Source organism: Argopecten irradians, chromosome 6, assembly GCF_041381155.1.
Source record: "Argopecten irradians isolate NY chromosome 6, Ai_NY, whole genome shotgun sequence".
Taxonomy (NCBI): domain Eukaryota; kingdom Metazoa; phylum Mollusca; class Bivalvia; order Pectinida; family Pectinidae; genus Argopecten; species Argopecten irradians.
Genome location: NC_091139.1, coordinates 47,237,393 through 47,298,340, shown reverse-complemented (window position 1 = coordinate 47,298,340; position 60,948 = coordinate 47,237,393). Strand labels below are relative to the sequence as shown.

At 34.9% G+C, this 60,948-nt stretch overlaps 3 protein-coding genes across 3 annotated transcripts; 2 read left to right on the top strand and 1 right to left on the bottom strand.

Annotated features, from left to right (window-relative positions):
- Window positions 1-271: 271 nt before the first annotated feature.
- On the top strand, window positions 272-1,273 carry LOC138326569 (protein PIF-like). Its single transcript, XM_069272667.1, has one exon. The coding sequence runs from the start codon at window positions 272-274 to the stop codon at window positions 1,271-1,273; it is 1,002 nt and encodes a 333-aa protein (XP_069128768.1).
- Window positions 1,274-1,294: 21 nt separating this feature from the next.
- LOC138326568 (pre-mRNA-splicing factor CWC22 homolog) lies at window positions 1,295-1,897 on the top strand. The gene has a single exon (XM_069272666.1). The coding sequence runs from the start codon at window positions 1,295-1,297 to the stop codon at window positions 1,895-1,897; it is 603 nt and encodes a 200-aa protein (XP_069128767.1).
- Window positions 1,898-23,129: 21,232 nt separating this feature from the next.
- LOC138326567 (uncharacterized) lies at window positions 23,130-25,320 on the bottom strand. The gene is made up of 2 exons (XM_069272664.1): window positions 25,279-25,320; window positions 23,130-25,114 (listed from the first exon to the last, which is right to left on the bottom strand). Exons 1-2 carry the CDS (start codon window positions 25,318-25,320, stop codon window positions 24,248-24,250), a joined length of 909 nt encoding a protein of 302 aa, XP_069128765.1. The 3' UTR covers window positions 23,130-24,247.
- Window positions 25,321-60,948: the final 35,628 nt, after the last annotated feature.

Sequence of the window (60,948 nt, the reverse complement as noted above, 5' to 3'; positions counted from 1 at the left end):
AAAACTTATAATTCACCAATTTTTCCATTCTTTATATTTCTGTGGATATTCACTATATATGAGTTAGTCAGTATTTGTCCAATGAGCCTTTCATGGTTACTCTATATCAACTAAAGTACGTCAATACATACATGTCTACGCAAGAGCCAAGCATCTTCATCATAAAAACGCAATTTAAACTCAAGGCTGAAGGTGAGGACCCGAGGCCAAAATTAATATCAAGGGCGACGATAGGAGGGATTATAGAAAGGATGAGGATCCGAGGCCAAAAATGTATATCAAGGGCGACGATAGGAGGGAGAGTAGTAGAAAAGATGAGGATCCGAAGCCAAAAATGAATATCGGGGACGACGATAGGAGAGATAATAGAAAAGATGAGGACCTTAGGCCAAAAATGTACATCAATGGCGACGATAGGATGGAAAGTAGAAAAGATGAGGACCCGAGGCCAAAAATGTATATCAACGGCGACGATAAAAGGGATAATAGAAAAGATGAGGATTCGAGGCCAATAATGAATATCAGGGACGACGATAGGAGGGGTAATAGAAAAGATGAGGACCCGAGACCAAAAATGTATATCAAGGGCGACGATAGGAGGGATAATAGAAAAGATGAGGACCCGAGGCCAAAAATGAATATCAAGGGCGACGATAAAAGGGATAATAGAAAAGATGAGGACCCGAGGCCAAAAATGAATATCAAGGGCGACGGTAGGAGGGATAATAGAAAAGATGAGGATCCGAGGCCAAAAATGAATATCAAGGGCGACGATAGGAGGGATAATAGAAAAGATGAGGACCCGAGGCCAATAATGTATATCAAGGGCGACGATAGGAGAGATAATAGAAAAGATGAGGATCCGAGGCCAAAAATGTATATCAATGGCGACGATAGGAGGGATAATAGAAAAGACGAGGATCCGAGGCCAAAAATGTATATCAAGTGCGACGATAGGAGGGAGAGTAGAAAAGATGAGGATCCGAGGCCAAAAATGTATATCAAGGGCGACGGTAGGAGGGATGATAGAAAAGAAGAGGATCCGAGGCCAAAAATGTATATCAAGGGCGACGATGGGAGGGATAATAGAAAAGATGAGGACCCGAGGCCAAAAATGTATATCAAGGGCGACGATAAGAGGGATAATAGAAAAGATGAGGATCCGAGGCCATTAAAGAATATCAAGGGCGACGATGGGATGGATAATAGAAAAGATGAGGATCCGAGGCCAAAAATGTATATCAAGGGCGACGATAGGAGGGATAATAGATAAGATGAGGATCCGTGGCCAAAAATGTATATCAACTGCGACGATAGGAGGGAAAGTATAAAAGACGAGGATCCGAGGCCAAAAATGCATATCAAGGGCGACGATAGGAGGGATAATAAAAAAGATGAGGATCCGTGGCCAAAAACGAATATCAAGGGCGACGATAGGAGGGAAAATAGAAAAGATGAGGATCCGAGGCCAAAAACGAATATCAAGGGCGACGATGGAAGGGAAAATAGAAAAGATGAGGATCCGAGGCCAAAAATGTATATCAAGGGCGACGATAGGAGAGATAATAGAAAAGATGAGGATCCGAGGCCAAAAATGTATATCAAGGGCGACGATAGGAGGGAGAGTAGAAAAGATGAGGATCCGAGGCCAAAAATGAATATCAAGGGCGACGATAGGAGGGATAATAGAAAAGATGAGGATCCGAGGCCAAAAACGAATATCAAGGGCGACGATGGAAGGGAAAATAGAAAAGATGAGGATCCGAGGCCAAAAATGAATATCAAGGGCGACGATAGGAGGGATAATAGAAAAGATGAGGACCCGGGGCCAAAAATGAATATCAAGGGCGACGATAGGAGGGATTATACAAAAGATGGACCCGAGGCCAAAAAATGATGAAATCCAAAATGTTTAGTTGCATTTCATGATAATACAATCAAAACAGTTGTTGTAGTTCTATCGATTAGAACAAAAGATACATTTTATCTCCAAAGATATTTACGTGAATTTCCAAAGAATATTTCTGTATTTTTCCCTAACATTATCTGTGATATCACATTAGAACATTTAGGATTTCCTTTTTGGCTATATTGGTTTTGAATTGATAATACATAACTGTAAAGATTCTAAAGACTCTAAACACATCAACTAATATACAAAGATAAGTATTTTAGTAATGAAATCCAAAGATGAGTTAGTACGAAACTTCTCAAAGTGATGAACCTAGTTGTATTGACTTGTTTTACACCGTCCACTGGTCCGTCTAGACGTAAGTATATCTATTTGCCTACATCACTTCCTGTCATGTGCGTGTGTAACATCCGTTGGGACAGGACGCGGGTGAAGTAACATTTCTCTGCATTTACATTCTTACACATGTCTGATTTCGGGAAATGGTTTTTGGTTATAAAACAGTCATGAAAAAGGTACGGAAAGTTCACGTAGAGAGCAAGTCTGGTAGGATGTTATCATCGTATGGTGAGCCACAATATGAAATATATGTGTTTGTATTCTCAAAGTACATGTATAACCAACTGAAATTCATCATATAAAAAATCTGTTTCATTATAACCTAAAATGACACAACTGCATTATTATGTAATATACATCTTAGTGTACCGAGACAACTAATATTGATAATATGATATTGTAATAGTTTTCATCAAGCTACATGTAAATACAACCTTGTAGAACGACCTTTTTAATCAATAGCAGGAGACAAACCAGGTCAAATATCATAACACAAGACAGAACCATGGGCTTAAAAGTTCTCTAGGGGTTGTATTCCCGCCGTGAAAATTGACAAGAGTATGTCCATCTCCATCTCTAATGCAGAATGAACTGATCAAGCATGTAATGCCACATTTGTGTTGCCATCTTTTATTGTAAACGTAGCCTTTTTATTGTTTTTTTTTTATTTCGAGGGATTAATATACGTATGACCCAAATATCTGACCGACAAGGTAGTTCATGTTTGTTGTAGTACCATAACATGATCTTTTATCGCCTTTACCGCCTGATATATCCAGTGATTTCACCCGTGTAATATTTTTTCATTTGTCACTAGTGTAATATGACCTGGAGAGATAGTCATCGGCGAGAACTTCATTGTGACGACAGACAGAAACAATAAAATGACGTCAGGAAAAATGACGTGACTTCAGATTTACGATGGCGGCGGAAGAAATTGGCGGCCGTTGCTGGATATTCGGAATACATTTTGACGTATATTGCTTTGTTATTTAGGTATTTAGAGTTATGTGATAAAGAGTATCTTAAATTTGTGTTTATTTCATATGAGATTTTATGAAACGAGTCTAAGAAGTATTTATTTTTGCGAGCCTTTCGCAAAAATAAATACTTCTTAGACTCGTTTCATAAAATCCCATATGAAATGAACACTCATGCAAGATTTTATATGTGCAGTCTGAACATGAAATTATTAAATGTGTTCTAAACAAACGTGTTTTTCTATCTAGAGATATCTAGTAAATGCTATATTTCATATTTATGTTGAATGCATTAATTTGTTATCCATTCCGTAGGCGGACTTTCTGGTCCGTTGAATTGGAAATAAATAGAGACATATGTGGTTTCGTTGATATAATTATACTATTTTTACCATTAAATTTCACATTTCTAAATACTTATAGAAAATACAATATGCATGGGGAATGATCTACAGAACCTTGTTTAGAGGACGAAAACTCAAATCAGTGCTTCAATGAGACTGTATCAAGGGCGATGTAAGGTCTAGAGAGACTGAAGGTATTTAGGGAGATTGGAAACGACAAAATTTAGTGGCATGTTACTGTTATTTTATTACCATTCCAACATTTGTCTGAATGGGGAACTCAAGCCAATAGGCATACCAGTTAGACTTTATTTCCATTGACAGCGATAAAGAACATATTCGGGTTAAGAGTTAAATTGATTCCCATTTTAAATGCCTGCCGTCGAAGTTAGCGTACTTTTCCTAGTAAATACTACCAGATTCGCAGCTTTTATATGTTGTTGTCATTTGTTATAAAGTGGTCTCTGGGGGCGTAAGATAAGCGCAGTGGACATTTTGTGTTATTGGTTATGACCCATGACTATATTGACAATCTTTTGATGGGGACATGTCAAATTCCACTCTATTGATTTAAAGTGATGCGGGTCCAGCGTTGGCAGTAGTATCAGTGTAGACGCCGCGCCATACGAATGCGCCTTTTCCCGATTCAATTTAGGCTCGTATAAGCTTGATTAATTCTTATATGTGTTCATATATTGACGGCAGAAATAAAACTGGTATGTATTCTTCGAGACCTGTTCAATATATTTAGTACAACATTGAGGAAAAATGGTATAATATATTCAGTTTCATTTTCGAAGTCATGCGAAGTTTTGACAGCTACAAGATGAGTCGCGTCCATACGTCTGAGAAATGACGATCAATTTGCGGCCTTGCATCACATGATAAAAGCTACTGTGGTATTCCTAAGGTTTTAACTATTAAGGACACAATGTGTCTGTGAATACATTTTATCAAATATAAGGATGTTATCAATGCACGTGATTTTTGTTATCTTTTACGTCCGTCTGTAGATGTTACGGAAACATATTAACGTCTATGTTGATTACAAGTTTGGTTTGGGTTATATCATATTTGTATGAGAAAATCAAATCCGCCAACTTTTTTCATAACCTACTCGATAAAAATATGGTTTTCATATTCTCCTATCACTTATTTTACATACGTTCAGCAAAGATTTAAGTGAAACCCAAACATTAACATTGATAAGCTATGCATTGTTTCGGGGTCAATGTATCTGTTATTAACAATATTTAAGATACTATATACAGGTATTTATACATTTCTCGATACATCAGTGATGATGAAATGATTATGTTATTTGGATAAGACAGATGGAACGCACGCAGATGACATTTTGGCTGTAAAAATAGCGTTATAGACAGTGTACCCTGGTTGCCTGGTTTTGACGATCCTATCCATTGTAGTGCGGCCATGTGAAAATGAAACTTGACATAAACTCGTCATATAAGATAAAAACTATTGTGTATTTATCTGGGATTTCCTGTCGTACATTTTTAAGATGTTTCGCCAATAATGGTATAAATCATATTATAATACATTTAAAATAATTACAAGATAAAACTGTACTAAATAGCCCTTAATTGCGAATTAAGGTATTTCCGAATATATTGAAGCACACGATAAAGTAGTTTATTATTTATCACTTATATTAATTGTGCTGAGTTCAATATTTTATCACTTATTTTGATGTTGTTGAGCTCACCATTTATCACTTATTTTGATGGTGTTGATCTCACAGCTCTGTTAAACTATGTAAGTGTGTTAGAGTTACCTCCCAATTTACCACACTAACACTGGTAAATATACGAGTTGTCTATCCTCTAACGTCTGCGGTCGAACGAACAATGACAAAAGAGACTTTTAGCCACTGTTAGTGTATACTACGTAAATCATTGCTCACGAAATCAAAATTTGGAACATTAATTTTAAACCTTTAAGGGGGTTAAAATCATTTATAAAAGTTAATCAGGTGTAGATTTCATGATCAACAATCCCTCAGCACACATTTACAGTAATCACAATTTCCATTTATCACCAAAGACACTACACACAGCTGTACTATTTATCCCAAACAATTTTGTGAACAAAGAGTGTCATATTATATATCTGTCTGGTTGTAAAGACACAAGATTTATTTTATCGATTGATTGGCAATTCACGTAAATTACTTATACAAAACTAAACGGTATGACTTACACAAGGCTTATAAGTTATGATATATATATATATTAACTTTAACATTACTTACACCAGGCTTATAATATATATATACTAACTTTAACATTATTAACACCAGGCTTATAATATATATACTAACTTTAATATTACTTACACCAGGCTTATAATATATATACTAACTTTAATATTACTTACACCAGGCTTATAATATATATGATAACTTTAACATTACTTACACCAGGCTTGTAATATATATACTAACTTTAACATTACCTACACCAGGCCTATGATATATATACTAACTTTAACATTACTTACACCAGGCTTATAATATATATGCTAACTTTAACATTACTTACACCAGGCTTATAATATATATGCTAACTTTAACATTACTTACACCAGGCTTATAATATATATACTAACTTTAACATTACTTACACCAGGCTTATAATATATATACTAACTTTAACATTACTTACACCAGGCTTATTATATATATACTAACTTAAACATTACTTACACCAGGCTTATTATATATATGCTAACTTTAACATTACTTACACCAGGCTTATTATATATATATACTAACTTTAACATTACTTACACCAGGCTTATAATATATATACTAACTTTAACATTACTTACACCAGGCTTATTATATATATATATAACTTTAACATTACTTACACCAGGCTTATAATATATATACTAACTTTAACATTACTTACACCAGGCTTATAATATATATACTAACTTTAACATTACTTACACCAGATTATAATATATATGCTAACTTTAACATTACTTACACCAGGCTTATTATATATATATATATATACTAACTTTAACATTACTTACACCAGGCTTATTATATATATGCTAACTTTAACATTACTTACACCAGGCTTATTATATATATATACTAACTTTAACATTACTTACACCAGGCTTATAATATATATACTAACTTTAACATTACTTACACCAGGCTTATTATATATATATACTAACTTTAACATTACTTACACCAGGCTTATAATATATATACTAACTTTAACATTACTTACACCAGGCTTATAATATATATACTAACTTTAACATTACTTACACCAGATTATAATATATATGCTAACTTTAACATTACTTACACCAGGCTTATTATATATATATATATATACTAACTTTAACATTACTTACACCAGGCTTATTATATATATATACTAACTTTAACATTACTTACACCAGGCTTATAATATATATATACTAACTTTAACATTACTTACACCAGGCTTATAATATATATACTAACTTTAACATTACTTACACCAGGCTTATAATATATATATATACTAACTTTAACATTACTTACACCAGGCTTATAATATATATGCTAACTTTAACATTACTTACACCAGATTATAATATATATGCTAACTTTAACATTACTTACACCAGGCTTATTATATATATATACTAACTTTAACATTACTTACACCAGGCTTATAATATATATGCTAACTTTAACATTACTTACACCAGGCTTATAATATATATACTAACTTTAACATTACTTACACCAGGCTTATAATATATATGCTAACTTTAACATTACTTACACCAGATTATAATATATATACTAACTTTAACATTACTTACACCAGATTATAATATATATACTAACTTTAACATTACTTACACCAGGCTTATTATATATATATATATATACTAACTTTAACATTACTTACACCAGGCTTATTATATATATACTAACTTTAACATTACTTACACCAGGCTTATAATATATATATACTAACTTTAACATTACTTACACCAGGCTTATAATATATATACTAACTTTAACATTACTTACACCAGGCTTATAATATATATATACTAACTTTAACATTACTTACACCAGGCTTATAATATATATACTAACTTTAACATTACTTACACCAGGCTTATGATATATATATATACTAACTTTAACATTACTTACACCAGGCTTATAATATATATACTAACTTTAACATTACTTACACCAGGCTTATAATATATATGCTAACTTTAACATTACTTACACCAGGCTTATAATATATATACTAACTTTAACATTACTTACACCAGGCTTATAATATATATACTAACTTTAACATTACTTACACCAGGCTTATAATATATATGCTAACTTTAACATTACTTACACCAGGCTTATAATATATATACTAACTTTAACATTACTTACACCAGGCTTATAATATATATACTAACTTTAACATTACTTACACCAGATTATAATATATATCTACCAACTTTAACATTACTTACACCAGGCTTATTATATATATACTAACTTTAACATTACTTACACCAGGCTTATTATATATATGCTAACTTTAACATTACTTACACCAGGCTTATTATATATATACTAACTTTAACATTACTTACACCAGGCTTATTATATAAATGCTAACTTTAACATTACTTACACCAGATTATAATATATATACTAACTTTAACATTACTTACACCAGGCTTATTATATATATACTAACTTTAACATTACTTACACCAGGCTTATTATATATATACTAACTTTAACATTACTTACACCAGGCTTATTATATATATACTAACTTTAACATTACTTACACCAGATTATAATATATATACTAACTTTAACATTACTTACACCAGGCTTATAATATATATACTAACTTTAACATTACTTACACCAGGCTTATTATATATATATACTAACTTTAACATTACTTACACCAGATTATAATATATATACTAACTTTAACATTACTTACACCAGGCTTATTATATATATATACTAACTTTAACTTTAACATTACTTACATTACTACACGGCTTATTATATATATGCTAACTTTAACATTACTTACACCAGGCTTATTATATATATACTAACTTTAACATTACTTACACCAGGCTTATTATATATATACTAACTTTAACATTACTTACACCAGGCTTATAATATATATACTAACTTTAACATTACTTACACCAGGCTTATTATATATATACTAACTTTAACATTACTTACACCAGGCTTATTATATATATACTAACTTTAACATTACTTACACCAGGCTTATTATATATATATAACTTTAACATTACTTACACCAGGGTTATTATATATATACTAACTTTAACATTACTTACACCAGGCTTATTATATATATACTAACTAACTTTAACATTACTTACACCATATTATAATATATATATACTAACTTTAACATTACTTACACCAGGCTTATTATATATATATACAAACTTTAACATTACTTACACCAGGCTTATAATATATATGCTAACTTTAACATTACTTACACCAGGCTTATAATATATATACTAACTTTAACATTACTTACACCAGGCTTATAATATATATACTAACTTTAACATTACTTACACCAGGCTTATTATATATATACTAACTTTAACATTACTTACACCATGCTTATAATATATATATACTAACTTTAACATTAATTACACCAGGCTTATAATATATATGCTAACTTTAACATTACTTACACCAGGCTTATAATATATATACTAACTTTAACATTACTTACACCAGGCATATAATATATATGCTAACTTTAACATTACTTACACCAGGCTTATAATATATATACTAACTTTAACATTACTTACACCAGGCATATAATATATATGCTAACTTTAACATTACTTACACCAGGCTTATTATATATATACACTAACTTTAACATTACTTACACCAGGCTTATAATATATATACTAACTTTAACATTACTTACACCAGGCTTATAGTATTGTTATGTATGACACTAAATACATGTAGTTATGAGATATGGGAGATAACTCCTATAGTTTTTTTATCAATACATCCCATGAAGGTCATATCATTGATTTAGGTTATAGAACTTTCTAGAATATAATCATGTATAAACAAATATGTTTGTAAACATGTTGATTTTAAGTAGAGATCTAGAATGATCTAATTCCAGAAAGTTATGTGTGTTTATTTGTTTACTGCTTTTAGTTAGATATTTCTAGAAGTAGAAGGTTCTCCAATATTCTTGAATTAGGGTTTAGCTATATATACTCCAGCTGTCCAAGGCTAATCAGAACTGTAATGTGACCTGTAATAAGACATACCAAGAATTGTACAGCGCCATATAAGATTCTATTGGGAGAGCTATTGTGACTTTATCTGTGGATTATTACAACACTTTGTGTGGATTTATTCATATTGCCTGGAACTTTACAAATCATCGGTGGACATTCAATTTCCTTGTGGATTTGTGATTATTGTGAATTTGAAACCTGGAAGGATCAAGGATTATACCAGGACATTCGCATACAGATAAGTTACACTTTAAATCATCGTATTACTCTTGTACCACCACCAATTACTTTAGATATTGTAAACCATCTCTGTATAATATTGTATATATAATTAAATGTGTTTTGAATTTAGCTGCTGGTTTCTCCTTTCTGTTATTCGTTAATGTAACAGAAATGGGGGCTCGTGTCCGAGATCGATATTCAATTTGTGAAATCTAACTTTGAAAAATTAATTAAGAAATTTTCAAAATTTGTGTACAAACTTTGAGTTTACATTTGAAACCAACAGCTAGATAAATATGACTACTATGCAGGTAGAACAGTTTGTTAAAGCGCCATCCCTGGAAGTTCTTTTGCAAGTTAGTAAGAAGGATTTACTGTTATTGGGTAAACATTTAGGCCTTACTATCAAAACTAATTTGAGGAAAGCTGAAATTAGGAATGTAATTATAAGATATTTTGTTGACAATGGCAAATTTGACTCTAGTGCATTAGATAGTATAGAGGAAACAGTCACTTCAGAAATCCAAATTAGACAAATGGAACTTGAACATGAAATGAAAATGAAACAAATAGAGAAAGAAATGAGAGAAAGAGAAATAGAAAAGGAGTTAAGAGAAAAAGAAATTGAGAGAGATCAGATGTTAGAGCTAGAGAAGCAAAAAATTCAAGCTGAAACAGAACTTAGAATGAAAGAATTAGAACTAGCTTCTCAAGACGGTTCAAGTAATCTAACTTTTAGGGGTTTACAAGGAAACAGAGGTTTTGATGTCAGTAGAAATATTAGGTTAGTTCCTCCTTTTCAAGAGAAAGAAGTTGACAAGTATTTTCTACATTTTGAGAAAATAGCTGACAGTATGAAATGGCCTGAAGATAAGCTTACAATGCTTCTTCAGAGTGTCTTGATTGGTAAAGCTAGAGACATTTATTCTTCTTTATCTGTAGATGAGATTTCAAATTACCAAGTAGTCAAGAAAGCTATTTTGAAAGCTTATGAGTTAGTTCCTGAGGCTTACCGCCAGAAATTTCGAAACTCGAGAAAGAGAGATGAACAAACTCATGTAGAATTTGCCAGAGAAAAGGAACAATTATTTAATAGGTGGTGTGATTCTAAAGAAATTGATGACGATTTCGGTAAATTGAGGCAATTATTGTTGATAGAGGAGTTTAAACGTTGTGTCCACACAAACATAAAAAAACTCATTTAGATGAGAGAAAAGTTGAAACACTTAGTGAAGCAGCTACAATGGCTGATGATTACGCTCTCACCCACAAAGGCTCATTTGTTAAAAACAGTTCTCAAGACAAAAACAGTACCACAGGTACTAGTAAATTTGGTCAGCCTAGGAACCCAACCTTTAGTGGCCCTTCTAACGACAAACCTAAATTAGGTGATAAGACTAAGTCTGATTCTAAAACAGATCATAGGGCAGGTGTGGGGTCTCCTTCTGGTCCTGTTTGTAATTACTGCAAGAAAGTAGGGCATACTATGTCTGAATGTTATTCTCTCCAGCGTAAGGAGCAAAAGGCGTAAACAGTCAGTTCCTTCTGTGTTAGCTATGTCAAAGCCTAGTCAGAAACTTAGTGATATTGTGGAAGATTCTAAAGTGTCTGTTGAGATTAAGAGCTCAGAGTCTGATAGTGTCTTGGAGAAGTACTCTCCCTTCATTTCTGAAGGTTTTGTTTCACTTACTAGTGATATTACCAACTTGAAACCTGTGAAGATTTTGCGAGATACTGGGGCTTCTCATTCTTTGATATTAGATGGCGTAGTGCCTTTGTCTGAGGAGACCTCATCTGGTAGTAGTGTTTTGCTTCAAGGTGTAGAGTTAGGTTTTGTTAATGTGCCTCTCCATTCTGTTTATTTAAAGTCAGACTTGGTTACTGGGCCTGTCACCATTGGTGTTAGACCGGAACTTCCCATAGAGGGCGTGTCGCTCATTTTAGGCAATGACTTGGCTGGAGAGAAAGTTAGGGTAGATCCCTTAGTGTCCAGTATTCCAGATAAAACAGGTGATGCTGAGACTATTCAACAGGAATTTCCTGGTATTTTCCCTTCTTGTGCTGTAACTCGTTCAATGGGTAAGAAGGTTTCTGATGTTGCAGTAGTTGAGGATCATTATAGTCCAGGGTTAGGTGATACTTTCTTGGCTCATGATATAGAGGATGTCGGGAGCAAGTGTGATCTTTTGAGCAATCCTGTAGACTTTGATAGTGATAGAGTTGTTCCTAACAAGGGTACTTCTTTGTCTGACATGATGAGTAAATCATCTTTGTCTAGAGAGGAGCTTATAGTAGAACAGGAGAAAGATCCTGAAATCTCCTTATTGTGTAATCGGGCTTTGAGTGAGGAAGAGGCTGAGAAAGTCCCGGTTTGTTACTTCCGTCAGTCAGGTGTGTTGATGCGCAAGTGGCGCCCCCCTGATGTGTCTCCCGAGGAAGACTGGAAGGTTGTCAATCAAATAGTTGTCCCACCGAGGTATAGGCAAGATATTCTAAGTTTGTCTCATGATGTACCTATGGCAGGGCATTTAGGTGTGACCAAGACTTATAACAGGATCTTAGATCACTTCTTTTGGCCCAAGTTGAAACGGGATGTGGCTGATTTTTGTAGGTCTTGTCATACTTGTCAGGTGGTAGGGAAACCTAATCAGAAAATCCCTGTTGTACCTTTGCACCCCATTCCAGCATTTGAGGAACCATTTAGTAGAGTCATTATAGACTGTGTAGGTCCTCTACCCAAAACTAAGTCTGGGAATGAGTATCTTTTAACTATTATGTGTGCTTCCACACGCTTTCCTGAAGCCATTCCACTCAGGAATATTAAAGCCCCTAACATAGTCAAGGCTTTGGTTAAATTCTTTACATTGGTTGGTCTTCCAAAAGCTGTCCAATCGGACCAAGGTTCGAATTTCATGTCTGGTATTTTTCAACAAGTCATGTACCAGCTCCAGATCAAGCAATATAAGTCTAGTGCTTATCATCCAGAGTCTCAGGGTGCTTTAGAACGTTTTCATCAGACATTGAAGAATATGATGAGATCTTATTGTTTTGAAAACAAAAGAGATTGGGACGAAGGTATACACATGTTGTTGTTTGGCGTTAGAGAATCTGTACAAGAATCTCTTGGCTTCAGTCCCTTTGAACTTGTGTTTGGACATACTGTACGTGGTCCTTTGAAAATTTTGAAAGACAAAATTTTGGACGAAGATTCTAAAGTGAATCTCTTAGATTATGTGTGTAACTTTAAGCAAAGGTTGACAAGGGCATGTGAATTGGCAAAAGAAAATTTGGCCCTTACTCAAACCAAAATGAAAACATGGTATGATAAAGATGCCCGTGCAAGAAGTTTTGATCCAGGTGACAAAATTTTGGCTCTATTACCAATACCGGGTCAGCCTTTGCAAGCTAGATATTTTGGACCTTATATTGTTGAGAAAAAGGTCGATGATGTTAACTACATTGTACAAACTCCAGGGAGGCGCAAGAAAACTCAATTATGTCATGTTAATATGCTTAAGAAATATGTAGATAGAGAAGAGAGCAAGACCTCTCAACCTATTGCTACTTTGGCCTCTGTACCATCACAAAGTGAAAGTACAGCTGATATATGTAAACTAGACTTAGATGGTGGTGTACAAGATGTAGGTTAAGACTGTGGTCTTAAGTTACGGAACTCAGATGTGCTCGCGAACTTGGACAAGAAACTAAGTCATCTATCGGAAAAAGAACGCAATGAACTTAAAGATTTGATACTTGAGTATGAACATTTGTTTCCGGATACACCAGGCAAAACAGATGCTATCTATCACGACGTGGATGTAGGCGATGCGCCACCTGTCAAGCAACATCCTTACCGTGTCAATCCTTTGAAAGAAGAACATTTAAAGAAAGAAATTCAATACATGTTGGACAATGATATTATTGAACCAAGCAAAAGTGAATGGAGCTCTCCATGTGTTCTGGTACCAAAGCCAGACAAGACATACCGGTTCTGTACTGACTTCAGAAAAGTAAACTCTGTCAGTAAAAAACAGACTCTTATCCAATTCCAAGGATTGACTCGTGTATTGACAAAGTTGGCAAAGCCAAGTACGTAAGCAAGTTTGACCTGTTGAAAGGATATTGGCAGGTGCCATTAACAGAAAGAGCTAAAGAAGTGTCGGCATTTGTAACCTCGCAAGGTTTGTACCAGTACAAAGTTATGCCGTTTGGTATGAAGAATGCCCCGGCAACATTTCAACGTCTTCTTAACAGCGTGATATCAGACCTGGAAGGCTGTGATGGATACATCGATGACGTCATCAACTACCACGACACGTGGGAAGACCATCTACGCGGGATTCGTGAATTCTTCGAAAGACTCACTACCATGAAATTGACTGTAAACTTATTGAAATGTGAATTTTGTCATGCAACTGTTGAATTTTTAGGCCATGTTGTAGGACAGGGGCAGGTTAAACCTGTTCAGGCCAAAGTAGAATCAATTATAGATTTTCCAGCTCCTGGAGGCAAGAGAGAGCTGATGAGGTTTCTTGGTATGGCTGGATACTACAGAAAATTTTGTCAAAATTTCTCTGTTATAGCAGCTCCACTTACTGCTTTGTTAAAGAAAAATGTCAAATTTGTCTGGTCAGACGAATGTAAGTCTGCCTTTGAGAAATTGAAAGCCATACTATCAAACTCACCAGTTCTGACTGCTCCAGATTTTAATAAACAGTTTAAACTGTTTGTTGACGCCAGCGATGTAGGTGTTGGTGCTGTTTTGATGCAAGAAGGTACTGAACAAAATTGACCATCCAATTTGTTATTTCTCGAAAAAGTTTGACAAACACCAGAGAAATTATTCCACCATTGAGAAAGAATGTTTAGCATTGATTTTGGCCTTAAACCAATTTGATGTGTATCTATGCACTACAGTTGTGCCTGTGTTGGTCTTCACCGACCACAACCCTTTGACATTCATTGGGAAAATGAAAAACAAAAATCAAAGAATTCTCAGGTGGAGTTTGACTTTGCAAGAGTACAATCTTGACATCAAACATATCAAAGGGAAAGACAATATTCTAGCTGATGCTTTATCAAGGATTTAAATATTACTTGATATGTCAAGAAAGTTTCCTTTTCAAGAAAACTTTCTTTTCTTTAAGGAGGGGTGTGTTATGTATGACACTAAATACATGTAGTTATGAGATATGGGAGATAACTCCTATAGTTTTTTTATCAATACATCCCATGAAGGTCATATCATTGATTTAGGTTATAGAACTTTCTAGAATATAATCATGTATAAACAAATATGTTTGTAAACATGTTGATTTTAAGTAGAGATCAGAATGATCTAATTCCAGAAAGTTATGTGTGTTTATTTGTTTACTGCTTTTAGTTAGATATTTCTAGAAGTAGAAGGTTCTCCAATATTCTTGAATTAGGGTTTAGCTATATATACTCCAGCTGTCCAAGGCTAATCAGAACTGTAATGAGACCTGTAATAAGACATACCAAGAATTGTACAGCGCCATATAAGATTCTATTGGGAGAGTTATTGTGACTTTATCTGTGGATTATTAACAAACACTTTGTGTGGATTTATTCATATTGCCTGGAACTTTACAAATCATCGGTGGACATTCAATTTCCTTGTGGATTTGTGATTATTGTGAATTTGAAACCTGGAAGGATCAAGGATTATACCAGGACATTCGCATACAGATAAGTTACACTTTAAATCATCGTATTACTCTTGTACCACCACCAATTACTTTAGATATTGTAAACCATCTCTGTATAATATTGTATATATAATTAAATGTGTTTTGAATTTAGCTGCTGGTTTCTCTATCTTACTACACTAACAAGACTTACCTGTACTTTTAACATTCCTTCTTTAACATTACGTACACACTAACAATACTATCATGTACTTTAACATTCCTTCTTTAACATTACTTACTACACTAACAAGACTTACCTGTACTTTTACATTCCTTCTTTAACATTACTTACTTACTACACTAACAAGACTTACCTGTACTTTTAACATTCCTTCTTTAACATTACTTACTACACACATAACAAGACTTACCTGTACTTTTAACATTCCTTCTTTAACATTACGTACACACTAACAAGACTTACCTGTACTTTTAACATTCCTTCTTTAACATTACTTACTACACTAACAAGACTTACCTGTACTTTTAACATTCCTTCTTTAACATTACTTACTACACTAACAAGACTTACCTGTACTTTAAACATTCCTTCTTTAACATTACTTACTACTACACTAACAAGACTTACCTGTACTTTTAACATTCCTTCTTTAACATTACTTACTACACTAACAAGACTTACCTGTACTTTTAACATTCCTTCTTTAACATTACTTACTACACTAACAAGACTTACCTGTACTTTTAACATTCCTTCTTTAACATTACTTACTACACTAACAAGACTTACCTGTACTTTTAACATTCCTTCTTTAACATTACTTACTACACTAACAAGACTTACCTGTACTTTTAACATTCCTTATTTAACATTACTTACTACACTAACAAGACTTACCTGTACTTTTAACATTCCTTCTTTAACATTACTTACTACACTAACAAGACTTTCCTGTACTTTAACATTCCTTCTTTAACATTACTTACTACACTAACAAGACTTACCTGTACTTTTAACATTCCTTCTTTAACATTACTTACTACACTAACAAGACTTACCTGTACTTTTAACATTCCTTCTTTAACATTACTTACTACACTAACAAGACTTACCTGTACTTTTAACATTCCTTCTTTAACATTACTTACACACTAACAAGACTTTTACCTGTACTTTTAACATTCCTTCTTTAACATTACTTACACACTAACAAGACTTACCTGTACTTTTAACATTCCTTCTTTAACATTACTTACTACACTAACAAGACTTACCTGTACTTTTAACATTCCTTCTTTAACATTACTTACTACACTAACAAGACTTACCTGTACTTTAACATTCCTTCTTTAAACATTACTTACTACACTAACAAGACTTACCTGTACTTTAACATTCCTTCTTTAACATTACTTACTACACTAACAAGACTTACCTGTACTTTTAACATTCCTTCTTTAACATTACTTACTACACTAACAAGACTTACCTGTACTTTAAACATTCCTTCTTTAACATTACTTACTACACTAACAAGACTTACCTGTACTTTTAACATTCCTTCTTTAACATTACTTACTACACTAACAAGACTTACCTGTACTTTTAACATTCCTTCTTTAACATTACTTACACACTAACAATACTAACCTGTACTTTAACATTCCTTCTTTAACATTACTTACTACACTAACAAGACTTACCTGTACTTTTAACATTCCTTCTTTAACATTACTTACTACACTAACAAGACTTACCTGTACTTTAACATTCCTTCTTTAACATTACTGACTACACTAACAAGACTTACCTGTACTTTTAACATTCCTTCTTTAACATTACTTACTACACTAACAAGACTTACCTGTACTTTTAACATTCCTTCTTTAACATTACTTACACACTAACAAGACTTACATGTACTTTTAACATTCCTTCTTTAACATTACTTACACACTAACAAGACTTACCTGTACTTTTAACATTCCTTCTTTAACATTACTTACTACACTAATAAGACTTTCCTGTGCCTAAACATTCATTCTTTAACAATACTTACACACTAACAAGACTAACCTGTACTTTAACATTCCTTCTTTAACATTACTTACTACACTAACAAGACTTACCTGTACTTTTAACATTCCTTCTTTAACATTACTTACACACTAACAAGACTTACCTGTACTTTAACATTCCTTCTTTTAACATTACTTACTACACTAACAAGACTTACCTGTACTTTTAACATTCCTTCTTTACATTTACTTACAACTAACAAGACTTACCTGTACTTTAACATTCCTTCTTTAACATTACTTACTACACTAACAAGACTTACCTGTACTTTTAACATTCCTTCTTTAACATTACTTACTACACTAACAAGACTTACCTGTACTTTTAACATTCCTTCTTTAACATTACTTACTACACTAACAAGACTTACCTGTACTTTTAACATTCCTTCTTTAACATTACTTACTACACTAACAAGACTTACCTGTACTTTTAACATTCCTTCTTTAACATTAACTTACTACACTAACAAGACTTACCTGTACTTTTAACATTCCTTCTTTAACATTACTTACTACACTAACAAGACTTACCTGTGCTTTTAACATTCCTTCTTTAACATTACTTACTTCACAAACAAGACTTACCTGTACAATAACATTCCTTCTTTAACATTACTTACTACACTAATAAGACTTTCCTGTACCTTAACATTCATTCTTTAACAATACTTACTACACTAACAAGACTTACCTGTACTTTTAACATTCCTTCTTTAACATTACTTACTACACTAACAAGACTTACCTGTACTTTTAACATTCCTTCTTTAACATTACTTACTACACTAACAAGACTTACCTGTACTTTTAACATTCCTTCTTTAACATTACTTACTACACTAACAAGACTTACCTGTACTTTTAACATTCCTTCTTTAACATTACTTACTACACTAACAAGACTTACCTGTACTTTTAACATTCCTTCTTTAACATTACTTACACACTAACAAGACTTACCTGTACTTTTAACATTCCTTCTTTAACATTACTTACTACACTAACAAGACTTACCTGTACTTTTAACATTCCTTCTTTAACATTACTTACTACACTAACAAGACTTACCTGTACTTTTAACATTCCTTCTTTAACATTACTTACTACACTAACAAGACTTACCTGTACTTTAACATTCCTTCTTTAACATTACTTACTACACTAACAAGACTTACGTGTACTTTTAACATTCCTTCTTTAACATTACTTACTACACTAACAAGACTTACCTGTACTTTTAACATTCCTTCTTTAACATTACTTACTACACTAACAAAACTTTACCTGTACTTTTAACATTCATTCTTTAACATTACTTACTACACTAACAAGACTTACCTGTACTTTTAACATTCCTTCTTTAACATTACTTACTACACTAACAAGACTTACCTGTACTTTTAACATTCCTTCTTTAACATTACTTACTACACTAACAAGACTAATACTATATGTACTTTTAACATTCCTTCTTTAACATTACTTACTACACTAACAAGACTTACCTGTACTTTTAACATTCCTTCTTTAACATTACTTACTACACTAACAAGACTTACCTGTACTTTTAACATTCCTTCTTTAACATTACTTACTACACTAACAAGACTTACCTGTACTTTTAACATTCCTTCTTTAACATTACTTACTACACTAACAAGACTTACCTGTACTTTTAACATTCCTTCTTTAACATTACTTACTACACTAACAAGACTTACCTGTACTTTTAACATTCCTTCTTTAACATTACTTACTACACTAACAAGAATTTTACCTGTACTTTTAACATTCCTTCTTTAACATTACTTACACACTAACAAGACTTACCTGTACTTTTAACATTCCTTCTTTAACATTACTTACTACACTAACAAGACTTACCTGTACTTTTAACATTCCTTCTTTAACATTACTTACTACACTAACAAGACTTACTGTACTAACATTCCTAACATTTTAACATTCCTTCCTTTTAACATCTTTACTTACTACACTAACAAGACTTACCTGTACTTTTAACATTCCTTCTTTAACATTACTTACACACTAACAAGACTTTACCTGTACTTTTAACATTCCTTCTTTAACATTACTTACTACACTAACAAGACTTACCTGTACTTTAACATTCCTTCTTTAACATTACTTACTACACTAACAAGACTTACCTGTACTTTTAACATTCCTTCTTTAACATTACTTACTACACAACAAGACTTACCTGTACTTTTAACATTCCTTCTTTAACATTACTTACTACACTAACAAGACTTACCTGTATTTTAACATTCCTTCTTTAACATTACTTACTACACTAACAAGACTTACCTGTACTTTTAACATTCCTTCTTTAACATTACTTACTACACTAACAAGACTTACCTGTACTTTTAACATTCCTTCTTTAACATTACTTACTACACTAACAAGACTTACCTGTACTTTTAACATTCCTTCTTTAACATTACTTACTACACTAACAAGACTTACCTGTACTTTAACATTCCTTCTTTAACATTACTTACTACACTAACAAGACTTACCTGTACTTTTAACATTCCTTCTTTAACATTACTTACTACAATAACAAGACTTACCTGTACTTTTAACATTCCTTCTTTAACATTACTTACTACACTAACAAGACTTACCTGTACTTTTAACATTCCTTCTTTAACATTACTTACTACACTAACAAGACTTACCTGTACTTTTAACATTCCTTCTTTAACATTACTTACTACACTAACAAGACTTACCTGTACTTTTAACATTCCTTCTTTAACATTACTTACTACACTAACAAGACTTACCTGTACTTTTAACATTCCTTCTTTAACATTACTTACTACACTAACAAGACTTACCTGTACTTTTAACATTCCTTCTTTAACATTACTTACTACACTAACAAGACTTACCTGTACTTTTAACATTCCTTCTTTAACATTACTTACTACACTAACAAGACTTACCTGTACTTTTAACATTCCTTCTTTAACATTACTTACTACACTAACAAGACTTACCTGTACTTTTAACATTCCTTCTTTAACATTACTTACTACACTAACAAGACTTACCTGTACTTTTAACATTCCTTCTTTAACATTACTTACTACACTAACAAGACTTACCTGTACTTTTAACATTCCTTCTTTAACATTACTTACTACACTAACAAGACTTACCTGTACTTTTAACATTCCTTCTTTAACATTACTTACTACACTAACAAGACTTACCTGTACTTTTAACATTCCTTCTTTAACATTACTTACTACACTAACAAGACTTACCTGTACTTTTAACATTCCTTCTTTAACATTACTTACTACACTAACAAGACTTACCTGTACTTTAACATTCCTTCTTTAACATTACTTACTACACTAAGAAGACTTACCTGTACTTTTAACATTCCTTCTTTAACATTACTTACTACACTAACAAGACTTACCTGTACTTTTAACATTCCTTCTTTAACATTACTTACTACACTAACAAGACTTACCTGTACTTTAACATTCCTTCTTTAACATTACTTACTACACTAACAAGACTTACCTGTACTTTTAACATTCCTTCTTTAACATTACTTACTACACTAACAAGACTTACCTGTACTTTTAACATTCCTTCTTTAACATTACTTACTACACTAACAAGACTTACCTGTACTTTTAACATTCCTTCTTTAACATTACTTACTACACTAACAAGACTTACCTGTACTTTTAACATTCCTTCTTTAACATTACTTACTACACTAACAAGACTTACCTGTACTTTTAACATTCCTTCTTTAACATTACTTACTACACAAACAAGACTTACCTGTAATTTTAACATTCCTTCTTTAACATTACTTACTACACTAACAAGACTTACCTGTACTTTAACATTCCTTCTTTAACATTACTTACTACACTAACAAGACTTACCTGTACTTTTAACATTCCTTCTTTAACATTACTTACTACACTAACAAGACTTACCTGTACTTTTAACATTCATTCTTTAACATTACGTACACACTAACAAGACTTACCTGTACTTTTAACATTCCTTCTTTAACATTACTTACTACACTAACAAGACTTACCTGTACTTTTAACATTCCTTTTTAACATTACTTACTACACTAAACAAGACTTACCTGTACTTTTAACATTCCTTCTTTAACATTACTTACTACACTAACAAGACTTACCTGTACTTTAACATTCCTTCTTTAACATTACTTACTACACTAACAAGACTTACCTGTACTTTTAACATTCCTTCTTTAACATTACTTACTACACTAACAAGACTTACCTGTACTTTTAACATTCCTTCTTTAACATTACTTACACACTCTAACAAGACTTACCTGTACTTTTAACATTCCTTCTTTAACATTACTTACACTAGGCATATAAGACTATACCTGTACTTTTAACATTCTTCTTTAACAACACTTTAACATTACTTACACCAGGTTATAATATATATACTAACTTATACATTAATTACACCAGGCTTATAATATATATAATAACTTTTGGATTAGATTATTTATATGTTATTCAACACACGTGATCACTGAAACTAATGATTACTCTAAGTGTGTGACATTGAACGCATTGTTCACCGATATCGACACCTAGCTACTTAAATAGTTTAGTTATGCCAATAGGTTCTGTGTCTCCTACAAAATGCTCTACTGGTAACAGAGATAATTTGGTGTGAGTTAAGATAAGTGTGCCTGCCACTGTTGGTAAAACATTCTCTCTTCCACAGCTACATACACACCAACCCAGTGGAAAAAAACCATCGCACAAATGGAGACATTACTGCTGACATAACGGTTTAAAACCATTATTATCACACCAACACTTCACCTGGTCATTGTATACTGATAAGGACAACAGGTAAACTATTAGTCTTAGTCCCTTGCTGGTGAAGCTAATTAGAAGACACGAGTATTGTTATAGGTTAACATCTAGAGGTCCTCATAGGAGGGATTGCTAAGCTTGTGGTGAAATTCTCGGAGGCGCGAAGGACGACGTTAGATAGAACAACGTCATATAATTAAAAAGAAACGATAAGATTCTTTTCATCATAGTAGGACAGATACTTATCTCGAACCCAACCTGCAGGGATTTCGTAGACATATAAAAACATTTTTTTTGGTAAGAAAACAAAATTCACTAAATAGTTTGACAATATCTTTATTTATTTAGCATGGGTATATGGATATTTAAAATTCAAACTTTAACGAAAAAGAGTCCAGCACAATATAATCATTTTAACATTTACTTAAACTAACTGTCGATAGCTTTACATAACCTTACTGCCGACAGCACATTATTAAGATAAAGATATACAAATGCTACAACTTATTTACATAAAACATAGTTCATCGAGTATCGTGATTATTCTGAAATATTCTGGGACAATCACGACGTTGTGCACATGAAATTAGAAAAGTTCCCTTTTGAAAGATGTCCTGTATTACTATATTTTTTCAAGAATAAAAACTAAATTAATATTAAAACACTCGAAAAATTGCTTTATTTAATAAAGGAACCTGTACGCCACTCCGTATAAAGACATATAACAAATAATTGATAATATAAAACATGGTTCATTTCAAAATAACATAAGCATTCAAAAATTTGTTGACACTTTTTCTGATGATAATGCTATTAACTGGTGATTACGTCGTTCCTATTTATTTTCATTTTTTTTTTAAATGTATAACAAATGATTCCTTTAGATATTCAAAGAACACACAGTGAAAACTCTTATACATACCTTTAAACCTTATGACACTTTTCATAGTCAACTATTTCAACAAACTTTATTTCATAAAAAATATGAAAAGGGATCAAACAACAGGCTATGCCTGTGCAGGTGATTTCCCAGTTTGTTTTAAATCATGTGAATATACATTTACAGTTATGGGTATACTATTACAAACATCTACATCAGACCAAGCAATGATCATTAATTCACTCCCGATATGTCGTAATTGTGTATATGTACATAAATGTGTATATCACTCGTCAAAAACGTAATAACATTAATAAGACAAAAAGTATTTTAAGAAAAGGGGAAAGTAAAAGAAAACATTCGAGTAACCATTTTATGGCACAAAAAGGAGTCGTGATTCTGATTGGTTAGTCTCGTTACGTATCTAAAATAAACCGTAAATGTTGAGTGTGTGGCTAATTTCGATTTGTTGCCAGCAAGACTGATAAGATTCATTTTCAGGAAATAAGACAAATCTATGATTTCACTTTCGAGTTATTGAGTTAGTTAATCTGCTTGTTGTGCCTTTCATCAAATAACACTGATTGTGACTCGTCTTCTAGCTAAGTCGTTAGCCGTTCTCGGATCCAGATCAAAAGATGACGTCACTGCCGCCAGAGGAAATGACACGCGCTTCACGCTTCTGACTGAATCACTCGACTGGACAACATGTACGTTGATGTCCATGTCGGACGGTTGTTTCAGGAAGTCTGGCATGTATGCAAAATCATCTCTTGGAACCAGTGGGAGCGATTGGCCTTTTCTAACCGACATATGTTTCTCCATGCTAGATTGTGGTTTGAAGTTTAGGGACTGAATGGCTTTCCTGGAACGGAAACTGGTAATGAGAAGGAATATGGTCTGAATGTATATGCGTAAAACAAAACATACCAATATTGTTGTCTGGATAGATTCACCAGTGGGAACATGACGTGAAGCAACCATGAGACAAAGGCGTATGATGATCATTCCAGTTAAAATGGTGTTAAAGAGAGGCAGATGTGGTGCCGTCTTCATTTCGTAGATGTTCTCGCTGTTGACACTGTCTGGTGGAATGTTAAAATCGGAGACTATGGACATCTTACGGTTACTGGGTGGGTTGGTCGACTCCAGATACATCATCTGTCTTCGTGGTACAATAACAGAATTCGAGGCGTAACTCACATCTGCTGGGACGACGACGGCAGTTTTATATAACAGTGGATTGTAGAACGACATCAAAGACACGATAACTATGATAAAACAAGGAGCTGGCAATACAGCCAGATTTGTACTGACGGGTATCCACTCTCCACCAAGGTAACACGAATGGAAATCTTCCAGGAACAGATATTGATTTCGTTTTTCTTTCGGAAATAATGCAATTAAGACTGAAACAAAAAATATGAAAGTTAAGTACTACTTTTATGTTAGATAATGGTACAGATAGCTGTGTGACTGCCATACACAAAGACTACTAATAATATGAAAGTTGAGAACTACTTTTATGTTAGATAATGGTATATATAGCCGTGTGACGGCCACGCACAAACACTACTGAAAATATGAAAGTTTAGAACTACTTTTATGTTAGATAATGGTACAGATATCTGTGTGACTGCCATACGCAAAGACTACTAATAATATGAAAGCTTAGAACTACTTTTATGTAAGATAATGATACAGATAGCCGTCTGACGGCCACACACAAAGACTACTAATAATATGAAAGTTTAGTACTACTTTTATGTTAGATAATGGTACAGATAGCCGTCTGACGGCCACGCACAAAGACTACTAATAATATGAAAGTTTAGTACTACTTTTATGTTAGATAATGGTACAGATAGCGGTGTGACTACCACACAGAAATCTACTAATAATATGAAAGTTTAGAACTACTTTTATGTTAGATAATGGTACAGATAGCTGTGTGACGGCCACGCACAAAGACTACTAATAATATGAAAGTTTAGAACTACTTTTATGTTAGATAATGGTACAGATACCCGTGTGACGGCCACACACAAAGACTACTAATAATATGAAAGTTTAGAACTACTTTTATGTTAGATAATGGTACAGATAGCTGTGTGACGGCCACACACAAATCTACTAATAATATGAGAGTTTAGAACTACTTTTATGTTAGATAATGGTACAGATAGCCGTGTGACGGACACACACAAAGACTACTAATAATATGAAAGTTTAGAACTACTTTTATGTTAGATAATGGTACAGATACCCGTGTGACGGCCACACACAAAGACTACTAATAATATGAAAGTTTAGAACTACTTATATGTTAGATAATGGTACAGATAGCCGTGTGACGGCCACACACAAAGACTATTGATAATATGAAAGTTTAAGTTAGATAATAATTTTACAGATAGATGTGTGAGTGCCACTCAAAGACTACTTATAATATGAAAGTTAAGAACTTCTCGTATGTTAGATAATGGTACAGATAGCTGTGTGACGGCGACAAAAAAGACTACTAATAATATGAAAGTTTAGAACTACTTTTATGTTAGATAATGGTACAGATAGCTGTGTGACGGCCACGCACAAAGACTACTAATAATATGAAAGTTTAGAACTACTTTTATGTTAGATAATGGTACAGATACCCGTGTGACGGCGACAAAAAAGACTACTAATAATATGAAAGTTTAGAACTACTTTTATGTTAGATAATGGTACAGATAGCTGTGTGACTGCCACACACAAAGACTACTAATAATATGAAAGTTTAGAACTACTTTTATGTTAGATAATGGTACAGATAGCCGTGTGGCGGCCACACACAAAGACCACTAATAATATGAAAGTTTAGTACTACTTTTATGTTAGATAATGGTACAGATAGCGGTGTGACGGCCATACACAAATCTACTAATAATATGAAAGTTTAGAACTACTTTTATGTAAGATAATGGTACAGATAGCTGTGTGACTGCCACACACAAAGACTACTAATAATATGAAAGTTTAGAACTACTTTTATGTTAGATAATGGTACAGATAGCCGTGTGTCGGCTATACACAAAGACTATTGATAATATGAAAGTTTAGAACTACTTTTATGTAAGATAATGGTACAGATAACCGTGTGACGGCTATACACATACTACTAATAATATGAAAGTTTAGAACTACTTTTATGTTAGATAATGGTACAGATAACCGTGTGACGGCTATACACAAAGACTATTGATAATATGAAAGTTTAGAACTACTTTTATGTAAGATAATGGTACAGATAGCCGTGTGACGACCACACACAAAGACTACTAATAATATGAAAGTTTAGAACTACTTTTATGTTAGATAATGGTACAGATAACCGTGTGACGGCTATACACATAGACTACTAATAATATGAAAGTTTAGAACTACTTTTATGTAAGATAATGGTACAGATAGCCGTGTGACGACCACACACAAAGACTACTAATAATATGAAAGTTTAGTACTACTTTTATGTTAGATAATGGTACAGATAGCCGTGTGACTGCCATACACAAAGATTACTAATAATATGAAAGTTTAGAACTACTTTTATGTAAGATAATGGTACAGATAGCCGTCTGACGGCCACGCACAAAGACTACTAATAATATGAAAATTTAGAACTACTTTTATGTAAGATAATGATACAGATAGCCGTCTGACGGCCACGCACATAGACTACTGATAATATGAAAATTTAGAACTACTTTTATGTTAGATAATGGTACAGATAACCGTGTGACGGCTATACACAAAGACTATTGATAATATGAAAGTTTAGAACTACTTCTATGTAATATAATGATACAGATAGCCGTGTGACTGCCACACACAAATCTACTAATAATATGAAAGTTTAGAACTACTTTTATGTAAGATAATGGTACAGATAGCCGTGTGACTGCCACACACAAAGACTACTAATAATATGAAAGTTTAGTACTACTTTTATGTTAGATAATGGTACAGATAGCCGTCTTACGGCTACGCACAAAGACTACTAATAATATGAAAATTTAGTACTACTTTTATGTTAGATAATGGTACAGATAGCTGTGTGACGGCCATACACAAAGACTACTAATAATATGAAAGTTTAGAACTACTTTTATGTAATATAATGATACAGATAGCCGTGTGACTGCCACACACAAAGACTACTAATAATATGAAAGTTTAGAACTACTTTTATGTAAGATAATGGTACAGATAGCCGTGTGACTGCCACACACAAAGACTACTAATAATATGAAAGTTTAGAACTACTTTTATGTTAGATAATGGTACAGATAGCCGTGTGACTACCACACAAAGACCACTAATAATATGAAAGTTAAGAACTACTTTTATGTTAGATAATGATACAGATAGCTGTGTGACTGCCACACACAAAGACTACTAATAATTTGAAAGTTTAGAACTTTTTTATATAAGATAATGGCACAGATAGCCGTGTGACTGCCACACAGAAATCTACTAATAATATGAAAGTTTGGAACTACTTTTATGTTAGATAATGGTACAGATAGCTGTGTGACTGCCACACACAAAGACTACTAATAATATGAAAGTTTAGTACTACTTTTATGTTAGATAATGGTACAGATAGCCGTGTGACGGCCACACACAAAGACTACTAATAATATGAAAGTTTAGTACTACTTTTATGTTAGATAATGGTACAGATAGCCGTGTGACGGCCACACACAAAGACTATTGATAATATGAAAGTTTAGAACTACTTTTATGTTAGATAATGGTACAGATAGCGGGTGTGACTACTGTAACGATAATATAGAAACTACAATAATGGTTTCTCCCCATAATAGACACTCCCTTGAAAATTGTACTTCCGGTTTATGATGTCATCAGTTTTTGTGTATACCATGTGCTTGTTATGATGGAGAATGAATACAGTCAAGCTGATAAGTGTGTTAGGTTTATGTCGATCACAAACATCATAAATGACGCTACATGGTGTCAGAAGTGTGTGGTAAGACTGGGAGATTCAAACGAAGTGACGAATGTCAAATAATGAACACAAAGTGAAACGGTAAAACCTAACTCAAGTGCAAACATCACCGTGTCCGTGAAAATGTCTACTGGTACTACAAACACAACCTCTGCTACAATTCCCATGACTTCCCAAGCCCAAATAAATGCCGTTCCCATTGTTGTACAAGTTCCTGCAAACCTTCCCGTTCCCACAGCGCTAGACTTACGAGGCAATTTATGTGCTAACTGGAAAAAATTCCGTCGTATTTGGGACAATTATGAGATCGCGAGTGGCTTAAAACACAAAACTAAAGAACTGAGAAATGCTACTCTGCTAACTTGTATAGGGCCAGATGCATTACAAATATATAATGGCCTCACGTTTGACAACGATGACGACAAAACAGATGTAGACAAAGTGTTGGACAAATTCGAAAAGTTCTGCATTGGACAGACTAATGAGACTTATGAACGTTACCTCTTTAATAACAGGAGTCAGGAACAAGGAGAAACAATAGATGCGTATGTCGCAGCATTAAGGTCCCTTGCAAAGACATGTAGCTATGGTGCATTAGAGGAAAGTCTTATCAGAGATCGGATCGTTATGGGGGTTCGGGAAAATGCTACAAGAAAAAAAACTCCTGCAGGATCAGTCACTGATATTGCATAGGTGTATTGACATTTGCCGTTCATTTGAAAAATCAGTTCAACACATGAAAGACATTACGAATGAAGAGGTTAAGGTATGCGGAAAGAAAGCAACTGATAACGCTCAACCACAGGACCGTCCGCAAACAAGTAGTGGAAAGAGAAATTCGCAAAAACAGATAATGAATTGTGGCAATTGTGGGTACAATCATGTAAACGAGCGCGAACGGTGCCTGGCATGGCAGAAAACGTGTGCGATCTGCGGAATGCTGAATCATTTTGCAAAGAAATGTAGGTCAAGACCTCGTCAAGGTCAAGGCCAAAGACAAAATCAAGGAAATGGACGTCCTGGTCGGAGAATAAAACCAAAGGTATATTACGTGGAGGCTACAAACGAGAGTTCAGATGATGACTTTTGTTTCACAATCGATCGAAAGGAGGTAAACACTATAAAACATGAGGAGATACCGACCAAGCTATATACCATAATTGAAACAAAGGGCATTTTAATTGAATGTCAACTCGACAGCGGATCAAGCGTGAACGCGTTGCCCAAATCTATCTATATGGAAGTCTTTGAGGAACCTCAGTTGGAACACTTAGTAGAGACAGATGTAACGCTTGTTATGTTCAATAACTCTGAAATGTCTCCGGTCGGGGCCCGACGAGTTCAAATCAACAACCCAAAAAAATGGGAGACGGTATTCGGTCGAGTTTGTAATTGTAGATGGAAAAGTGAAGCCAATTTTTAGGTTCCCGCGTTATACAAGCAATGGACTTAATAACAGTGAACACACAAAACCTATACTCGAGGGCTGAGGTTCCAAAAGAGGAAGTTCTACAACTAAAGTGATCCACTCACGTGCCGATCGTCTCCACATCAAATGCTTCATTGCCAGTGGATAATGAATCACAAGTCACAAGTCAGTTACCATTGACAACGGATTCATCGACTGAAAATGTGTCAAACGTGAAAGCTAACAGGACAATTTTCGAAGGACTTGGAAAGTTGAGAGGAAAACTGCATCTTGAAGTAGATCCTCATGTTACACCTTCGAAAATACCTGTGCGCCGGCCCCCTGTGGCAATAAAGGATGATTTTCGAACTGAACTCAATAGGCTGACCAATATTGGTGTGATTGCACCTGTAAACACTCCAACAGATTGGATCTCATCAATCGTAGTCGTGAAATAGCCGAACGGAAAGTTGAGACTTTGTATTGACCCCAAGCCATTAAACCAGGCACTTAAAAGGAATCATTATGCTATGCTAACCATAGAAGACATCCTTCCCGAATTGAACAAAGCACGCATATTCTCGGTAGTTGATGCAAAGGACGGGTTTTGGCATGTTGAGTTAGACGAAGAGAGCAGTTATTTGACGACATTTGGAACCCCTTGGGGCCGGTATCGATGGCTCAGAATGCCTTTTGGCATCTCACCTGCCCCAGAGGAATTTCAGCGGAGATTGGACGAGGCACTTGAAGGATTAGAAGGAGTTAAGGCGATACACGATGACATTGTTGTGTTCGGATGTGGTGACACTGATGAAGAAGCAAAGCATGATCACGATCGAAAACTTCAGGCTTTATTTGACAGATGTCGTGATGAGAACATAAAAATCAACAGAGACAAGTTAAAGTTGCGCCTAAGCACGTATTTGGGACATGTGATTTCGGCGAAAGGTATGGAAATGGATCCGGCTAAAGTGAAAGCCATCACCGAAATGCCCGTTCCGAAAGACAAAGCTGGAGTACAACGCTTGTTAGGCATGATAAACTTTGTGCACAAGTTTGCACCGCGATTGTCAGAGATGACTACTCCGTTACGTGACCTTTTGAAAAAGGATTCAGAATTTATGTGGGACGCAACTGTTCAAGGCAAGGCTTTTGATGAAATCAAGAAAGCACTGTCCGATGCGCCGGTATTGAAATTTTTCGACCCATCAAAACAAACGGTACTGCAATGTGATGCTTCAGAAAATGGACTAGGGGCAATGTCTCCTTCAGGAAGGACACCCTGTGGGGTACGCGTCGCGAGCGCTCACGGCAACAGAATGTAACTATGCCCAGATTGAGAAAGAGCTTCTGGCGGTGAGTTTTGGAATGACAAAATTTGAACAATACACGTATGGAACACATGTTGTTGTTGAATCAGACCACAAGCCATTAGAAATTATTGACAAGAAAAACCTGTTTAGTGCTCCTAAACGCTTACAACGTATGTTGCTAAATCTTCAGCGTTTTAACTACACAATCGTCTACAAGAAGGGCACGAAAACGTACATGGCGGATACGTTTAGCAGGGCATTTTTGTCAAGTACTGATGAAGAGACACGTGTTGCGAGTTGCCTTTCTGAATTTGAACACGTAAACACTGTGAAACATATGCCAGTGTCGTCTGAAACGCTTCATAAGCTACAACACGCCACTGAAAGTGACGCAAGTCTTATAGAATTAATGCGAGTTGTTCAACGTGGGTGGCCAGAGAGCAAAGAACAACTCTCTCAAGAGGTCCAGAAGTACTTCCCTTTTCGAGACTGTCCACAACGGATTGTTATTCAAGAACGACCGTGTAGTAGTGCCAATTTCCGAACGCCGTAACATGATGGAAAGACATTCAAGTCATATCGGTCCCCAGGGATGTTTACGAAGAGCAAGGGAGTCAATATATTGGCCGAATATGAATCGTGACTTTGAAGAGTTTATTCGGGCATGTGACACATGCAATGCGTATTCGCAGGAGAATAACCATACACAAAGACTACTAATAATATGAAAGTTTAGTACTACTTTTATGTTAGATAATGGTACAGATAGCTGTGTGATGGCCACACATAAATCGACTAATAATATGAAAGTTTAGAAATACTTTTATGTTAGATAATGATACAGATAGCTGTGTGACTGCCACACATAAATCTACTATAATATGAAAGTTTAGAACTACTTTTACGTTAGATAATGGTACAGATAGCTGTGTGATGGCCACACATAAATCTACTAATAATATGAAAGTTTAGAACTACTTTTATGTTAGATAATGGTACAGATAGCTGTGTGATGGCCACACATAAATCTACTAATAATATGAAAGTTTGGAACTACTTTTATGTTAGATAATGGTACAGATAGCTGTGTGACTGCCACACACAAAGACTACTAATAATATGAAAGTTTGAGAACTACTTTTATGTTAGATAATGGTACAGATAGCTGTGTGACTGCCACACACAAAGACTACTAATAATATGAAAGTTTAGAACTACTTTTATGTTAGATAATGGTACAGATAGCCGTGTGACTGCCACACACAAAGACTACTAATAATATGAAAGTTTAGAACTACTTTTATGTTAGATAATGGTATAGATAGCCGTGTGACGGCCACACACAAATCTACTAATAATATGAAAGTTTAGAACTACTTTTATGTTAGATAATGGTACAGATAACGGTGTGACTATCACACAAATCTACTAATAATATGAAAGTTTAGTGTTACTTTTATGTTAGATAATGGTACAGTTAGCTGTGTGACGGCCACACACAAAGACTACTAATAATATGAAAGTTTAGTACTACTTTTATGTTAGATAATGGTACAGATAGCGGTGTGACTGCCACGCACAAAGACTACTAATAATATGAAAGTTTAGAACTACTTTTATGTTAGATAATGGTACAGATAGCTGTGTGACGGCCACACACAAAGACTACTAATAATATGAAAGTTTAGTACTACTTTTTATGTTTGGATAATGGTACAGATAGCCTGTGTACGGCCACACACAAAGACTACTAATAATATGAAAGTTTAGAACTACTTTTATGTTAGATAATGGTACAGATAGCCGTGTGACGGCCACACACAAAGACTACTAATAATATGAAAGTTTAGAACTACTTTTATGTTAGATAATGGTACAGATAGCCGTGTGACTGCCACACACAAAGACTACTAATAATATGAAAGTTTAGAACTACTTTTATGTTAGATAATGGTACAGATAGCCGTGTGACTGCCACACACAAAGACTACTAATAATATGAAAGTTTAGAACTACTTTTATGTTAGATAATGGTACAGATAGCCGTGTGACTGCCACACACAAAGACTACTAATAATATGAAAGTTTAGAACTACTTTTATGTTAGATAATGGTACAGATAGCCGTGTGACGGCCACACAGAAATCTACTAATAATATGAAAGTTTAGAACTACTTTTATGTTAGATAATGGTACAGATAGCTGTGTGACTGCCACACACAAAGACTACTAATAATATGAAAGTTTAGAACTACTTTTATGTTAGATAATGGTACAGATAGCTGTGTGACGGCCACACACAAAGACTACTAATAATATGAAAGTTTAGTACTACTTTTATGTTAGATAATGGTACAGATAGCTGTGTGACTGCCACGCACAAAGACTACTAATAATATGAAAGTTTAGAACTACTTTTATGTTAGATAATGGTACAGATAGCCGTGTGACTGCCACACACAAAGACTACTAAATAATATGAAAGTTTAGAACTACTTTTATGTTAGATAATGGTACAGATAGCTGTGTGACGGCCACACACAAAGACTACTAATAATATGAAAGTTTAGAACTACTTTTATGTTAGATAATGGTACAGATAGCTGTGTGACTGCCACACACAAAGACTACTAATAATATGAAAGTTTAGAACTACTTTTATGTTAGATAATGGTACAGATAGCTGTGTGACGGCCACACACAAAGACTACTAATAATATGAAAGTTTAGTACTACTTTTATGTTAGATAATGGTACAGATAGCCGTGTGACTGCCACACACAAAGACTACTAATAATATGAAAGTTTAGAACTACTTTTATGTTAGATAATGGTACAGATAGCTGTGTGACGGCCACACACAAAGACTACTAATAATATGAAAGTTTAGAACTACTTTTATGTTAGATAATGGTACAGATAGCGTGTGACGCCACACACAAAGACTACTAATAATATGAAAGTTTAGAACTACTTTTATGTTAGATAATGGTACAGATAGCCGTGTGACTCCACACACAAAACTAATAATATGAAAGTTTAGAACTACTTTTATGTTAGATAATGGTACAGATAGCTGTGTGACTGCCACACACAAAGACTACTAATAATATGAAAGTTTAGAACTACTTTTATGTTAGATAATGGTACAGATAGCCGTGTGACGGCCACACACAAAGACTACTAATAATATGAAAGTTTAGAACTACTTTTATGTTAGATAATGGTACAGATAGCCGTGTGACTGCCACACACAAAGACTACTAATAATATGAAAGTTTAGAACTACTTTTATGTTAGATAATGGTACAGATAGCTGTGTGACGGCCACACACAAAGACTACTAATAATATGAAAGTTTAGAACTACTTTTATGTTAGATAATGGTACAGATAGCCGTGTGACGGCCACACACAAAGACTACTAATAATATGAAAGTTTAGAACTACTTTTATGTTAGATAATGGTACAGATAGCTGTGTGACTACCACACACAAAGACTACTAATAATATGAAAGTTTAGAACTACTTTTATGTTAGATAATGGTACAGATAGCTGTGTGACGGCCACACACACAAAGACTACTAATAATATGAAAGTTTAGAACTACTTTTATGTTAGATAATGGTACAGATAGCCGTGTGACGGCCACACACAAAGACTACTAATAATATGAAAGTTTAGAACTACTTTTATGTTAGATAATGGTACAGATAGCGGTGTGACTACCACACACAAAGACTACTAATAATATGAAAGTTTAGAACTACTTTTATGTTAGATAATGGTACAGATAGCCGTGTGACTGCCACACACAAAGACTACTAATAATATGAAAGTTTAGAACTACTTTTATGTTAGATAATGGTACAGATAGCCGTGTGACGGCCACACAGAAATCTACTAATAATATGAAAGTTTAGAACTACTTTTATGTTAGATAATGGTACAGATAGCCGTGTGACTACCACACACAAAGACTACTAATAATATGAAAGTTTAGAACTACTTTTATGTTAGATAATGGTACAGATAGCCGTGTGACGGCCACACACAAAGACTACTAATAATATGAAAGTTTAGAACTACTTTTATGTTAGATAATGGTACAGATAGCCGTGTGACGGCCACACACAAAGACTACTAATAATATGAAAGTTTAGTACTACTTTTATGTTAGATAATGGTACAGATAGCCGTGTGACGGCCACACACAAAGACTACTAATAATATGAAAGTTTAGAACTACTTTTATGTTAGATAATGGTACAGATAGCTGTGTGACTGCCACACACAAAGACTACTAATAATATGAAAGTTTAGAACTACTTTTATGTTAGATAATGGTACAGATAGCCGTGTGACTGCCACACACAAAGACTACTAATAATATGAAAGTTTAGAACTACTTTTATGTTAGATAATGGTACAGATAGCCGTGTGACTGCCACACACAAAGACTACTAATAATATGAAAGTTTAGTACTACTTTTATGTTAGATAATGGTACAGATAGCCGTGTGACGGCCACACACAAAGACTACTAATAATATGAAAGTTTAGAACTACTTTTATGTTAGATAATGGTACAGATAGCCGTGTGACGGCCACACACAAAGACTACTAATAATATGAAAGTTTAGAACTACTTTTATGTTAGATAATGGTACAGATAGCCGTGTGACGGCCACACACAAAGACTACTAATAATATGAAAGTTTAGAACTACTTTTATGTTAGATAATGGTACAGATAGCCGTGTGACGGCCACACACAAAGACTACTAATAATATGAAAGTTTAGTACTACTTTTATGTTAGATAATGGTACAGATAGCCGTGTGACGGCCACACACAAAGACTACTAATAATATGAAAGTTTAGAACAACTTTTATATTAGATAATGGTACAGATAGCCGTGTGACTACCACACACAAATCTACTAATAATATGAAAGTTTAGAACTACTTTTATGTTAAATAATGGTACAGATAGCCGTGTGACGGCCACACACAAAGACTACTAATAATATGAAAGTTTAGAACTACTTTTATGTTAGATAATGGTACAGATAGCCGTGTGACGGCCACACACAAAGACTACTAATAATATGAAAGTTTAGAACTACTTTTATGTTAGATAATGGTACAGATAGCCGTGTGACGGCCACACACAAAGACTACTAATAATATGAAAGTTTAGTACTACTTTTATGTTAGATAATGGTACAGATAGCCGTGTGACTACCACACACAAATCTACTAATAATATGAAAGTTTAGAACTACTTTTATGTTAGATAATGGTACAGATAGCCGTGTGACTGCCACACACAAAGACTACTAATAATATGAAAGTTTAGAACTACTTTTATGTTAGATAATGGTACAGATAGCCGTGTGACGGCCACACACAAAGACTACTAATAATATGAAAGTTTAGAACTACTTTTATGTTAGATAATGGTACAGATAGCCGTGTGACGGCCACACACAAATCTACTAATAATATGAAAGTTTAGAACTACTTTTATGTTAGATAATGGTACAGATAGCCGTGTGACTACCACACACAAAGACTACTAATAATATGAAAGTTTAGAACTACTTTTATGTTAGATAATGGTACAGATAGCTGTGTGACGGCCACACACAAAGACTACTAATAATATGAAAGTTTAGTACTACTTTTATGTTAGATAATGGTACAGATAGCCGTGTGACGGCCACACACAAAGACTACTAATAATATGAAAGTTTAGAACTACTTTTATGTTAGATAATGGTACAGATAGCCGTGTGACTGCCACACACAAAGACTACTAATAATATGAAAGTTTAGTACTACTTTTATGTTAGATAATGGTACAGATAGCCGTGTGACGGCCACACACAAAGACTACTAATAATATGAAAGTTTAGAACTTTTATGTTAGATAATGGTACAGATAGCCGTGTGACGGCCACACAGAAATCTACTAATAATATGAAAGTTTAGAACTACTTTTATGTTAGATAATGGTACAGATAGCTGTGTGACGGCCACACACAAAAGACTACTAATAATATGAAAGTTTAGAACTACTTTTATGTTAGATAATGGTACAGATAGCCGTGTGACTGCCACACACAAAGACTACTAATAATATGAAAGTTTAGAACTACTTTTATGTTAGATAATGGTACAGATAGCTGTGTGACGGCCACACACAAAGACTACTAATAATATGAAAGTTTAGTACTACTTTTATGTTAGATAATGGTACAGATAGCCGTGTGACGGCCACACACAAAGACTACTAATAATATGAAAGTTTAGAACTACTTTTATGTTAGATAATGGTACAGATAGCTGTGTGACGGCCACACACAAAGACTACTAATAATATGAAAGTTTAGAACTACTTTTATGTTAGATAATGGTACAGATAGCCGTGTGACGGCCACACACAAAGACTACTAATAATATGAAAGTTTAGAACTACTTTTATGTTAGATAATGGTACAGATAGCCGTGTGACGGCCACACACAAAGACTACTAATAATATGAAAGTTTAGAACTACTTTTATGTTAGATAATGGTACAGATAGCCGTGTGACGGCCACACACAAAGACTACTAATAATATGAAAGTTTAGAACTACTTTTATGTTAGATAATGGTACAGATAGCCGTGTGACGGCCACACAGAAATCTACTAATAATATGAAAGTTTAGAACTACTTTTATGTTAGATAATGGTACAGATAGCCGTGTGACGGCCACACACAAAGACTACTAATAATATGAAAGTTTAGAACTACTTTTATGTTAGATAATGGTACAGATAGCCGTGTGACTGCCACACACAAAGACTACTAATAATATGAAAGTTTAGAACTACTTTTATGTTAGATAATGGTACAGATAGCCGTGTGACTGCCACAAAAACAAAGACTACTAATAATATGAAAGTTTAGAACTACTTTTATGTTAGATAATGGTACAGATAGCCGTGTGACGGCCACACACAAAGACTACTAATAATATGAAAGTTTAGAACTACTTTTATGTTAGATAATGGTACAGATAGCCGTGTGACTGCCACACACAAAGACTACTAATAATATGAAAGTTTAGAACTACTTTTATGTTAGATAATGGTACAGATAGCTGTGTGACGGCCACACACAAAGACTACTAATAATATGAAAGTTTAGTACTACTTTTATGTTAGATAATGGTACAGATAGCCGTGTGACTGCCACACACAAAGACTACTAATAATATGAAAGTTTAGAACTACTTTTATGTTAGATAATGGTACAGATAGCTGTGTGACTGCCACACACAAAGACTACTAATAATATGAAAGTTTAGAACTACTTTTATGTTAGATAATGGTACAGATAGCCGTGTGACGGCCACACACAAAGACTACTAATAATATGAAAGTTTAGAACTACTTTTATGTTAGATAATGGTACAGATAGATAGCCGTGTGACTCCACACACAAAGACTACTAATAATATGAAAGTTTAGAACTACTTTTATGTTAGATAATGGTACAGATAGCCGTGTGACGGCCACACACAAAAGACTACTAATAATATGAAAGTTTAGAACTACTTTTATGTTAAATAATGGTACAGATAGCCGTGTGACGGACACACACAAAGACTACTAATAATATGAAAGTTTAGAACTACTTTTATGTTAGATAATGGTACAGATAGCCGTGTGACTACCACACACAAATCTACTAATAATATGAAAGTTTAGAACTACTTTTATGTTAGATAATGGTACAGATAGCTGTGTGACTGCCACACACAAAGACTACTAATAATATGAAAGTTTAGAACTACTTTTATGTTAGATAATGGTACAGATAGCCGTGTGACGGCCACACACAAAGACTACTAATAATATGAAAGTTTAGAACTACTTTTATGTTAGATAATGGTACAGATAGCCGTGTGACGGCCACACACAAATCTACTAATAATATGAAATTGAAAGTTTAGAACTACTTTTATGTTAGATAATGGTACAGATAGCTGTGTGACGGCCACACACAAAGACTACTAATAATATGAAAGTTTAGTACTACTTTTATGTTAGATAATGGTACAGATAGCCGTGTGACTACCACACACAAATCTACTAATAATATGAAAGTTTAGAACTACTTTTATGTTAGTTAAGGTATGCGGAAAGAAAGCAACTGATAACGCTCAACCACAGGACCGTCCGCAAACAAGTAGTGGAAAGAGAAATTCGCAAAAACAGATAATGAATTGTGGCAATTGTGGGTACAATCATGTAAACGAGCGCGAACGGTGCCTGGCATGGCAGAAAACGTGTGCGATCTGCGGAATGCTGAATCATTTTGCAAAGAAATGTAGGTCAAGACCTCGTCAAGGTCAAGGCCAAAGACAAAATCAAGGAAATGGACGTCCTGGTCGGAGAATAAAACCAAAGGTATATTACGTGGAGGCTACAAACGAGAGTTCAGATGATGACTTTTGTTTCACAATCGATCGAAAGGAGGTAAACACTATAAAACATGAGGAGATACCGACCAAGGCTTATATACCATAATTGAAACAAAGGGCATTTTAATTGAATGTCAAGCTCGACAGATGCGGATCAAGCGTGAACTCGTTGCCCAAATCTATCATATGGAAGTCCTTTGAGGAACCTCAGTTGGAACACTTAGTAGAGACAGAGCATTGTAACGCTTGTGTCATGTTTCAATAACTCTGAAATGTCTCCGGTCGGGGGCCCGACGAGTTCACCAAATCAACAACCCAAAAAATGGGAGACGGTATTCGGTCGAGTTTTGTAATGTGTAGATGGAAAAGTGAAGCCAATTTTTAGGTTCCCGGTGCGTTATACAAGCAATGGACTTAATAACAGTGAAACACACAAAAAGACCTATACGGTTTTTCGAGGGCTGAGGTTCCAAAAGGAGTGACAGTTTCTACAGACAAAAGTGATCCCACTCACGTGACCGATATCGTCTCCACATCAAATGCTTCATTGCCATGGATAAGAATCACAAGTCACAAGTCAGTTACCATGACAACGGATTCATCGACTGAAAATGTGTCAAACTGAAAGCTAACAGGACAATATCGAAGGACTTGAAATATGAGAGGAAACTGCATCTTGAAGTAGATCCTCATTACACCTTCGAAAATACCTGCGCCGCCCCCTGTGGCGATAAAGGAGATTTTCGACTGAACTCAAAAGGCTGACCAATATTGGCTGTGATTGCACCATAAATGCCCAACACCCAATACAGATTCACCTTTTAGTCGTTCTAAGTATAACCACATACAGTCTACATTTTAAATACGAACAAACTACGACTACAGTACAACCACTCACAATCAACAAGGAAACATCCATCAAGCGTTGTCCTGTTTCATTTATAACCCTTCCAATTGAACCTGTACCCATACAGGAGAGGGGAGCTTGAATTATAGGAGCGAGGGTCAGCACATGACATGTTAGTTGTTTTGAGTGTTACATCTGAACACTACACACGTTTCTTCTTACGGTCAAGTGTAGAATCCGCAATTTCCGCTCCATCCACGGTCACATACATGTCTTTCTTTTCCGGACCGGCGCTTTCCACGCATCCCAGCACACGCACCCCCCCGGGTACCCGCCCAACATACCACAACCATCGTTTGCTAACTTACTCGAAATTCCATACGGTGTATTGGCTGTATAAGAACCGCGCCCGCGAGTGATACACACCACTTGGGCGCCGTGGTGACATGCACACTGTCGCGACCAGAAAGACCATACAGCTAAACCCACACGGTCAGCCTCCAACCCCCATAATACAACTATGAGCGAAAGCGTTGACACTGACGTGGTAACGACTAGCCTTTCGCAAGTGTGTATCAGTTTCAAGGAGTATGATAGTTTTTGAGTACCCCGTCCATAGTTCATTGGGTGTGCGTCGCTTCTACCGCTTCAGTGATCCAATGTTGCTTGACATGGTTCTCCGGGTGTGCCTAGGTATTGTTTAAACGGCCTTGTATTTTCCCGCCCATCCATTAGTGCGACCACCGCCGATTGACATCTGATTGTGTCCTCCGTGGTGGATGCGATTCAAAGTGTTATGTTCAATTTTGAGTTCTGATACTGGTCCTGGTTGTTAAGGACATCTATCATGCTTTTTATACAGTTTCTTTTTATGACTTTGGAGCCACACAATGATAATGACGTACTCATAGACACAATGATAATGACGTACTCATAGACACAATGATAATGACCGTACTCATAGACACAATGATAATGACGTACTCATAGACACAATGATAATGACGTACTCATAGACACAATGATAATGACGTACTCATAGACACAATGATAATGACGTACTCATAGACACAATGATAATGACGTACTCATAGACACAATGATAATGACGTACTCATAGACACAATGATAATGACGTACTCATAGACACAATGATAATGACGTACTCATAGACACAATGATAATGACGTACTCATAGACACAATGATAATGACGTACTCATAGACACAATGATAATGACGTACTCATAGACACAATGATAATGACGTACTCCATAGTCACAATGATAATGACGTACTCATAGACACAATGATAATGACGTACTCATAGACACAATGATAATGACGTACTCATAGACACAATGATAATGACGTACTCATAGACACAATGATAATGACGTACTCATAGACACAATGATAATGACGTACTCATAGACACAATGATAATGACGTACTCATAGACACAATGATAATGACGTACTCATAGACACAATGATAATGACGTACTCATAGACACAATGATAATGACGTACTCATAGACACAATGATAATGACGTACTCATAGACACAATGATAATGACGTACTCATAGACACAATGATAATGACGTACTCATAGACACAATGATAATGACGTACTCATAGGACACAATGATAATGACGTACTCATAGACACAATGATAATGACGTACTCATAGACACAATGATAATGACGTACTCATAGGACACAATGATAATGACGTACTCATAGACACAATGATAATGACGTACTCATAGACACAATGATAATGACGTACTCATAGACACAATGATAATGACGTACTCATAGTCACAATGATAATGACGTACTCATAGACACAATGATAATGACGTACTCATAGACACAATGATAATGACGTACTCATAGACACAATGATAATGACGTACTCATAGACACAATGATAATAGACACAATGATAATGACGTACTCATAGTCACAATGATAATGACGTACTCATAGTCACAATGATAATGACGTACTCATAGACACAATGATAATGACGTACTCATAGACACAATGATAATGACGTACTCATAGACACAATGATAATGACGTACTCATAGACACAATGATAATGACTACAAATAGATACACAAATGATAATGACGTACTCATAGACACAATGATAATGACGTACTCATAGACACAATGATAATGACGTACTCATAGACACAATGATAATGACGTACTCATAGACACAATGATAATGACGTACTCATAGACACAATGATAATGACGTACTCATAGACACAATGATAATGACGTACTCATAGACACAATGATAATGACGTACTCATAGTCATAATGATAATGACGTACTCATAGACACAATGATAATGACGTACTCATAGACACAATGATAATGACGTACTCATAGACACAATGATAATGACGTACTCATAGACACAATGATAATGACGTACTCATAGACACAATGATAATGACGTACTCATAGACAATGATAATGACGTACTCATAGACAATGATAATGACGTACTCATAGACACAATGATAATGACGTACTCATAGACACAATGATAATGACGTACTCATAGACACAATGATAATGACGTACTCATAGACACAATGATAATGACGTACTCATAGACACAATGATAATGACGTACTCATAGACACAATGATAATGACGTACTCATAGACACAATGATAATGACGTACTCATAGTCACAATGATAATAACGTACTCACTCATAGACACAATGATAATGACTCACTCATAGACACAATGATAATGACGTACTCATAGACACAATGATAATGACGTACTCATAGACACAATGATAATGACGTACTCATAGACACAATGATAATGACGTACTCATAGACACAATGATAATGACGTACTCATAGACACAATGATAATGACGTACTCATAGACACAATGATAATGACGTACTCATAGACACAATGATAATGACGTACTCATAGACACAATGATAATGACGTACTCATAGACACAATGATAATGACGTACTCATAGACACAATGATAATGACGTACTCATAGACACAATGAAATGACGTACTCATAGACACAATGATAATGACGTACTCATAGCACAATGATAATGACGTACTCATAGACACAATGATAATGACGTACTCATAGACACAATGATAATGACGTACTCATAGACACAATGATAATGACGTACTCATAGACACAATGATAATGACGTACTCATAGACACAATGATAATGACGTACTCATAGACACAATGATAATGACGTACATGACGTACTCAAGCACAATGATAATGACGTACTCATAGACACAATGATAATGACGTACTCATAGACACAATGATAATGAGACGTACTCATAGACACAATGATAATGACGTACTCATAGACACAATGATAATGACGTACTCATAGACACATGAAATGACGTACTCATAGCACAATGATAATGACGTACTCATAGACACAATGATAATGACGTACTCATAGACACAATGATAATGACGTACTCATAGTCACAATGATAATGACGTACTCATAGACACAATGATAATGACGTACTCATAGACACAATGATAATGACGTACTCATAGACACAATGATAATGACGTACTCATAGACACAATGATAATGACGTACTCATAGACACAATGATAATGACGTACTCATAGACACAATGATAATGACGTACTCATAGACACAATGATAATGACGTACTCATAGACACAATGATAATGACGTACTCATAGACACAATGATAATGACGTACTCATAGACACAATGATAATGACGTACTCATAGACACAATGATAATGACGTACTCATAGACACAATGATAATGACGTACTCATAGACACAATGATAATATACGTACTCACTCATAGACACAATGATAATGACGTACTCATAGACACAATGATAATGACGTACTCATAGACACAATGATAATGACGTACTCATAGACACAATGATAATGACGTACTCATAGACACAATGATAATGACGTACTCATAGACACAATGATAATGACGTACTCATAGACACAATGATAATGACGTACTCATAGACACAATGATAATGACGTACTCATAGACACAATGATAATGACGTACTCATAGACACAATGATAATGACGTACTCATAGACACAATGATAATGACGTACTCATAGACACAATGATAATGACGTACTCATAGACACAATGATAATGACGTACTCATAGACACAATGATAATGACGTACTCATAGACACAATGATAATGACGTACTCATAGACACAATGATAATGACGTACTCATAGACACAATGATAATGACGTACTCATAGACACAATGATAATGACGTACTCATAGACACAATGATAATGACGTACTCATAGACACAATGATAATGACGTACTCATAGACACAATGATAATGACGTACTCATAGACAATGATAATGACGTACTCATAGACACAATGATAATGACGTACTCATAGACACAATGATAATGACGTACTCATAGACACAATGATAATGACGTACTCATAGACACTAATGATAATGACGTACTCATAGACACAATGATAATGACGTACTCATAGACACAATGATAATGACGTACTCATAGACACAATGATAATGACGTACTCATAGACACAATGATAATGACGTACTCATAGACACAATGATAATGACGTACTCATAGACACAATGATAATGACGTACTCATAGACACAATGATAATGACGTACTCATAGACACAATGATAATGACGTACTCATAGACACAATGATAATGACGTACTCATAGACACAATGATAATGACGTACTCATAGACACAATGATAATGACGTACTCATAGACACAATGATAATGACGTACTCATAGACACAATGATAATGACGTACTCATAGACACAATGATAATGACGTACTCATAGACACAATGATAATGACGTACTCATAGACACAATGATAATGACGTACTCATAGACACAATGATAATGACGTACTCATAGACACAATGATAATGACGTACTCATAGACACAATGATAATGACGTACTCATATGACACAATGATAATGACGTACTCATAGTACACAAATGATAATGACGTACTCATAGACACAATGATAATGACGTACTCATAGACACAATGATAATGACGTACTCATAGACACAATGATAATGACGTACTCATAGACACAATGATAATGACGTACTCATAGACACAATGATAATGACGTACTCATAGACACAATGATAATGACGTACTCATAGACACAATGATAATGACGTACTCATAGACACAATGATAATGACGTACTCATAGACACAATGATAATGACGTACTCATAGACACAATGATAATGACGTACTCATAGACACAATGATAATGACGTACTCATAGACACAATGATAATGACGTACTCATAGACACAATGATAATGACGTACTCATAGACACAATGATAATGACGTACTCATAGACACAATGATAATGACGTACTCATAGACACAATGATAATGACGTACTCATAGACACAATGATAATGACGTACTCATAACAATGATAATGACGTATCATAGACACAATGATAATGACGTACTCATAGACACAATGATAATGACGTACTCATAGACACAATGATAATGACGTACTCATAGTCACAATGATAATGACGTACTCATAGACACAATGATAATGACGTACTCATAGACACAATGATAATGACGTACTCATAGACACAATGATAATGACGTACTCATAGACACAATGATAATGACGTACTCATAGACACAATGATAATGACGTACTCATAGACACAATGATAATGACGTACTCATAGACACAATGATAATGACGTACTCATAGACACAATGATAATGACGTACTCATAGACACAATGATAATGACGTACTCATAGACACAATGATAATGACGTACTCATAGACACAATGATAATGACGTACAGATCGATGATAATGACGTACTCATAGACACAATGATAATGACGTACTCATAGACACAATGATAATGACGTACTCATAGACACAATGATAATGACGTACTCATAGACACAATGATAATGACGTACTCATAGACACAATGATAATGACGTACTCATAGACACAATGATAATGACGTACTCATAGACACAATGATAATGACGTACTCATAGACACAATGATAATGACGTACTCATAGACACAATGATAATGACGTACTCATAGACACAATGATAATGACGTACTCATAGACACAATGATAATGACGTACTCATAGACACAATGATAATGACGTACTCATAGACACAATGATAATGACGTACTCATAGACACAATGATAATGACGTACTCATAGACACAATGATAATGACGTACTCATAGACACAATGATAATGACGTACTCATAGACACAATGATAATGACGTACTCATAGACACAATGATAATGACGTACTCATAGACACAATGATAATGACGTACTCATAGACACAATGATAATGACGTACTCATAGACACAATGATAATGACGTACTATCATAGACACAATGATAATGACGTACTCATAGACACAATGATAATGACGTACTCATAGACACAATGATAATGACGTACTCATAGACACAATGATAATGACGTACTCATAGTCACAATGATAATAACGTACTCACTCATAGACACAATGATAATGACTCACTCATAGACACAATGATAATGACGTACTCATAGACACAATGATAATGACGTACTCATAGACACAATGATAATGACGTACTCATAGACACAATGATAATGACGTACTCATAGACACAATGATAATGACGTACTCATAGACACAATGATAATGACGTACTCATAGACACAATGATAATGACGTACTCATAGACACAATGATAATGACGTACTCATAGACACAATGATAATGACGTACTCATAGACACAATGATAATGACGTACTCATAGACACAATGATAATGACGTACTCATAGACACAATGATAATGACGTACTCATACAAATGATAATGACGTACTCATAGTCACAATGATAATGACGTACTCATAGACACAATGATAATGACGTACTCATAGACACAATGATAATGACGTACTCATAGACACAATGATAATGACGTACTCATAGACACAATGATAATGACGTACTCATAGACACAATGATAATGACGTACTCATAGACACAATGATAATGACGTACTCATAGACACAATGATAATGACGTACTCATAGACACAATGATAATGACGTACTCATAGACACAATGATAATGACGTACTCATAGACACAATGATAATGACGTACTCATAGACACAATGATAATGACGTACTCATAGACACAATGATAATGACGTACTCATAGACACAATGATAATGACGTACTCATAGACACAATGATAATGACGTACTCATAGACACAATGATAATGACGTACTCATAGACACAATGATAATGACGTACTCATAGACACAATGATAATGACGTACTCATAGACACAATGATAATGACGTACTCATAGACACAATGATCTGATAATGACGTACTCATAGACACAATGATAATGACGTACTCATAGACACAATGATAATGACGTACTCATAGACACAATGATAATGACGTACTCATAGACACAATGATAATGACGTACTCATAGACACAATGATAATGACGTACTCATAGACACAATGATAATGACGTACTCATAGACACAATGATAATGACGTACTCATAGACACAATGATAATGACGTACTCATAGACACAATGATAATGACGTACTCATAGACACAATGATAATGACGTACTCATAGACACAATGATAATGACGTACTCATAGACACAATGATAATGACGTACTCATAGACACAATGATAATGACGTACTCATAGACACTTGATAATGACGTACTCATAGACACAATGATAATGACGTACTCATAGACACAATGATAATGACGTACTCATAGACACAATGATAATGACGTACTCATATAGACACAATGATAATGACGTACTCATAGACACAATGATAATGACGTACTCATAGACACAATGATAATGACGTACTCATAGACACAATGATAATGACGTACTCATAGACACAATGATAATGACGTACTCATAGACACAATGATAATGACGTACTCATAGACACAATGATAATGACGTACTCATAGACACAATGATAATGACGTACTCATAGACACAATGATAATGACGTACTCATAGACACAATGATAATGACGTACTCATAGACACAATGATAATGACGTACTCATATAGACACAATGATAATGACGTACTCATAGACACAATGATAATGACGTACTCATAGACACAATGATAATGACGTACTCATAGACACAATGATAATGACGTACTCATAGACACAATGATAATGACGTACTCATAGACACAATGATAATGACGTACTCATAGACACAATGATAATGACGTACTCATAGACACAATGATAATGACGTACTCATAGTCACAATAATAATGACGTACTCATAGACACAATGATAATGACGTACTCATAGACACAATGATAATGACGTACTCATAGACACAATGATAATGACGTACTCATATAGCACAATGATAATGACGTACTCATAGACACAATGATAATGACGTACTCATAGACACAATGATAATGACGTACTCATAGACACAATGATAATGACGTACTCATAGACACAATGATAATGACGTACTCATGAACTACCATAGACACAATGATAATGACGTACTCATAGACACAATGATAATGACGTACTCATAGACACAATGATAATGACGTACTCATAGACACAATGATAATGACGTACTCATAGAACATATAATGAATGACGTACTCATAGACACAATGATAATGACGTACTCATAGACACAATTAATGACGTACTCATAGTCACAATGATAATGACGTACTCATGAAGTACACAATGATAATGACGTACTCATAGACACAATGATAATGACGTACTCATAGACACAATGATAATGACGTACTCATAGACACAATGATAATGACGTACTCATAGACACAATGATAATGACGTACTCATAGACACAATGATAATGACGTACTCATAGACACAATGATAATGACGTACTCATAGACACAATGATAATGACGTACTCATAGACACAATGATAATGACGTACTCATAGACACAATGATAATGACGTACTCATAGACACAATGATAATGACGTACTCATAGACACAATGATAATGACGTACTCATAGACACAATGATAATGACGTACTCATAGACACAATGATAATGACGTACTCAAGACACAATGATAATGACGTACTCATAGACACAATGATAATGACGTACTCATAGACACAATGATAATGACGTACTCATAGACACAATGATAATGACGTACTCATAGACACAATGATAATGACGTACTCATAGACACAATGATAATGACGTACTCATAGACACAATGATAATGACGTACTCATAGACACAATGATAATGACGTACTCATAGACACAATGATAATGACGTACTCATAGACACAATGATAATGACGTACTCATAGACACAATGATAATGACGTACTCATAGACACAATGATAATGACGTACTCATAGACACAATGAAAATGACGTACTCATAGACACAATGATAATGACGTACTCATAGACACAATGATAATGACGTACTCATAGACACAATGATAATGACGTACTACACAATGAAACAATGATAATGACGTACTCATAGACACAATGATAATGACGTACTCATAGACACAATGATAATGACGTACTCATAGACACAATGATAATGACGTACTCATAGACACAATGATAATGACGTACTCATAGACACAATGATAATGACGTACTCATAGACACAATGATAATGACGTACTCATAGACACAATGATAATGACGTACTCATAGACACAATGATAATGACGTACTCATAGACACAATGATAATGACGTACTCATAGACACAATGATAATGACGTACTCATAGACACAATGATAATGACGTACTCATAGACACAATGATAATGACGTACTCATAGACACAATGATAATGACGTACTCATAGACACAATGATAATGACGTACTCATAGACACAATGATAATGACGTACTCATAGTCACAATGATAATGACGTACTCACTCATAGACACAATGATAATGACGTACTCATAGACACAATGATAATGACGTACTCATAGACACAATGATAATGACGTACTCATAGACACAATGATAATGACGTACTCATAGACACAATGATAATGACGTACTCATAGCACAATGATAATGACGTACTCATAGACACAATGATAATGACGTACTCATAGACACAATGATAATGACGTACTCATAGACACAATGATAATGACGTACTCATAGACACAATGATAATGACGTACTCATAGACACAATGATAATGACGTACTCATAGACACAATGATAATGACGTACTCATAGACACAATGATAATGACGTACTCATAGACACAATGATAATGACGTACTCATAGACACAATGATAATGACGTACTCATAGACACAATGATAATGACGTACTCATAGACACAATGATAATGACGTACTCATAGACACAATGATAATGACGTACTCATAGACACAATGATAATGACGTACTCATCATAGACACAATGATAATGACGTACTCATAGACACAATGATAATGACGTACTCATAGACACAATGATAATGACGTACTCATAGAAGTACTATGCAATGATAATGACGTACTCATAGACACAATGATAATGACGTACTCATAGACACAATGATAATGACGTACTCATAGACACAATGATAATGACGTACTCATAGACACAATGATAATGACGTACTCATAGACACAATGATAATGACGTACTCATAGACACAATGATAATGACGTACTCATAGACACAATGATAATGACGTACTCATAGACACAATGATAATGACGTACTCATAGACACAATGATAATGACGTACTCATAGACACAATGATAATGACGTACTCATAGACACAATGATAATGACGTACTCATAGACACAATGATAATGACGTACTCATAGACACAATGATAATGACGTACTCATAGACACAATGATAATGACGTACTCATAGACACAATGATAATGACGTACTCATAGACACAATGATAATGACGTACTCATAGACACAATGATAATGACGTACTCATAGACACAATGATAATGACGTACTCATAGACACAATGATAATGACGTACTCATAGACACAATGATAATGACGTACTCATAGACACAATGATAATGACGTACTCATAGACACAATGATAATGACGTACTCATAGTCACAATGATAATGACGTACTCACTCATAGACACAATGATAATGACGTACTCATAGACACAATGATAATGACGTACTCATAGACACAATGATAATGACGTACTCATAGACACAATGATAATGACGTACTCATAGACACAATGATAATGACGTACTCATAGACACAATGATAATGACGTACTCATAGACACAATGATAATGACGTACTCATAGACACAATGATAATGACGTACTCATAGACACAATGATAATGACGTACTCATAGACACAATGATAATGACGTACTCATAGACCAATGATAATGACGTACTCATAGACACAATGATAATGACGTACTCATAGACACAATGATAATGACGTACTCATAGACACAATGATAATGACGTACTCATAGACACAATGATAATGACGTACTCATAGACACAATGATAATGACGTACTCATAGACACAATGATAATACGTACTCATAGACACAATGATAATGACGTACTCATAGACACAATGATAATGACGTACTCATAGACACAATGATAATGACGTACTCATAGACACAATGATAATGACGTACTCATAGACACAATGATAATGACGTACTCATAGACACAATGATAATGACGTACTCATAGACACAATGATAATGACTCATAGACACAATGATAATGACGTACTCATAGACACAATGATAATGACGTACTCATAGACCAATGATAATGACGTACTCATAGTCACAATGATAATAACGTACTCACTCATAGACACAATGATAATGACTCACTCATAGACACAATGATAATGACGTACTCATAGACACAATGATAATGACGTACTCATAGACACAATGATAATGACGTACTCATAGACACAATGATAATGACGTACTCATAGACACAATGATAATGACGTACTCATAGACACAATGATAATGACGTACTCATAGACACAATGATAATGACGTACTCATAGACACAATGATAATGACGTACTCATAGACACAATGATAATGACGTACTCATAGACACAATGATAATGACGTACTCATAGACACAATGATAATGACGTACTCATAGACACAATGATAATGACGTACTCATAGACACAATGATAATGACGTACTCATAGACACAATGATAATGACGTACTCATAGACACAATGATAATGACGTACTCATAGACACAATGATAATGACGTACTCATAGACACAATGATAATGACGTACTCATAGACACAATGATAATGACGTACTCAGAGACACAATGATAATGACGTACTCATAGACACATCGTAATCTAAACCTGTCAATATTATTAGGCTTATTTTGCCTAACATAAATTTATAATGACGAACTCTTCGTAAAACCATTAGAGATATATTTTCCAAATACAAGTCACGGGACTAGTGCTACTTTCCTACACTGGCCTAGCAGATAAGTTATCATGTGATGAGAAAATAAAATAATTTTAAAAACTGCCATCATTACAAATAAAGATAAAGGAACGTTTTCTGAGTAAAACTCTCTAAACTATATATTTTTATATAAAATTTTAATAACATATGGTGTCGATTTGATACCTTTCAAAAGCAAGCACCATCCTTAGGAAACAGGAGAGCATACTGACGACTTGGATGGCCATTCCTTGGCCGAGACAGAAGGTGTCATCAAGGTCCCAGAGCTTGGTCAGGATTGACGTCATCGATACTAGCTGTAACAGCACTACCAGGAAGATATCGCAAATCAACAGCTGGACAAGTAGGTCAACTAGATAAATAAACAAGTTAGCAGTTCAACATCTGGACAAGTAGGTCAACTAGATAAATAAATTAAGTTAGCAGCTCAACCGCTGGACAAGTAGGTCAACTAGATGAATAAACAAGTTAGCAAATCAAATCTGGACAAGTAGGTCAACTAAATAAATAAACAAGTTAGCAAATCAACATCTTGACAAGAAGGTCAACTAGATTAATATACAAGTTAGCAAATCACCATCTGGACAAGTAGGTCAATTGGATAAATATAACCATCAAAAAGTAGCACATCAATTGAAACTCAAATTGATGGTTCAAGGCCACATCTCAAGCAATACAGAATAACTCCACTCATTGGTCAATATGATTGTTGGTGACTTTTGTGACCATTTGGACGAGACATTGGTCAGGGTACCGTCAAACAAGTAGGTTAGCGTGAACGAGACCTTGGTCAGGGTACCGTCAAACAAGTAGGTTAGCGTGAACGAGACCTTGGTCAAGGCACCGTCAAACAAGTAGGTTAGCGTGAACGAGACCTTGGTCAGGGTACCGTCAAGCAAGTAGGTTAGCGTGAACGAGACCTTGCTCAGCGTACCGTCAAACAAGTAGGTTAGCGTGAACGAGACCTTGCTCAGGGTACCGTCAAACAAGTAGGTTAGCGTGAACAAGACCTTGCTCAGGGTAGCGTCAAACAAGTAGGTTAGCGTGAACAAGACCTTGCTCAGGGTACCGTCAAACAAGTAGGTTAGCGTGAACGAGACCTTGGTCAGGGTACCGTCAAACAGACAGGTTAGCGTGAACGAGACCTTGGTCAGGGTACCGTCAAACAAGTAGCTTAGCGTGAACGAGACCTTGGTCAGGGTATCGTCAAACAAGTAGGTTAGCGTGAACGAGACCTTGGTCAGGGTACCGTCAAACAAGTAGGTTAGCGTGAACGAGACCTTGGTCAGGGTACCGTCAAACAGGCAGGTTAGCGTGAACGAGACCTTGCTCAGGGTACCGTCAAACGAACAGGTTAGCGTGAACGAGACCTTGGTCAGGGTACCGTCAAACAAGTAGGTTAGCGTGAACGAGACCTTGGTCAGGGTACCGTCAAACAAGTAGGTTAGCGTGAACGAGACCTTGGTCAGGGTACCGTCAAACAGGCAGGTTAGCGTGAACGAGACCTTGGTCAGGGTACCGTCAAACAAGTAGGTTAGCGTGAACGAGACCTTGGTTAGGGTACCGTCAAACAAGTAGGTTAGCGTGAACGAGACCTTGGTCAGGGTACCGTCAAACAGACAGGTTAGCGTGAACGAGACCTTGGTCAGGGTACCGTCAAACAGACAGGTTAGCGTGAACGAGACATTGATCAGGGTACCTTCAAACAGGCAGGTTAGCGTGAACGAGACCTTGGTCAGGGTACCGTCAAACAAGTAGGTTAGCGTGAACGAGACCTTGGTCAGGGTATCGTCAAACAAGTAGGTTAGCGTGAACGAGACCTTGGTCAGGGTATCGTCAAACAAGTAGGTTAGCGTGAACGAGACCTTGGTCAGGGTACCGTCAAACAGGCAGGTTAGCGTGAACGAGACCTTGCTCAGGGTACCGTCAAACAGACAGGTTAGCGTGAACGAGACATTGGTCAGAGTACCGTCAAACAAGTAGGTTAGCGTGAACGAGACCTTGGTCAGGGTACCGTCAAACAAGTAGGTTAGCGTGAACGAGACCTTGGTCAGGGTACCGTCAAACAGACAGGTTAGCGTGAACGAGACCTTGGTCAGGGTACCGTCAAACAGACAGGTTAGCGTGAACGAGACATTGATCAGGGTACCGTCAAACAGGCAGGTTAGTGACAAAGAGATCTTGGTCAGAGTACCGTCAAACAGGCAGGTTAGTGACAAAGAGATCTTGGTCAGAGTACCGTCAAATAGGAAGATTAGCGTGAACGAGACCTTGGTCAGGGTACCGTCAAACAGACAGGTTAGCGTGAGCGAGACCTTGGTCAGGGTACCGTCAAACAGACAGGTTAGCGTGAGCGAGACCTTGGTCAGGGTACCGTCAAACAGACAGGTTAGCGTGAACGAGACATTGGTCAGAGTACCGTCAAACAAGTAGGTTAGCGTGAACGAGACCTTGGTTAGGGTACCGTCAAACAGGCAGGTTAGCGTGAACGAGACCTTGCTCAGGGTACCGTCAAACAGACAGTTTAGCGTGAACGAGACCTTGGTCAGGGTACCGTCAAACAGACAGGTTAGCGTGAACGAGACATTGATCAGGGTACCGTCAAACAGGCAGGTTAGTGACAAAGAGATCTTGGTCAGAGTACCGTCAAACAGGCAGGTTAGTGACAAAGAGATCTTGGTCAGAGTACCGTCAAATAGGAAGATTAGCGTTAACGAGATCTTAGTTTGTGTACCATCAAACAGACAGGTTAGTGTGAGCGAGACCTTGGTCAGGGTACCGTCAAACAGGCAGGTTAGCGTGAACGAGACCTTGGTCAGGGTACCGTCAAACAGACAGGTTAGCGTGAACGAGACCTTGGTCAGGGTACCGTCAAACAGACAGGTTAGCGTTACTAGTCTCCAAGTAATTGTTTTAATCGGATAGGGTAAATAACTATCATTGGTATGAAGTAAGAAAATCAAGAAACATCCTCAATATGTATTAAGTTCTTATTTTCATTATCTATGTGGGAAGATGTGTAAACCCATACGATGCTAATGAAGGAACTATCACAGCTGATACTATATGGATAATGCGTTAATTATCGCCAAAGAGGATACGTCGTCTACCTACGCAATGTCTATTAGTATGACAAACAACTAGTTGGTGTCTGCTCCAGGTAGGGAGTACAGTGGCATCGTTATAAACTAAAGGCCATGGACAGTAGATGAGTTCTTACATGTGAGTGACCGTAGAGTCTTTCTGTGAATGTCGATGATGACCAGTAGATTCCCGGCAGTCACAAGAAACACTCCCAGTAAAGGAGACAAAGCGAACACATAGGTCCACAGTTGATCACGCCATTCCTATAATATACATATCAATATACTGTTAACGTACATTTCCCAGTAAAACATGTTTTGGAACCAATATTCAAAAATAATTTTCAATTATCGCAAGCAGTATGTAACCGCAAGTCTATTAACGTTCTGAACTAAAATTTATCTTTATAGGGCATTGTGCTTCACTAGAGACTGTTGGGGATTTGCTGACAGGGATTATATATTTATTTAAGGTTTTAACGTTCAAGCCAACAACTTCAAAAGTGCTTTTGGTAAGTTTAAAGAATAAATCTTCGAGATTGAAATCTGCCAATAGTTTTATCATTTAATAATTTTAGCATAAATAAAAGCCAATATGAAGCCAAGCAGGCTAAACTATGTTTGAAAATGAAACTAATATTAATTACAGCTGTGCTGAAGATGTATTGTACATCTCCAAATAGTTAAAGATAACTTACAATATCGTAAAAAAGATAAATAGTTTATTAAAATGTGAACGCACTTTAAAACAAACATTAAGACAACTTCAGTGTGCATCGTATCATAGAAATGTAGAAAAGTAGGAAATATGCTTATTTGACAAAACAACTGTTTTTTAAAAACAAGGAAACAGACATGAATAGTTCCCTGAGACACCTGTGAAGTCGTGTAGCCCACTCTATAACCTATTTGTAATTGATACCTGAGATATTTTATGAAAATTAATTGCGGTTCGACATTGCATTTTGATAAGCATTTATTATAGATTGCAAATTAACAGCGGAGAAAGAAACATAAAACAAAAATACAATTCTGTCTGCTGAAATATTCAGTTCCTGTTTTAAAATAGGATATTAGCAATCGCTCACCTGGTTCGCTGTTGCGTTTTGAGATGAGTTTGAATCCATCTTGGTTTTCTACGATTCTACATGCAATCACTACCTTCGCTTTCTCTAAAGTGAAAGTGTTTATAACGGTTTGTATACGTTATTCTCACGTCACGTGATCTTTCTTGTGATAAACACGCCACAATCTTTCTAAGAAGAGATATACACTAAGATGAAGTTCAATTTAAAGGCGAAAAGTCAACACAAGAAACCTTTCAAATACGGTAGGTTATATAAATAGAGCTTTATTCAAAAAGACAAAAATATTGTGTCGAATATCAGAGAAGAAAGTCGTTTTCATTTCAACAAATTTTATCGCAAATAATATGCAAATGGATTTGGCAACAGGCAAAGCATATATTAGCCATCTCCAAACAAATCCGGTATAGTACAATTATCAACAAATTTTTTTTAACATTTCACATTATTATTAGTGTATCTCCCCAACCTATCATTGTAGAAAAATAAAAAAAAATCTTTTAGTTTCAGATAAATATTCTGATACGCATTGCAATAAATATGTATTTTTCTTCATCACAATTGTCACATCCATCCAGTAGAGTTTTTGTGTTAAAATGCGAGTGGGGAATATTAGAGTTATGTATTTTGGTTCTAAGTGATGATCTTTGTTCATTAAATAAAGGACATATGAAAAGATAGTGTTCAGCTGTTCCATCACCAAGGCCACAAGAACAAATTGGAGAATCTCTCAAATGATCGCGAAATAGGTCAGAATTTAGATTGCTAGAGGAATTTCTGAGCTGGCACAGAGTAATATTTATAATAGAACCTTTGTTTATAAAGGTATTTGTTATATCAGGTTCCATTTTATTAATGTTAAAAAGGAGTGTTTTAAATTTGTGCAACAGTATTAACATTCGATAAGTCAAAGTTTAAAGCGAAAGAATTAAATTCTCTAAAGGTACTTGGAAAAAAAGTAGTATAGTAAATTGCAGTTCTGCACATAGGAATATTAAAATATCTTGTCATCCTTAGTGGATATCTCTCATTTTCAGGCTGATATAAAAATGGTTATACAATTTCAATCAAATGCTGTGGAGCAAAGCCACGGAGTATCTTAAACATAAGAATAAGTTTGTGCTTTTGACGTCGATCAGAGAGAGATTCCCAAGCTAGTTCTAAAGTATATCATTGGAGGAACCTTTGCGCAATCCCGTTTTAATCCAAGCGGCTTCTAAATGAACAGACTATAACAGAAGTTTACATAGTTCAGTACAGTTATCCCATAAAACATCAGCATATTCTAAAAAAGGTAAAATATAACTTTTATAAAAGTTTAAAAGAGTTTTACGTGACACTCTTTTTTTATGTTTTTAAAACATTTATCCTTTTAAATGCTTTCTGGTATACATAATCTATGGGGTGAGTCCATTTACAATCGCCAGAAGGTAAAACTGATAAATGTCTATGTTTGCTAGCTGTATGAAACATGTTATTGTCAAAGTAGATATTGGGATGAATGACGTTTCGTTTCCTTGAAAAAATTAATGATTCAGTTTTAGTGGAGTTAAACTTATGTCCCATTTCAAAGCCCATGTACTTATATTCGAAAGATTTTGTGAAAGTGTATGGGCAGCATAGATTTGGTTATTATCAATTACTTCACTAATCGAAGTGTCATCTGCAAACAATTTGCAATCACTAGTAACAATATTAGTTATGTCGTTGATATATAATAGAAATAAAAAAGGGCCTAGGACAGATCCCTGGGGGACTCCAGCGTTAACAGTTTTAAAGGTAGAGAAAATGCCTTCAGTTAAAACACGTTGCTTCCTATCAGTAAGATAATTTCTAAACCACCCTAATAATGTCCCTTTAAAACCATAATATTCTAATTTAGATAATAGTCCAATCATGCCACACTCTATCAAAGGCTTTACTTATATCACAGAAAATAGACCGAACTTCTTTTCCTTTGTCTAATGAATCAGTGATATTATTGTTTATCGAAAGAAGTTGGTTCACAGTTGAATCACCGGGAATGAAGCCGGACTGAATTTTGGTGATTACTTCACTATCACCTAGGTAATTATAGAGATACTTCAAAATTACCTTTTCTATTATTTTACTGAAGCAAGAGGTGATAGAGATGGGTCGATAGCTGGAAATATCATTTACATCACCTTTCCCTTTGTATATGGCATTGATGATAGCAGCTTTCCGTGGCAAGGGAATACAACCGGTTTCCATAGTTTTATTGCAGAAAAGGGTAAGAGGAATAGAAATAGAGGGTGTCAATAGTTTTGTGAATTTTGGGACAATACCATTAGGTCCCGCAGGTTTCTTTTCATAAAGATTAGAAAGCTGATCTTTGATATACTGTTCAGAAAATACAATATTGTCAATCTTAAAAGGAAACTCGGGAGGAGGGGGAAGAGGATCAAGATAATTAGAAGAAGTGGAGATTGAAGAGAAGTATGTATTTAAGTGTTCCGCTTTTTCAAAAGGATGTTGGAGATAAGACTCATTATGCTTTAGAGGGGTGATAGACGTTTGCTTATTATCAATTTTTAACAAAGATTTAGCAATTTTCCACCATTTATCTGGAGACAAGCTAGTATTATTTAACGATGATTCAAGTTTCATGAAATAATTCTGTTTTGTTTCTCTAATTAGGTTAATAGTTTCATTTCGAACTAATCTGTACCTTTCTCATTGAGTAGGTGAATTTGAATTAATATTTTTTTTTATGGATGCGGTTCCTCTGTCTAATTTTTAATCTAATCTTGTTTGTAAACCAAGGCCTTTCATTCGGTCGCACTGTAACTATTTTTTGTGGTACATGGTCATTTATTTGTGTGTTAATTGTTTCAACTAGAATATTATTAAATTCGTTTACATCATTATTTTGTAAGATAGATGACCAGTCAATATTACTAATATTATCATTAATCCTATCAATATCAGCACCATCATATTCATATATCGTTTTCTTATATGCAGTTTGTCTATATACTGAATATGATATACAAAAGTTAATAAGACAATGGTCACTGCAAATTGGAGCAAGAACATTTGTATCCCTTATAAGATAATTGTTGTTAGATAGAACAATGTCAATAGAAGAAGAAGAAGTAGGAGTAATGCGAGTGGGTTCTTTAATAAAACTGTTTAGATTATGTTTTGTAAGTAAACGGCCTAGATGAGAGTGTGGCTGAAGGTTTGACAAAAAAATAATAAAATAATCTTACAAAAGATTCAGTTTTGATGCTACTATTGTGAATGAGTA

What these genes read in the sequence shown, in the direction of transcription:
- LOC138326569 (XM_069272667.1), top strand. Translation starts at nt 272, where the DNA reads ATGTATATCAAGGGCGACGATAGGAGGGAGAGTAGTAGAAAAGATGAG.
- LOC138326568 (XM_069272666.1), top strand. Translation starts at nt 1,295, where the DNA reads ATGTATATCAACTGCGACGATAGGAGGGAAAGTATAAAAGACGAGGAT.
- LOC138326567 (XM_069272664.1), bottom strand. Translation starts at nt 25,320, where the DNA reads ATGGCAGTCACACAGATATCTGTACCATTATCTAACATAAAA. An exon ending in TACCATTATCTAACATAAAA is followed by an intron (nt 25,115 to 25,278) that starts GTAGTTCTAAAC and finishes ACATAAAAGTAG; the next exon opens with TACTTAACTTTCATATTTTT.